The sequence below is a fragment of the Lathyrus oleraceus genome, chromosome 5, assembly GCF_024323335.1.
Source record: "Lathyrus oleraceus cultivar Zhongwan6 chromosome 5, CAAS_Psat_ZW6_1.0, whole genome shotgun sequence".
NCBI classification, from domain to species: Eukaryota; Viridiplantae; Streptophyta; class Magnoliopsida; order Fabales; family Fabaceae; genus Lathyrus; species Lathyrus oleraceus.
Genome location: NC_066583.1, coordinates 640,928,447 through 641,000,535, shown reverse-complemented (window position 1 = coordinate 641,000,535; position 72,089 = coordinate 640,928,447). Strand labels below are relative to the sequence as shown.

General features: G+C 35.2%; 3 protein-coding genes across 3 annotated transcripts; 2 read left to right on the top strand and 1 right to left on the bottom strand.

Moving 5' to 3' along the window:
* Positions 1-28,219: 28,219 nt before the first annotated feature.
* Positions 28,220-30,997, top strand: LOC127087538 (ADP,ATP carrier protein 1, chloroplastic). The gene is made up of 5 exons (XM_051028428.1): positions 28,220-29,107; positions 29,330-29,584; positions 29,766-29,909; positions 30,002-30,349; positions 30,423-30,997. Exons 1-5 carry the CDS (start codon positions 28,337-28,339, stop codon positions 30,789-30,791), a joined length of 1,887 nt encoding a protein of 628 aa, XP_050884385.1. The 5' UTR covers positions 28,220-28,336; the 3' UTR covers positions 30,792-30,997.
* A 25,918-nt stretch (positions 30,998-56,915) lies between these two features.
* LOC127087537 (root phototropism protein 3) lies at positions 56,916-58,973 on the top strand. Its single transcript, XM_051028427.1, has 2 exons — positions 56,916-57,707; positions 58,241-58,973. Exons 1-2 carry the CDS (start codon positions 56,961-56,963, stop codon positions 58,781-58,783), a joined length of 1,290 nt encoding a protein of 429 aa, XP_050884384.1. The 5' UTR covers positions 56,916-56,960; the 3' UTR covers positions 58,784-58,973.
* LOC127087536 (uncharacterized) lies at positions 58,887-62,184 on the bottom strand. Its single transcript, XM_051028426.1, has 7 exons — positions 61,858-62,184; positions 61,614-61,729; positions 61,408-61,526; positions 61,017-61,179; positions 60,698-60,921; positions 60,276-60,603; positions 58,887-60,168 (listed from the first exon to the last, which is right to left on the bottom strand). The coding sequence occupies exons 1-7, from the start codon at positions 62,020-62,022 to the stop codon at positions 59,214-59,216; spliced, it is 2,070 nt and encodes a 689-aa protein (XP_050884383.1). The 5' UTR covers positions 62,023-62,184; the 3' UTR covers positions 58,887-59,213.
* Between the last annotated feature and the right edge of the window lie 9,905 nt (positions 62,185-72,089).

The following is a 72,089-nucleotide window of genomic DNA, read 5'->3' as shown; positions in this document are numbered from 1 at the left end:
ATCCATTGCATTGCGACATGCTTTTGTTACGTTAAGTTTAATTTCGTTACGATTTCGTTTCTTTGCGTTATGTTTCATTTTCATTTTGATTCATTTTGCAATGATCGCGCTTCGCGTTAGCAACTTGTTCGATTCATGATAACATACGACATTTCAATGTCATTTCATTTTAAATTGGATTTGAATTATGGATTGGCAGCTTTGTATTACACGTCCTTGCGTTATGCAAACTCAATTCGCATCATCGTGTTGCATTTAATTTCCCACTCATATTAACTTTTCGATTCATTTTATAATGAATGTGTGTTGGTTATGATTATTATACGCACATTGATGTCATATCATTATGTTACATGTGTGTATGCGATATCATATTTGATACAATTTGTGACATTAATTCGCGCCTTGGCGTTATAGTTCGTGCCCTTGCGCTTGAACTCCCAACCTTGTGCTATAATTCACGTCTCATCTCTTTATCAACTATTCTTTTCCCCGAATACTTGGATACTATTCGCCTAACTCGACCATTCTAGTATTTGTCGTCTATTCAAAATTCCTAATCATTTATAAAATATATTTCACAAAGGATGAAAAAGGAAATAGTCTAGTGCATACTATTCTTTTCCCCGATTGATTGGATTTGAGTTGCCTAACTCGACCATTCTAGCAATCCTCATTCGTATAAAATCTCAATCTGATTCATCTCAAACCTCTTTTGTAATCAAAACTTAAGCGATCTTATTTTCACAATAACTCGGGAGAAAAAGGAAATGGTCTAGTGCCTACTATTCTTTCCCCCGAATACTTGAATACGAGTTGTCAAACTTGACCATTCGAGTATTCATCATCTATTCAAAACACCATTATGATATCTAATCCTTTTGCAATTAAGGATGAAAAAGGAAATGGCCTAATGCCTATTATTCTTTTCCCCGATTGTTCGAATTCGAGTTGCCTAACTCAACCATTCAAGCAATCGTCATGCACTCAAAAACATCAAACCTATTTTTTTCTTGCCTCGCACAATCGAAAACCTTTTCACAAAATAAAATTGTTTAGCCCATTCTATCGTGATACAAACAAACGCTTAAGTCTCCCATGCACGAGCATACAAGCAACGTTTAACTGTTAGAATGCGATCAAACAGAATCCTTTCTACCGCGATACAAACAAATTCTTAAGTCTCTCATACGTGAGCATACAAGTTATGTTTAACCGCTAGAATGAAATCTAAATATTTTTTTCACTAAAATCAACCAACCAACACTCATTTGCTACTAAGAACTGCATAGCTTATAGTTCCCCTTTATACCTGATGATACATACAAGCGAGATTCATCGTCTCGTCAAACACTATAACAAAAAACATCAAAAAATCTTTTGTCTTGCACAGAACTATGTCACTTTGAATTCCTCATCGTACCTGAGGATACGTAGGAGCAAGACCCGTAATCTTGTCAAACACCTTAATAAAAAACCTTCTTGCGACCCATTTTATTTTCATTTTAATACTTTTATCATTCAAATAAAACAATTAACATAAGCTAACATCCAATCACATGTTTAACTAAAAGTTTCCTGTTGAGTATAACATATGTGAGAGGTACTAATACATTCCCCTTGCGTAATCGACTCCTGACCCGATTTTGGTTGCACGACCATCTTCTTTTTCTTTTAAGAGTTTTATCGATATTTTCCCTTTCATTCTTTGGAGTAAATAAAGGTTGGTGACGACTCTATTCAATCATTTCCGTAAGCGTGCAAATGCTCGTGAGACTGTATTTTTTGAGATGCGACACTTGGGTTCGTGTCATGGTAATTCGTCTGTTAGCATGAGTGATGACTGTCACTCGTCTTCATGCCACCTGAGCATATTTCGCCTTTTTTTTGTCTTAGAAAATCTAAAAAATGTTTTCTTGTTTGTTTTTATTTTCACAAATTATTTTGTTTATTTTTATTATCTTTCACTTAATATATGTTTTTGATATGATTCTTAATAATTATTAAGTCACAAACATGATTAAGTAGATATGCAAAGTTTCTCTTTCTGCTGGATTAAAAAGGGAATAACTGGATGCACCTCCTCTTATCCTCGAGTAAACAAACATAAAATGTATGTCTTGTTTAAGTTCGAATACTCGTCTTCCTCATAAAAATCGATAATTCATCCTAAGTACTACTTAGTCGTGCTAATCTTTGTTTGTTCTTTTTGTAATAAATTAATAATTAGTGCAAATAATAAAAATAGGTAAATAGATGTACATCTATTTTAACCGTCGAGTTTGCGAGACGCAAGTTGTACAACTTGGTCGTTTTAATTCTCATTTTAAAAAAAGAAGCCAAAATCGGATTAAAATGGGAAGAATTAGATGCACTTCCTTTTATCCTTGAGAAAACGAGCGCAAGACATACGTCTTGTTTAAGTTTAAATATTGGTTTTCCTCTTAAAAATGAAAATCAACAAACTTACTTTTCTTTTTGCAACAGCGCGAGCAAATATTTTTATAACCTTTTTCCGCCACAACACAATCAAACTCTTTATTTAAAATCAACTAACACACAAGTTTTGTCTACCAAAGAACTACATAGTTTTTAATTCTCCATCGCACATGGGGATACGTAGGAGAAATACTAATATCTTATCAAACACCCTAATAACCTTTTTTTCTTTCTTTTCATTTTCTGTAAATATATGTCATAATAATTAGGAGAAATCGAACACCTTAGGCTAACACTTTTATTCACAAAGTTAAGTAAATGTAACCGTTGATTACAATAGATGTCGTGGGGTGCTAATACCTTCCCCATGCATAACCGACTCCTGAACCTGAATTTGGTTGAAATGACCATTTTTTAAAGGGTTTTATCGATGTTTTTCCTTTTAAAAAATAAACTTCGGTGTCGACTTCATTGATTTTTATCATTTTCTCGCTCGAGTATTTTTTGTGCCGCGATAACATTGAACATTTCTCTTCTCATTCTTCCATCTTCCTCCTATTCCTTTATTGTTGCTACATTTGTAACTTCTTGATCCACCACCTTTGTTGTCGTTGATTTCACCTTTTTGAAATGTTGAATTGTTAGAATTTTAGGAGTCTCTCCCACCTTTGTTGTGGTAGTTTCCACTACCTCTACTCATGGACAACTTTCCCTTCACTTTCTTGTCATTTCCAACAAAACGAGCTTGCAAAGAAATTCCAACCTTTTCTTTGTCAACATTCCTCTCCTTCATTCTCTGTTCATGAGCCTCAAGAGAACTTTGCAACTCTTATTTACTCAGAGTTGAAAAATCCTTGGACACTTCAATGGCAACCACTACGTTATCGACTCTTGACGACAACGATCTCAATATTTTACCAACCACATACTAATCGATGATTGTCTCTCCGAAAGATTTATCTTGATTCACCAATCTTGTGATTCTTGTAGTAAATTCACTAATGATTTCCTTCTTCTCCATTTGAATTAAATCCAGCTGCCTCTTTTGAGTTTGTAACCTTACCACCTTTGCCTTGTCAACTCCTGCATAACTTTTGTCCAAGATTTTCCAAGCTTCCTTTAAGGATGTGCAATCACCAACATTCTCAAATTTATCAATATCAACATATTGATGAATGAGATACAAAGCTTTGAAATCTTTCATCTTCTCCTTCTTGTACGTAGTTCTTTGTGCAGTTATTGCACCTTCTACAAATGGATTAACACAATTCTTGATCACTTTAAGAACTTACTGATAACTAAACAACAAACTCATCTGTTTACACCACTTGTCATAATTCTTCGCATCGAGAATTAAAAATTTTGCAGGGATACGTTCATTAGAGATAGAAAGCATTTTTACACACTAAGTGTTCGACCAAAGAACCAGACTCTTAATGCCACTGTTGGGTCATCAATTTGGGGATGGGAACATTTATATTGGGTATTATTTTATGAGCAACACATCTCGTGAGAGACATACCACATACCTACCAAAAACTTTAAAGTGATAGGTGTGTGAGTTCTCTAATTTATAAAGTGTTCAATCTCCACTTTTCTAATCAACATGAGATTTCTCTACTCTTGTTTCTCAATACTTCAAACTCTTACTTATTTTTCTCACGTATGGGGAATATTTTTTTTAAAATCTCTAATATTTTTTTCTAATACATTAATTTGGATAATTTTGTAACAGTCTAATATGTTATGATAATATTATTGTATTCTTTAATCTGTATGCCAAAAATCTTAAACAATAATGATTTTGAAACAGAAGTAATATATTTGTTTGTATTGTTTTAATCCTCAACAGAAATATGTGAAACTCAAGAATTTTTTACTCAAATAACCCACTTTTTAAATAAAAATCTCAAAATAACTCACTTTTCAGTTTAATTCACAAACTACCCCACTTTTAAGAGGTGGCTCCAAATGAATTGGCGCCTGCTCTCTAATAAGTTAAAGAGGTGGCGCCAATTGGATTGCCTTATGCATCTAGTGCTGCCAATCCAATTGGCGCTTGTGTGTGTAGTTTTAAAGGAGGCGCCAATTAATCTGGTACTTGTATGTGTTGTTTAATTTTTTTTGAAAAACAATGTACATTATAGATAAAAGTCGAAATTGGACCAATTGATATATTAATATGCATTTACATACGATAACCAAAAAGACTAATGTCATTGACCGGGATGACCTAACCGACCTCCGGTACCACATCCCATAGCTACCCGAACGCGTGGCCCTAACCCATGTTGATGATTCACCCCAGGTGTTTAAGGATTTAAGGCCCCAGGAACATCACCACCACCTGCAGGAGATTGCCTAAGATATTCAAACAAATCTGTGTAGTCTTGTGTATGCAATGAAACACTACCTCCATAGCCGAGTTCGTGCCATGCCAGAGTAGTTGGGTTGTATTTGAGTTATTGGAGGGCAACCAAGATAATTGAAAAGTGACATTGGTGTGAATGATGCGTCGAGGAAATGTTGAAATGATTGTTGCAGTGTTTGGTAGCCATATGGTTGTTGCATGTTTTGGTTTTGTGATGTTTGGGCCTCTTGGATATAGTAGGAGGAAGGACGATTGATGTTAAATGACCGCTGAGTATTTTGGCTAAGGCGACTATGGTAGGGTGGTGTGTTGGGTGCATAGCGATGTTGGGTGTCTTGATGGTGATCTATTTGTTGATGGTAGCACAGGGTATGCTATTAGTATTTTTAGTTGGGTGTTTGGCATGTTAGGGTCGTAGGCTTATCTGTTTGTGGGCCGAAATTTTTGATGGATATGGGGTTATGAGTAACCGGTATGGCAATGTTGTTAGGGGTTAGATGTTGAACCTTCTTGTATGTAAGTTACCTGACGTGGGTCGTATAAGTACATATCCTCAGCGAGGAACTCAAACCCAACCGATCTATACGAATCCATATAATTAAGAGTTGGTTTTTCTTCGATTGGAATCACAACGTCAGTTAAGACATGGTCTTGTCGGTGCTTCCATTTTCGACACTCAGATCTAGCGAAGCTTTGCTAAGGATTAAAGTTCCATTGGTCGTTAACTTTTCGTAGATGTCATTCTCTGAGGTTTTTCGGGGGATCTGGGATGTGTTGAAGCATATCGAACTGCAATTTAACACGATCACTTTGGTGCATCTTCACAATGGTGAATCTTATGATCGATGTGCATGTAGTCCAAACAGTTGCATCTTGTTCGTTGATTTCATGATCATGATCCAAGTTTAGATATGGATGCCAAATAAACTGAAATGTGCAAATATATTAGATTATAAAATGAGTGATATTAAAAAACAAATTATTACGAATTAATTAGGTTAATGGTAATACATCTGCTGGTCAAAGGTGATCCAAGAGATTGGGATACTTGGTAATACAATGTCTAGGACATCTGTTGTAACTCATACCACGTGCCGACCATCTGCACCAAAAAAAGTAAATTTATTATTTAGATAATAATCGGTAAATTAAGTAAATATAGTCCATTTTTAAGAACTTACTTTTGTGCGTACGAGAATGTGAACGGGTTGTGGTTGACGGGCGCTAGGGGGTAGTCTTGACCAACCCCATTCTTGGAGCAAAATATCACATTTATAAAATATAGATGTGTCTTTGTATGCATTTTTACACAAAGAGCTATGAAGATAAGCCAAACAAGCGGACCCCCAATTGTAACTTCTTATTCTATATACATGTCTTAGTAAAGGTAAATACATAACATGCATAATAGAACCACTACCATCGGGAAATAAAAATAAACCAATTAAAAGCATAATATAACACCTAGTTTTTATTATTCGAGCGTCTTCGGTAGAATTTTTATCTAACTGCAAGTTGTTGTAATATGCCTTAAGGCGTGAAAGGAGTATACATTGATCTTTCGAGTTATCATCTAACAAGTCAGCATCCAAGAGTTCCATGCAAATAGAATTCACATAGTTGGTTTTACCATTTACCGCCTTACCCTCGATAGGCAGTCCTAATAACATGTAGACATCTTCTCACGTCATTGTACATTCACCGGTTAGAAATCAGAATGTGTGTGTCTCGGGACGCCATCTTTCACATAAAGCTAGAATAAACTTAATATCAACCGACCAAGACATGATTTTGCTTACATGTCAAAAACCGACAAGTTCGACATAAGGTTGAATCAACGCGTCCATGGCAACAAATTCGTGGACACGAGTTCGAAACCTATAAACATCCTAAAAATAAGCGTTTAATAACTTCTATAAACCCACCTCACACTTGCATTGCCACTAATGTTGTACAGGACCACCAAAAATTAAACGTTGAATTGATATGTCAAGACATTTTTCTGCTTGTTAACAAAGACTCATCAGTGAAGGTGAGTATAATAATATCTCATATCGTCACACGATATAATTATACTCCCTCTTACAAGAAAGAGTGAATTGCAAGGACAAAGACTGTTGAACATGTATTCGGCAACTGGGAGGATTCATACAAAGAATTGTCACGGTTTTTATGGGCAGTTAAAACATACGCACCGGGAACTGTTGCAATTATGGAGACATTGCCAACATTTACGCCAAACGGAACTTGTGTTGATGGAAATAGTATTTTTCACCGCCTCTTTTGGGCGTTTCAACCATGCATCAACAGAAACAGATACGGCTGATAAAATGGTAAGATCATGTAGTATATGTCGTCAACCCGGACACAACAGAAACGGATCATAACTTAGTACCTCCTTTCAATTTTTGTAACCTTTGTTTTTTATATATTAATAACTTTTTATTACAATAAGGTTAACAACAAACATCACTCCAACTTAAACACACTTAAAACCGAATAGATCTTAATAAACAACACAAACAACAAATATCAAAACAGATAAAAATACTTAACCACAACATTTAAAAACAACATTTCTAACTGATTACAACAATCAAACTAATGTCATCCGGTCCAAACATTACTTCTCTAGCATCCTTATCATTTTTTAGTCGCATTCATCCACGTACAACATCGAGTCTCTAAATACTTCTAATTTTTTCGCCTTCAGGTATGTTTTCGTCTAACCAACGAACCAACTCCCTCTTTAGTTGCTCGAAACTACAGATGTTCCAGAATATCATCTCCATTGGATGTTTGTCTATAGAATAAATCATTTTTCCATAGCGACGGCGAAGACAAAACATGTTTGCAATATAATGAAAAGAGATGTGAAAAAATGAATCACCCAACACATCTATTTATACATAAAAAATTAATACACTGAGGTGTCTGACCAATTGACGTCTCCTCTCATTTTATACACATGGGCGCCAATTGGATTGGTAATACCAGATAATGTAGTCAATTCAATTGGCGCATCCTCTTTACAATTTATTGTAAACGTCAATTCGTCTGACACCTACTTCTTAAATTTTTTTTTTAAAAAATAAAATAGTTTGAGAATTAAACTGAAAAATGAATTATTTTGAATTTTGTTTTTGAAAAAATTAATTATGTGAATAAAAAATTCAAAACTCAGTCCCTCATAAAAAAAAATACAAATAATATAAAATAAGTAAATATTGTAAATAAAGCACATCATACAATACAGAAAGAAGATCATAAAAGCAACATGTAAGCAATCACGCTTTTGTGCTCCCTTCCATCACGTTTGTAGAAAAGTAGAACAGAATCTCACGTTTGAGTTAACAAATAGAAAAGAAACTGTTAGCACCAAATGCCAAAATTTTGTTTTGTTTTTCTTCATGAAAATTTCTCCAATCAAGAATTGAGAACAATCTTAGATATAGATGAATACATTGACAGCTTTTATGCTAGCGTGTCAATGTTTTCTCTATAATCCTTATGATAAGAAACAAAAAGAAAAAATATCAAATTTAATAATTTTCATTACTTTTTAAAGACTTTGTTCAATATACTCTTATTAAAAACTGAACATTAAAAGTATTTATATTTATCTTTCTGTTTTTCTTAAATTTTTTCAATAGAATGGAGTATATGTAGATTTGAGCAAAATAAAAGTTATTTTAGAATATCCTTTCTTAAAAAAACAAAAATAAATTCGAATCTTTTTTAAAAAAAGTATATCATTTAAAGATTTATTTCAAATCTTTATGGAGGACAAAGGTGCTTGTAGTTTTATTAAATAATAATTGAAACCTATATTACATAATAGACAAAGAAAATTAGCATTAGTATTAAATGAATTTTTTTAATTTATGAATAGTCTTAATTACTAAATATTTCTCATCTTGCTATATCTTTTGTTGTACAATAAATAAATGAATCTTACATTTTCCTTATCATCTTCACTTGGCATCATATCTTTGTATAACTCACGATTTAAAACAAATCGTTCAACGTCGTCTATTAGTTTTTCCTATAATATCATTGCCTGCACTGATGCATATTGGGCAATGGTGAACAATATTCATGACAAACCAGTGATATAGAAAAGTATCTCAAAATAATTATCACATTTTTAAAAAATCATTTATTATCATTTTATAATGTAATTTTAATTTTATTTTTCTATTATAATTTTTAATTAATACTTTAATTTATTATTTTCTTGCTTTATATTAATGCTAATTCAAATATATCAATAATCAATAAAGATAATTCAGTAAAATTATTATTTTCTTTTTATTTATTATATTTTTTATGTGAAAAATATCAAGTATAATTTGATTTCATGATCCTTTGACTAAACTTTGATTTTTCAAATACAATCAAAATCTCTTTACGCTAACAGGTGACATTCAAATAGTTACAATTTTTTTAAATGCACAAAAAAATTATTAAAATTGATTGTCATTTATTTTTTTAATATTATATATTTTTTAGTACACTTTTTTATTAAGTAAAATTATATGGGCTCTATTCCAACATGCGAAGTCTCAAATTTGGTGGAACACACTTTAGTAAAAATAAAAATAAAAGTGCCTTGTTAAACCATCTTAGTTGATAGTTATGTAGTTATTGTTGGTGCAAAGGTAGAATATATGATGAATGGAAATATTCTTATTCAGAGAATGACGGCTACAAACAGGATTAAAAGTTACAATGATTGACACCCTATTTATAAGCTAAAACTAGGGTTACTATAATAGGATAAAATACTAAAATACCCTCTAACAAACTTAGGGGCTAAGAAAATAATACAATTTAAATATGAATTAAATCTAATAATTAAATCTAATACCATCCCTTAATTCATATTCCATCAAAACTTGTAACACCAATTCCATCCCTTAATCTGAGAAATTGATCAGTCTTGATAGCTTTCGTCAGAACATCTGCCAACTGCTTCTGAGTGCTACAGTGTACAACTTCTAACACTCCCCTCTGAACTTGATGTCTCAGAAAATGATACTTGGTCTCAATGTGCTTGCTTCTCCCATGCAACACTGGGTTTCTGGCAAGATTGATTGCAGACTTGTTGTCAATCATCAGCTTCAGAGGTTTGTTTACTTTAATCTTCAGATCCTGCAATAGATTCAGAATCCACACAGCTTGGCATGCAGTAACAGCACCTGCAATGTATTCAGCTTCACAAGTTGACAACGCCACAACAGGTTGCTTCTTGGAACACCAAGAAATGGGACCTCCCAGAAATTTGAATAAGTACCCAGACGTACTTCTTCTGTCAACTCTGTCTCCACACCAATCAGAATCTGAATAACTCAGAAGTTCTGACTCATCCTTTCTTCCAGAAGGAAACAATACTCCATACTTCAGAGTTCCCTTGATATACCTCAGAATCCTGACTGCAGCTTGGTAATGGGACCACTTAGGTTTACTCATGAACCTACTAACCATCCCAACTGAATAGCAAATATCAGGTCTGGTATTGCACAAATACCTCAGAGAACCAACCAACTGTTTGAAGATTGTAGCGTCCACATCCTTTCCATCAGAGTCAGAGTCCAGCTTCTGATTTGTATCAGAAGGTGTGACAGCAATCTTACAATTCTTCAATTCAAATCTCTTCAGAAGTTCTAATTCATACTTGAGCTGATGCAAAATAATACCTTTCTCAGAGTATCTGAACTCCATCCCTAGAAAGTATGTCATTTTGCCTAGATCAGTCATTTCGAATTCATTCATCAGAACTTTCTTGAACTTGGCTATCTCCTGTTCAGAACTTCCAGTCAGCAGTATATCATCAACATATAAACATACCAGAGTCATATTTCCTTCAGAAGTATGCTGAACATAGACACCGTACTCCATCTCACATTTCTGAAAGCCTTGCTTCTTGAAAAAGGAATCAATCTTCTTATTCCAAGCTCTGGGCGCTTGTTTCAATCCATATAGAGCTTTGTATAATCTGTACACCATCCCTTCCTGATTCTTTTTCACAAATCCAGGAGGTTGTGACACGTAAACTTCTTCTTCTAATGGACCGTTCAGAAATGCAAATTTTACATCTAAATGCATCAGAGGCCAATTCCTGTTAGCAGCTATTGCAATCACCATTCTGATTGTTTCATGTCTTGCTACAGGTGCAAACACTTCAGAGTAATCCAGCCTAGGTTTCTGTAGAAATCCTCTGGCTACCAACCTTGCTTTATGTTTGCCAATTGAACCATCTGGCTTTAACTTCTGCTTGAAAACCCATCTGACGCTGATGGCTTTCTTGTCTTTTGGAAGTTCTGTCAGCTTCCAAGTCTTGTTTCTCTCTATAGCATCAAGTTCTTCTTTCATGGCCTTCAGCCAGAGCTTCTGCTTAAGAGCCTCTTCTGTACTTATGGGTTCAGAGTCTACTAACATGGCACACTGAATAACTTCTCCTTCAGAGTCTACTTCAGTGTCTTGCAGCATGTCAAATTCTGCATATCTTCTGGGGATGTTTCTGATTCTTTGTGGTCTCTGAACTTGTTCAGAGTCTTCAACTTCAGAGTTTCTACCTTCAGATGGTTGGCTTCCTCCAGAACTTTGACCATCTGAAGGTTCTGGCATATTTCCAAAGTCTGAATTGCCACCAGAATCTGGATTACCATCAGAGTCTGGGTCATCAGAGTCAGGATCATCAGAGTCTGAAACATCAGAGTCTGCAACATCAGAGTCTGGAACATCAGAGTCTGGAACATCAGATTCTGGATCACTATCAGAGTCAGAATCAACGTCAGAATTTACTCCAACCTCAGAAATTCTGAACTCTGACCTTTCTTCAGAAGTTCTAACATCAGAGTCAGATTGAGACTTATCCCAATTCCAAACTTCTGATTCCTTCACAATCACATCTCTGCTGAATTCAATTTTATTGGTTTCTGGACAATAGAGCTTATATGCACCTGTACTGTGGTACCCTATCAGAATCATCACTTTGCTTCTATCATCCAGCTTCTGTCTTCTGGCTTCTGGAACATGTTTATAGCAAACAGAACCAAACACCTTCAGATGACTAACACTTTGCTTATCTCCAGTCCACTTCTGTATTGGAACTATTTCCTTCAACTTCTTCGTAGGACATCGGTTGAGTACATACGTTGCGGTGGCAACAGCTTCTCCCCAGAGCTTCTGAGGAAGCTTCTTCTCCTTTAGCATGCTTCTCACCATATCAAGCAAAGTTCGGTTTCTTCTTTCAGCAAGACCATTGTGTTGAGGGGTATAAGGAGCAGTAACCTCATGCTCAATTCCATTCTCCTCACAGAACTTCTGGAACTCTTTGGAGTTATACTCACCTCCACCGTCAGTTCTAAGAATCTTCAGCTTTTGACCACTCTGATTCTCAGCCTTCATTCTGAACTTCTTGAATTCATCAAACACCTCGTGTTTGAACTTAATAAGGGATACCCATGTCATTCTTGTGAATTCATCAACAAATAACACAAAGTATTTATTCCCTCCAATCGATGCTACTGGAAATGGACCACACACATCAGAATGTACAACTCCCAAGGCATGTTTTGCTCTTGGAGCAGTTTCTGACGCAAATGGCAATCGTGGTTGTTTTCCTTCCATACAAACTTTGCATGACTTTTCAGGCTTCTTAATTGCAGGAATTCCATGTACCAACTTCTTTGAATTCAGATGTTTTAAGCTTCTGAAATTCAAATGACCAAATCTTCTGTGCCACAGCTCACTCTCCTTCTCAGCACTTGTTGCACTAAGACATTCTGAGTCTGCAGTTCTGACATTCACCTTGAATGTTCTATTCCTTCCCTGTTCTGACTCCATAATCAACTTCTGATTACAGTCGTACAGCTTCAGAAGATTGTCCTTCATGGTAACTGAGAAACCTTTCTCAATTAATTGTCCCACACTCATCAGATTGCTTCTGATGCCAGGTACATACCACACGTTCTGAATCAATGCTGTTTTCCCATTGTTCAGAGTCACTCTGACATTTCCCATACCTTCTGCATTAAGATATTTGTCATCAGCACATCTGATCTTTGTCCTCTTTTCAGAGTCAAAGTCAACCAGCCATTTCTTGTTTCCAGTAAGATGATTTGAACAACCAGTGTCCATATACCACCAGTCTATCAGATCCATATCATCAGATTCAGAGGCCATCAATAGCACAGATTCGTCATCAGAACTTCTGGCTATATTTGCTTCTTCTGATTTTCTCTCCTTGTTTGACCAACAGTCTCTAGCAAAGTGACCAAACTTCTTACAGCAGTAACATTGGATTTTCTTCTTGTCATACTTCTCTTTTCCCTTCTGAGCATTTTTTTGTCTATCAGAGGTTGAGCTTTCTGACTTCTGACCACCATCAGATCTTCTCCTGGCTTCTGACTGCTTCTGATACCTCCTATCAGAAGTTGCTTTCAGAGCCTGCTGCTCTACTTCCCTTTCAGAAGTTCTCTCAGTTAAACGCAACTCTTGCGCTTCTAAACTGCTCTGCAGCTCTTCAATTCTCATGGTGCTCAGATCTTTGGAATGTTCTATTGCTACCACAATGTAATCAAATTGACAGGTAAGGGATCTCAATACCTTCTCCATGATTGTTTCTTCAGAAAGAGTTTCTCCACACGCTTTCATCTCATTAGTGATCAGAATCACTCTAGAGATGTATTCAGAAACTTTCTCATTATTCTTCATGTTGAGATTCTCATATTGCTTTCTCAAGGACTGAAGCTTCACCTTCTTCACTGATGCGTCACCACCATAACATCTAACCAGTGTGTCCCACGCAGCCTTTGCTGTCATTGAATCTGCAATCTTCTCAAACACATTTACATCAACACATTGATGAATGAAGAACAATGCTTTCTGATCCTTCTTCCTTACTTCCTTCTGCGCGTTTTTCTGTTCATCCGTCGCATCTGCTGCTACCGGAACATAACCATCAGTGACAAGATCTAGAACATCTTGAGCACCGAACAGTACACGCATTTGGATCATCCAACGATTCCAGTTTTTACCGTCAAATACTGGAAGTTTGGTGTTCATGTTGCCGTTTCCGTTCATCTTTCTACCTTGCACAGTACACTCAGATTTCTCACACAGTGTTTCCCAACCCACAGAATTAAAATTCTGATCAGATTTTGTTCAAGATTCAACACGAATCTAAGAATCAAAATCAAACACACAAGACCTCACGTTCACTCGTGTTTCCCGTGTTTCCCAATGAATCCGAACCGGAGCTCTAGATACCAATTGTTGGTGCAAAGGTAGAATATATGATGAATGGAAATATTCTTATTCAGAGAATGACGGCTACAAACAGGATTAAAAGTTACAATGATTGACACCCTATTTATAAGCTAAAACTAGGGTTACTATAATAGGATAAAATACTAAAATACCCTCTAACAAACTTAGGGGCTAAGAAAATAATACAATTTAAATATGAATTAAATCTAATAATTAAATCTAATAGTTATGTAGGAATACTAGATGCAGGAAAACAAGTTTGAATTCGCGACATTCTATTTAAAGTATAAACTTAAGCTACTAGGCTATTTTGACCGTATTAGAGATATAATAACATGTATAAATATGTAGCTTAGTAAGCAAGTAAGATAGTGAGCTAGTTAAGAGAGTTAGTTAGGAACTCTAACAAACTCTTGGAACAAACTATTGCTTGGTAGCTTCCTTTATATTCTCCATGCAAACTCTACGATGCAAAATGAAGAAAGATGAACAAAGTTCAATTTTAGCTCTAATATGATATCAATCGCCCATAGGACCCATATTTCGCTCCATTCAATCTAACTTCCTCTTCTTACTTGATCCATTTAGCTGCAATAATTCTTCTGCGCCATACGAGTTCGTGTAGCATACCAGTGGTTAGTTTCAAGCTTCAGAGAAGCTGTTTCATTGTTGCAAAATCAAACTTCAAACCAAGCTTCAAAGAAGCACTCATGGCGGATTAAGAAAGCAACATGGAAGACGCACAAAATATGGTGAGTTCTTCATAAGTTGCAACATCAGCAATGGTGCATTCAAGCTCGGGCAACACGTTTGCACCGAAACTCTCAATCAAACTTAAAGAAAACAATATTGTCATGTGGAATCAATAGATAGAAGGTGTGATCTTATCACACTAACGACATAAGGTGGTAATAAATCTAAAATTTCAACCATGTTCAAAAATCGCGATCATTTATCTAGCATCCTTTCGGAAGAATATAAAACATGGATAGTTTAGGATCAAACACTCTTCATGTGGATTCTATCAACAATCTCTGAGGTTGTGCTACCTAGTGTTCTCTCGTGCATGCATGTGTATGAGATTTAGGACAAAGTGCACAAGCATTTTTGAGGTCAAATGAAGGTCATAGTTCATCAATTGTGAGCTGAACTAAGAATGACCAAGAAAGGTAACAAGACTATCTCTGAACATCTGCTTCGAATTAAAGTTATTGCAGATTCATTACTTGCAATTTGGGGATCCAATCTCTGAAAGAGATCAAGTGGATGCAATTCATTAAGGATTACCCGAAGAATACAATCCCATTACCATGATGATCTATGGAAAAGTCAAGCCTACATATATGTTGGTTCTATGTGTTGGCATCAATTTTGGTAAAACCTAGAGTTTTCACAAGTTGTCACAAGTGTTGTCTTGACATGAGATAACAGGTTCCTGCAGGGTGTTTAAAATATGGTTGTGCAGGATTTAGCTGAGATGTCAGATCCGATGTCAAGACATGTGTATACAGAACATTCAATCTGAATGTTATGTATTTTGTGATTGCGCTTTTCATGCTAATTTGTGTGTGATTGAGGTGGAGATTGAACGCGCCATTCAAGCAGTAATTAAAACCAGATTGATTTATTTTCCAATAAGATATGATCAGTTGTTAAGAAGATAGAAGGGAAAATAGATTTAGGGTTTTATGATGTCCAAGCCCATTCAAAAGCTTCTATTTAAAGGGCATGGAAAACCTGGTTTTAACACACAAGAAATAACGAACGAAATAGTGAGAGAGAATAAAGGTTTTAGTCATGTGTGTGCTTGTGTATTGTGAACCATTCATTCATCCTATTGATGATTGAATTAGACTGACTTTTGTGTTGTAATTTGTCCACTCTAAGCTTTGAAGCATGAGTGTGTGTTTACTTGGTTGAAGCTTTTAAGCAAGATCAAGTATGTGTTCTTGAAGAGTGTCTTCTTTCTTTGTAATATTTATTTTTACATCACTGATGTGATTGAGGGGGAGTGAGTAGGATCTCTTATCTAAGAGTTCTTAGATAGAAGTCACACGGGTAGAGATTAGGTGAAAAGACTGTAACTTGAAGTTGTTTACTGAGAGTCTTTGAACTAATTTTGTTTAGTGGATTTCCTTCCTGGCTTGGTAGCTCCCAGACGTAGGTGTGTTTGCACCGAATTGGGTTAACAATTGCTTGTGTACTTGTACTATTATTCTTTATCTTTTATCCTATTTATATTGTTCAGATATTAGTGTCATGACATTACCTTCGACATCTCATATCTGATACCAGAATTTCAATTGGTATCAGAGCAGGCATCCTGCTCTGGTTCTGGGTGAGATCTTGGGACGTTACTTTCTGGTACTATGGATAGAGACGGAGGATCTGTTCACAGACCACCAATTCTGGATGGATCTAACTATGACTACTGGAAACCTCGAATGGTAGCCTTCCTGAAATCTTTGGATAATAAGGCTTGGAAGGTTGTTCTAACAGGCTGGGAACATCCAGTTATTACTAAGGAAGGAGAAGTTACAACTGATAAGAAGGCTGAGGAACAATGGACCAAGGAGGAGGATGAACTAGACCTTGGAAACTCTAAAGAATTGAATTCTATATTCAATGGGGATGATAAGAACATCTTTAGACTGGTGAACAACTGTGAGGTGGCTAAAGATGCTTGGAATATTCTCAAAACCACTCATGAAGGTACCTCTAAAGATGTCTAGATTGCAGCTGCTTACTACCAAGTTTGAAAATTTGAGGATGAAAGAAGATGAAAATATTCATGACTTTCATATGAATATCCTTGAAATTGCTAATGCCTCAGGAGCCCTGGGTGAGAAGATGTCAGATGAAAAACTAGTGAGGAAAATTCTCAGGTCACTTCCCAAGAGATTTTCCATGAAAGTGACAACCATAGAAGAATCTCAAGACATCTGCAATATGAGAGTGGATGAGCTAATTGAATCCCTCCAAACATTTGAGTTGGGAATGAGTGATGGATCTGAAAAGAAATTCAAAAGCATAGCCTTCATGTCAAACACTGAAGAGAAAGAGGAAGAAAGTGGTCAAGATACTGATGAAGATCTGGAAAATTATATAGCATTACTAGGGAGACAGTTCAACAAACTCCTGAAAAAGATGGATGTAAGGTCTAAGTCTAATGTCAAGAACAACTCATTTGACATCAGTATGTCCAATTCCAATGATGTTGGAAGAAGAACAAGATCTGATCAAAAGTCCAAACAAGGAAATGGAGTTCAGTCCCATGAATGTGATCGGTATGGACACATTAGAGCTGAATGTTGGACCTACCTCAAGAAATAGAAGAAGAGTCTTGCTGCTACTTGGTCTGATGAAAGTGAAACAGAATGAGAGTCAGCCAATCTTGTGACTGCCTTGACTGGAAGATGGGGTTCTGATGAAGACTCAAGTGATGATGAAGTAACCTTTGATGAGTTAGCCACTACCTACAGAAAGTTGTGTTACAGAAGTGAAGAAGTGAAGCTATGGGATCAAAAATTGGGCCATCTGCATCTTAAAGGAATGAAGAGGATTATATTTGTTGAAGCTGTCAGAGGAATCCCAAACTTAAAGATTGATGAAGGAAGAGTTTGTGGGGAGTGTCAAATTGGAAAATAGACAAAGATGTCACATCAGAAGATCAAACATGACACCACTTCAGAGTGCTGGAACTTCTCCACATGGACTTGATGGGACCTATACAGGTGGAAAGTCTTGGTGAGAAAAAGTATGCTTATGTGGTGGTGGATGACTTCTCCAGATACACCTGGGTAAATTTTATAAGGTAAAAATCTGATGTATTTGAGGTATTCAAAGATCTTTGCCTAAGACTTCAACGAGAAAAAGAAAGTCAGGTTATCAGAATCAGAAGTGATCATGGGAAAGAATTTGAGAACAGTAAATTTGCTGGATTCTGTTCATCTGAAGGAATTAGTCATGAGTTCTCATCTCCCATTACCCCTTAGCAAAATGGTGTGGTATAAAGGAAAAATAGAACTCTCCAAGAATTTGCCAAAGCTATGATTCATGCTAAGAAATTGCCCTACCACTTATGGGCTGAAGCTATGAACACAATCTGCTATGTTCACAACTGAGTAACCTTGAAGAAAGGGACTCCAACTACTTTATATGAAGTTTGGAAAGGAAGAAGACCTACTGTCAAATACTTCCATGTGTTTGGTAGTAAATGTTATATCTTGACTGATCGTGAACAAAGAAGGAAGATGGATCCCAAGAGTGATGAAGGAATATTTCTGGGTTACTCAACAAACAGCAGAGCATTTAAGGTCTTTAATTCCAGAACAAAATTAATGATGAAATCTATCAATGTTATGGTTGATGATCAATAGATTGATGTCACAGACGATGTTGAGACATCTCTAAATGATGCCCCAACTGATTACCCAAACAAAAGTAATGAGAGTGAACCCACTCAAGCTGAACCTGAAGCTGACAAAATTAATAAGGAACCCTCTATCAGAATTCAGAAGGATCATCCTAAAGATCTCATTATAGGAGACCCAAATAAAGGGGTCACAACTAGATCAAGGGAAGTGATCTCACATGGTTTTTTTGTGTCCAAGATTGAGCCCAGGAATGTCAAAGAAGCCTTAACTGATGAATTATGGATCAATGCCATGCAGGAAGAGTTAGGCCAATTCAAGAGAAATGAAGTATGGGAAATGGTTCCAAGACCTGAAGGAATAAATGTTATTGGAACCAAGTGGGTTTACAAGAATATTTTTGATGAACAAGGGGTGGTTACTAAAAATAAAGCAAGATTGGTAGCACAAGGATACACTCAAGTTGAAGGAGTTGACTTTGATGAACCCCTGTAGCTCGCCTGGAGTCCATTAGACTATTGCTTGGAATGGCATGTATTCTGAAGTTTAAACTGTTCCAAATGGATGTAAAAAGTGCCTTCTTGAATGATTACTTAAATGAGGAAGTGTATGTTGAAAAACCTAAAGGTTTACATACCCAAATCTTCCAAAGCATGTGTATAAGTTGAGGAAAGCCCTCTATGGGCTGAAACAAGCCCCCAGGGCTTAGTATGATAGACTCACAATGTTTCTCATTGACAATGGATATAGAAAGGGAGGCATTGATAAGACCTTATTTGTCAAAAATGAAGGAGGAAAAATCATGGTGGCTCAGATATATATGGATGATATTGTGTTTGGTGGGATGTCAAATAAGATGGTCGAACATTTTGTTAAACAAATGCAGTCTGAATTTGAAATGAGCCTTGTTGGAGAGCTGACCTATTTTCTTGGGCTACAAGTCAAGCAGATGAAAGATTATATCTTTCTATCTCAAAGCAAATATGCCATAAATATTGTTAAGAAGTTTGGCATGGAGAATGCAAGTCACAAAAGGACACCTGCTCCTACTCATCTGAAAGTCTCTAAAGATGAAAATGGTGTTAGTGTAGATCAAAGTCTCTACAGAAGCATGATAGAGAGTCTGATATATCTCATAGCAAGCAGACCTGACATTGCTTTTGCTGTAGGTGTTTATGCTAGATATCAAGCTGAACCAAAAGTCATTCACATAAACCACGTGAAAAGGATTCTGAAATATGTCAATGGCACTAGTGACTATGGGATGTTGTACACTCATGGATCTGGATCTGTGCTGACTGGATACTTGATGCTGATTGGGCTGGAAGTGCTGATGATAGGAAAAGCACATCGGGAGGATGCTTCTTCTTGGGGAACAACTTAATATCATGGTTTAGTAAGAAACAAAATTGTGTGTCTCTGTCCACTGCTGAAGCTGAATACATAGCAGCTAGAAGTAGTTATTCTCAACTGGTATGGATGAAACAGATGCTGACTGAATACAATGTCACGCAAGATGTCATGACATTGTACTGTGACAACCTGAGTGCTATAAATATTTCTAAGAATCCTATTCAGCACAGCAGGACAAAACATATTGATATTCGTCATCATTTTATTAGATAACTAGTGGAAGATAAAATTATAGTCCTAGAGCATGTTTCTACTGAAATGCAGTTAGCTGATATTTTTACAAAGGCCTTGGATACAAATCAATTTGAATTTCTACGAGGAAAATTAGGGATTTGTATTTATGAGAATTTGTAGCAATTAATCTGGAGTGGAAAAGGTAATAAAATTATTGTCTGCTTACTTAAAATAAAGTGCCCCATTTATAGTAAATCATCACCTAGTATTGGAAATTCCATCTATTACCTTTTCACACGCAACCTCTACTCAAACATTTTCAACTTCCTACATCTTCCTCAAACTCCTCTACTAGGGCAACTGAAACCTTTCCACAACAACAACAAGATGTCACAACATCAAACACCATCTGGTTCACAAATTTCTAAGCCTACTCACAAGGATAGAACGCCTTCAATGGACTTTCTTGATGAAGATATTTTAGACGTGATTCCCCTGTCTGTCATTCCAGGCGAAGCTCTTGACTCCGACCATCCCATGGATGCATCTGCCACTGCATGCCTTACTCAAGGTAACAACTCGAATATCCCTTCCAGCTCTACTCATACCCCTAGTTCTAAGGACGACATGCATCATACTGATCGTGTCATAAGAAACCTAGTCACTAGAATCCTCAATGAAGGACATTCTGTAAAGGGAGTTTCTACCCCTCTATCAAGAAGGGACCCCTCTCCCGAGGTTGGACCTCATAATGAGAAGGATGATGATTCCTCTAGGTCTGAAAAGGATATGGCTGCTCAAGGTTTGTGCTCTTTAGGGAAAACTGTATCTGGTAAGAAATCGGTGGCATCACCTACTACCAATGCTTCACAGTCTAAGAAGCATGATTCTGTAAAGAAGGTGATTGACCTAGAAGATGATTGTTTGGATGATCAAGATGATAGCTTGCTTCATCACTTGAAGCCTAGTGTGGCTAAGAGGATGAAGACTAGAAAAGGTAGGTTTGTGGCTGAAATGATGTCAGCCAAAACTGCTAAGAAGACTACTAGTGTAGGCCCCTCAAAATCTTGGAGCAAAGTTGATGTGAATAAGAGGAAAGTGAGAGAAATTTCTGAGTCCGATGAAGATGTTGAAGAAGATGTCCCTGACATCTCCCCTGTCAAGAGGACAACTGTTAGGAAGTCCCCTATAAAAGTTGTTGTTGCACATTTGGACAATATTTCTTTCCATCTTGAAGATGGAGCAGCAAAATGGAAGTTTGTGATCCAAAGAAGGGTGGTTGTGGAGAGAGAGTTAGGAAAGGATGTTGTGGAGGTCAAAGAGGTCATGGACCTAATTAAAAATGTTGGATTAATAAAAACTGTGGTTGGGTTATCTCAGTGCTATGAAGGATTGGTTAAAGAATTTGTTGTCAACATTCCTGAAGATATTGCTGATAAAAACAGCAAGGAATTTTGTAAAGTGTTTGTAAGAGGGAAGTGTATCACATTTTCTCCAACTGTGATTAACAAGTTTCTAGGAAGAGGAACAGAAGGTGCATGTGAACTGGAAGCCACAGAAAATGGGGTCTGTACGGAAATTACAGCAAGATAGGTTCTTCCACAGACAATGAGGTCTGTACGGAAATTACAGCAAGATAGGTGAAGGAGTGGCCTAGTAAGAAGCATCTCCCTGCTGGGAAGCTGATTGTGAAATATGCCATATTGCACAAGATAGGGTTTGCAAATTGGGTGCCTATCAACCACATCTCCACAATTTCAAATGCCCTTGGAAGGTTCAGCTTTGCTGTTGGAACCAAGCTGAAATTTGATTATGGTAGATTTATATTTGAACAAATTGTCAAACATGCTTCTACAAATGCAGTAAAGCTGCCCATAGCTTTTCCCTCAATGATTTGTGGGATTATCCTGAGCCAACACCCTGGAACTCTAAGTACAAATGATCTTCCTAGTAGAAGAAAACCTCCTATATCAGTTCACGACAAATTGTTTGAAGGCAGTCATGTCGAAGACATTGTCATGACATCTGCTGTGAAAAAGCCAGCCTCAAAAGGTGGTCTTGTTGCTGAACTGAAAGAAACTTGTAAAGAATTGGATACAGGGATAAGGGTAGCAACAGCCGGGAAAGAAGCTTTGGAGGCTCTGATTGCAAGCTTGGAGCAAGCTGAAAGAGAGAATGTTGGACAGGCCAAGGAAGCAAAAGCCCAAACCTCTAGTGAGAGGTATGAAACTAAAGATGAAACAAGTGGCAGTTCTGGTTCTGATGTTGATGAAGATGCAAGCTCCTCTAACTAGTTTTGTTGAAGTTGTCCCCCACTTTTCTGATGGTGTGTTGTGATGGTCATTCTATTTTTTTGGCAGTTATGTTCTGCTGCTTTAATATGTATTTTTCTGGTTTGATGGATTTTATCTCAGCTTGTGTAAAGCTGTGTATGTTCTTGGATCTGTAACACTTAACAATCTGCTTTGACATTCTGTGTGACATTCTGTTTGACTAATAGACACTTATTTTGTCTCTTTGGTCTCTTTTGGCTAAAAAGGGGGAGAAAGTAGCTAAAATAGTTGTAGCTAAAGTAGCTATGCTATACTATATACAGATGATGTTGAAGGTGATGTTATAGATGATGTTGGAGATAATCTGTTTATTAGAGATGATGTTGAAGGTGATGTTACATATGATGTTGGAGATAATATGTTTATTACAGGTGATGTTGAAGGTTTTGTTAGAGGGAGAAGTGTTCTGTCTGTGTTGAGCAGACTAATGCTAGCTTGAGGGGGAGGTGGAGCACAAGCGCATGTGTGTTTAATATGTGTTTACTAGTTGCTATTTTAGCTAGTAATGTGTGTCTTATTACTTCTGCTGCTGAACTGATACTGTGATTATTCTCTTGTGAAACAAATAATCTGATGTATGTTTTAGCCAAAATTTGCCAAAGGGGGAGTTTCTTGGTTCTATGTGTTGGCATCAATTTTGGTAAAACCTAGAGTTTTCACAAGTTGTCACAAGTGTTGTCTTGACATGAGATAATAGGTTCCTGCAGGGTGTTTAAAATATGGTTGTGCAGGATTTAGCTGAGATGTCAGACCCGATGTCAAGACATGTGTATACAGAACATTCAGTCTGAATGTTATGTATTTTGTGATTGCGCTTTTCATGCTAATTTGTGTGTGATTGGGGTGGAGATTGAACGCGCCATTCAAGCAGTAATTAAAACCAGATTGATTTATTTTCCAATAAGATATGATCATCTATTAAGAAGATACAAAGGGAAAATAGATTTAGGGTTTTATGGTGTACAAGCCCATTCAAAAGCTTCTATTTAAAGGGCATGGAAAACCTGGTTTTAACACACAAGAAATAACGAACGAAATAGTGAGAGAGAATAAGAGTTTTAGTCTTGTGTGTGCTTGTGTATTGTGAGCCATTCATTCATCCTATTGATGATTGAATTGGACTGACTTTTGTGTTGTAATTTGTCCACTCTAAGCTTTGAAGCATTAATGTGTGTTTACTTGGTTGAAGCTTTTAAGCAAGATCAAGTATGTGTTCTTGAAGAGTGTCTTCTTTCTTTGTAATATTTGTTTTTACATCACTGCTGTGATTGAGGGGGAGTGAGTAGGATCTCTTATCTAAGAGTTCTTAGATAGAAGTCACACAGGTAGAGATTAGGTGAAAAGACTGTAACTTGAAGTTGTTTACTGAGAGTCTTTGAACTAATTCTGTTTAGTGGATTTCCTTCCTGGCTTGGTAGCCCCCAGACGTAGGTGTGTTTGCACCGAACTGGGTTAACAATTACTTGTGTCACTTGTACTATTATTCTTTATCTTTTATCCTGTTTATATTGTTCAGATATTAGTGTCGTGACATTACCTTCGACATCTCATATCTGATACCAGAATTTCAATATATCTATTAGGTCGAAGCTTTAGTCTATGTGCAAGAGGCACAAATGGACATGTACCAACAAGACCTTACAACTCCAAGTGCTATAACTAACATTACTAATGGAATGAACAATAATTTCGCTACCAAATCTATAAATGGCCATGGCCATCTGCAACATCAAAAAGGTTGTGGTTGAGGCTTCAGAGGTTGAGGCCGTGGCAGAAAAATGTATAACTCAGAGAATAGGCCAACATGTCAACTCTGTAACCAGTATGCACATACAATCATGGAGTATTGACATATATTCGATACTTTGTACCAAGCAAACTCCCAGCCCAAGAAATAACTCAAACTACAAACAATCAGGGACAAACAAGTCAGACAAGCCAGAGAGGCGAAGCCACACAAGCAACTGCACTTCTAGCACATCAAGATATGTTGAAGATTCCACAAGGCCTTGAATCTCAATCCTGGTTCACCGACTCAAGTGCATCACATCATATCACTTTCCTTAGCTCTAATTTACAACATACTCATTCTAAAATCCACCCTAATGAAGTCCTTGTTGGTAATGGTCATAGCTTAATAGTTCATTCTATAGGTTCTTCTTATTTGACCTCATCATGCATGCCTAACACTAATCTCTTACTCAATAATATACTCTATATTCATAGTATCACAAGGAATCTCTTATTTGTCTCCAAATTTGCGAAAGACAACAAAGTTTACTTCAAGTTCTTTGCTAATAAATGTTCTATGAAATCACAAGTATCTAATCTGATTGTGCTTAAAGGATTTCTTGATGAATATTGCTTATACTTATTCAACAAAGACAATCCTAAGTCTCTTAGTTCACATTCCAATAAGTCTCATAGTGTGTATCCGCCTATTAACAGTACATTTTTTTAAACTATGCCTAGACACAATGTTAATATTTGGAATCATAGACTATGCCATAAAAATTCTAAGTCAATTTACCAAATTCTTATACTATGTAATATCTCTTTCAATAAAGAAAAGCCCGATGTAGTTTGTCATTCATTTTGTTTAGGAAAATCTCATAAACTGCATGCACCTCTAACTCATACATCTTATAAAATTCCATTTGAATTAGTTCACACTGACCTCTAGGGTCCATCACCAGTCCATTCACTAAGTGGCTACTCATAATACATATCTTTTGTTGATGCTTGTACAAGGTGTGCCTAGATTTATATATTAAAACAGAAAAGTGATGCACTTCATGCATTCAAATTCTTTCACTACTATGTCAAGACTCAATTTAGTGCAACTATCAAGGTCATCCAATCAAATTTTGGTGGAGAATTCAAGCCATTTACTAAGTATCTGAATGAATTGGGCATCAAATACAGGTTGACACGCCCTTACACTTATCATAAGAATGGAAAAGTTGAAAGAAAACATCAACAAATAATGGAAATGAGCCAGACTCTTATTGCTCATGCATCCTTACCTATGAAGGTGTGGGATCACAGCTTCACAGCTACAGTGTGTCTCATTAATATGCTACCTACTTTTTCTCTATCAGGTACGAACACTCCATTCAATGCCTTGCACAAGAAGCATCATGACTACAATAGTCTGAAGATTTTTGGTCGTGCATGCTTTCCTCATTTAAGGCCATATCACCAACACATACTGGATTTCAAAAGTGACAAGTGCATATAGTTAGGAACATTACCAACACATAAAAGGAACAAATGTATGGACACAAGTGGAAAGATCTTTGTATCAAAAGATGTAGCATTCAATGAGTTTGAGTTTCCTTATCCACAACTCTACAATGGGGCTTCCTTGCCTACTAGATTAACTCCACATACTCAATATGCACCTTTATACATAACCTCAAACACTCGGGTATCTAGGTCAAATCAATCACATCAAGTGATGTCTGATGAAGTGGTACATGAAACCCCATATTAGAGAGAATGTCTAATCATATCATTCTTCTATGCCCAATGCTTCTAACCCTATAATTCAAAGAGAATCGAGTCATACAGATATGACAATCACAACCATACATACTAAGTCCACTGCAAAATCTTAACCTACAAATGTGAGTTTAGAACTAATCCATATGCATTCCACTTATGTATCAAAACCTATTCAAGGAGGAGGTATCATGTGCTCCAAGTCATTGACACTAACCACAAGCTCATCTATGCAGTATATATCTGACTCATCTGACTCTTTTTCTCCCTTAATTTATGACCCTCTTCCACCACCTCCACTACTAGTTAATAACCATAACATGTTAACAGATGCCAAAACAGGAAATTCAAAGCCTAAGCCATTCCTTGTGCATTCAGAAGCCTTCACTACCAAACAAGCTCTGCCAAACCCTGATTGGTTCAAAGCTATGCAAATTGAGTTTCGATCACTTTTAGCCAATGAAACATGGACCTTGGCCACACTACCACCTCAAAGACAAGTTATAGGTTGCAAGTGAGTATTCAAACTCAAAGAGAACCCCGATGGTAAAATCAACCAGTATTAAACACGTCTTATGGCCAAGGGTTTTCATTAGGTGTTCGATTTTCATGAAACATTCTCACCTATTGTGAAACCTATAACAATTAGGGTTATTCCCACTCTTGTTGTAACACACAAGTGGGATATCCAACAGATTGACATCAATAATGCATTCTTGAATGGTGAACTTCAAGAAGAAGTCTACATGCAACAACCACCTGGATTTGTAGACAATGGTCATTCTCTTGTGTGTAAGCTCAATAGAGCGATGTATGGCCACAAGCAGTCTCAACGCGCATGGTATGAGAAACTTTATCAAGCCCTGGTGCACTTAGGATTTCTTGACATCATGTGTGATCATTCACTCTTTATATATCAACACAAGGGTATCACTTTGTATGTCTTGGTTTATGTCGATGACATACTAATCATAGGGACTTTCTCCAAACTTGTGCAAGAATTGATATCAAAACTTCATCAACAATTCGCTCTCAAGAAGCTGGGAAAACATAACTACTTCCTTATCCTAGAGGTACATGAAAAATCAGGAGGTGCTATGATCCTTTCTCAAACTATGTACATAAGAGATCTACTTGCAAAAGTCAACATGATTGAGGCCAAAGGTGTTAACACTCCCATGTTCAGTCAATGCAAACTCAGTAAACATGATTCAGATGTCATGACCGATCCACATCTGTATCGGTCAAATGTTAGAGAATTACAATACATGACTCTCACACGACCGAATATTGAATTTAGTGTTAACAAGACTTGTCAGATCATGCCTAAGTCATTAGATTCTCATTGGAGTGTTGTCAAGCGCATTCTGAGGTATCTTAGTGGCACGACACAACATGGTATGCTCTTGCAACCAGCAGATCTTGCATCTCACATGACCATTCGAGAATATAGTGATTTGGATTGGACAAGTGATCCATATGATATGAGATCTATCTCTGGATCATGTGTTTATCTTGGTCATAACCTCATATCATAAAGTTCCGAGAAACAGTTGCTTGTTGCACGGTCGAGTACAAAAGTTGAATATCGTGCGTTGGCACACACCACTACTGAACTTCTATGGCTTGAGTCGCTAGTATGAACTTAATGTGTATTATCAAGTGCCAACACTGCTATGTGATAACATATGTGCAGTAATAATAGCTCCCAATCTGGTGTTACATGTAAGGACAAAAAACATCGAACCTCTTTCTCATTTAGTTTTTCAAGGTTATTGAATATATATATATATATATATATATATATATATATATATATATATATATATATATATATATATATATATATATATATATATATATTAGGAAGCAAGTAAGATAGTGAGTTAGTTAAAAGGACTCTAAATAACTCTAACAAATTCTTGTAAAACTCTTGTAATAAATTATTGCATGGTAGCTTCCTTTATATTATCCGTGCAAGCTCTACAATGCAGAATGAAAAAAGATGAATAAAGTTCAAGACACAAAAAAAGAAAAAAAAGTTAAAAATGTAATCACTATTCTTTCTCTCTATACTAGTATATTCTTTCTCTCTATACTAGTATAATTTGCATCGCATTTGCCTTGCACTTTTATGATGTGTCAATTTCACTTCACTTTCACATTCCATTTGTTGCATAATTCATCTCATACACAAATTCCATTCTTAAGGTTGAAATTTCAACCTCACAAAAATTAACAATTCACATAAAAGAATCTATTTCAAATTTAACCTTTGTTGTCTTTTTCTCCACCTTTTTTGGAAGTCTCTTTAGGCATATAAAAGCAAGTATATTTGTATCTCACACTTTTCTTCCTTTCAAGAATATATAATCCATCTTCTCCAATCTTCCATATGCACCCACCTTTTCTACCCTTCATTGCTCATGTTTTTTTGAACTCTTCTTTTAGACATGGAGGCTGTTCTTCACTCAAAAGGGTTTCTCTCCCTTCCCATAAACCCCAAAAACAGATTCTTAAACCCATCACATGGCTTAAAGCATAGATTTTTCTCACCAAACCCCAAAATCCTTGGTGGGTTTTCTCTAACTACTAATGGGTTGCATAAACTCAATAGCTATACCTTAAAAGCTAATAACTTTGATAAAAAGAACAAAAGCTTTTTCATATGCAAAGCTGAAGCTGCTGCTATAGGTGGTGGTGATGGGGAAGCAGTTTTTGATGAATCAGAAACTGAAAAACCAAAGTTTTTGGGTGTTGAAGTTACCACACTCAAGAAGATTATACCTCTTGGGATGATGTTCTTTTGTATCTTATTCAATTACACAATTCTAAGAGACACAAAAGATGTTCTTGTTGTTACTGCTAGAGGAAGTAGTGCTGAGATCATACCGTTTTTGAAAACTTGGGTGAATCTTCCTATGGCTATTGGTTTCATGTTGTTGTACACAAAACTGGCTAATGTTTTGTCAAAACAAGCACTTTTTTATTCTGTTATTGTTCCTTTTATTGCTTTCTTTGGTGCTTTTGGGTTTGTTTTGTATCCTCTTAGCAACTATATTCACCCTGAGGCATTTGCTGATCACCTTCTTAACATCCTTGGACCGCGGTTTCTCGGTCCACTTGCAATTATGAGAATTTGGAGTTTCTGTTTGTTCTATGTCATGGCTGAATTGTGGGGGAGTGTTGTGATTTCTGTCTTGTTTTGGGGGCTTGCCAATCAGGTAAATTCATCTTTTTGGCTTTGATACTTTGTTGCTATTTGTTCATTTTTGGATTGGTTCGGTTCTGTTATTATCTGTCATATGATCATTTTTTATTCTGGTATCCTAAACTAATCATGTCATCTTAGTATTATTCTCTTTAAGATGTTTATCGGAACCAGATCATTATGAAATTCTTAGTGTTTGTGAAGGAGAATGAGAATACTAATTTTTTTCCTGCAGATAACTACGGTTGATGAAGCAAAGCGATTCTATCCGCTGTTTGGACTTGGGGCCAATGTAGCCCTTGTATTCTCCGGCCGAACAGTCAAATACTTTTCTAATATGAGGAAAACTTTAGGTCCCGGTGTTGATGGTTGGGCCGTCTCTCTAAAAGCAATGATGAGTATAGTTGTTGGTATGGGACTTGTTATCTGTGTTCTCTATTGGTGGGTGAACAATTACGTTCCTCTTCCCGCTCGTAGCAAGAAGAAAAAGGTACTCTTTTCGAACAAAAGTAATAATATAGCATTCCTCTAATTTTGCCTTTCATGCTAAATTGTATAGGAATTTTGTTTTTTCCCTTGAAATCTGGATTTTAATCTATGGCAACTGCAGAGACTAATCCTTCAAGATAACTGAAACAAATGACATTTTAGATCGGTATGCATTGTTTCAGGAGAAGCCTAAAATGGGAACAATGGAGAGCTTGAAGTTCTTGATGTCTTCAAGATATATAAGGGATCTTGCAACTTTAGTGGTTGCATATGGAATAAGCATAAATATTGTTGAAGTTACATGGAAATCAAAGCTCAAAGCTCAAGTAATACATAACTTTTTTTCACTTTTAGTTTTCTTGCCATTTTGTTGTGTGCCTCTTTTTTCCCCTCACACTCACCTTTGCGAATTGTGCAGTTTCCTAGCCCGAATGAGTACTCATCCTTTATGGGCGACTTCTCAACTGCAACCGGAATCGCTACCTTCACGATGATGCTTGTGAGCCAATTTATCTTCGACAAATATGGATGGGGAGTTGCTGCGAAGATCACACCTACCGTATTGCTTATGACTGGAGTTGGTTTCTTTTCTCTCATATTATTCGGCGATCCACTCGCGCCCGTTATTGGAAAGCTTGGACTGACTCCACTGCTTGCTGCTGTATATGTTGGTGCCTTGCAAAACATATTCAGCAAATGTGCAAAGTACAGCTTATTTGATCCATGCAAAGAAATGGCCTACATACCCTTGGATGAAGATACCAAGGTTCGGGACTCTAAAATTTTGCGGATTTAAAAATTGGAGCCTTAATAAACACATGTTAAACTTGTTGTTGCAGGTGAAAGGGAAGGCAGCCATTGATGTTGTGTGCAATCCATTAGGAAAATCGGGCGGTGCTCTAATTCAGCAGTTCATGATCCTAACTTTTGGTTCACTGGCTAACTCAACTCCATACTTGGGAGGTGTTCTTCTTGTGATTGTTCTTGCATGGCTATCAGCAGCCAAGTCACTTGACACTCAGTTTAGCGCGCTGCCTCGTGAAGAAGAACTCGAGAAAGAGATGGAAAGAGGAGGTTCTGTTAAGAAACAAGAAGTGGTGGCTGAGAATGAAGATGGAAATGGTTCTGTTGCAGCTTTAAATACAGAAGCAAGTGACTCTTCAACTAGTCCATCTGAATCTTCAACTCCACACAGTAATCAGTTTTAGTTAGCAGTGCTATAAATAGAACTGGTAGATAGAAAGAATAAGCAACAGTCATGAAAGAAGTGTTTGGTGAAACCGAGATACTGCAATATATAAGGAAAGTGTTCGAGTTGTTAGTTTGGCAACAATTTAGCAAGTGTCATAAAATCCAATACCTTCAATCTGTGTAAAACTTTTGCCATTAAACGTGTCTTTATATTTTTCTATGATGTCATTAGTCTTGTAATTTACCTTCAAAATTCATTCATGTTCAATGAGTTTGTTACTACAAGGAAGGTAGTGAGGACTTAAGTGTTCATCTGTTTCAGTGCATCCAGTTCAGAATTTCTAGATGTGATCCAACATGGAGGTTGAGAAACTTCATTTAAAGGCTATAGGATCTTTAAGTGATAGAATAAGAGCCATAAATGTTTAAAATCTTAAGTGATTAAAAGAAGGAAAACATGTTTCGATTGTCAGAAACTAAAATGCTAGAAAAGGAGTAAAAAAAGTCGATTGGAGAATGTTGTAGCCGCAGAGTGGCGGTCTGGCAGGGCTGACGGCTGGCTTGAGCCATGTCGGCGGCTGGTTAGAGTTGGGAGCGACTGATTGGAGCTGATATGACAATTTGTCGTTCCGGTTTTTGAATCCGTTCACTAATATATATATATATATATATATATATATATATATATATATATATATATATATATATATATATATATATGGTATCGTCTCGACTAATTCGAAAGTCCTGTTTTTAATTACTGTTTTGATCCCTCTATTTTATCTAATTTTTAAATAAATTTGATCCCTTTATATACTTTTACACTTAAATAGTAAGTTACTTTTAAAACATGAAAAATCATCTTAAAAAGGATATTAATATAACTAATTCTTCAATTATAAATATTTGTCTGTATTTAATAATAAATTATAATTAGTTTATTATAATTATTCTCAATTTTATTTAAAAGATATAAAACTAATTAATTAATTAAAAACAAATAATTTACCCCATTTATAAAATATGTTATAAATATACTCTTTAGCAATTTATTTAGAGAAAAACTTTAATATAAATTATATATTACAACTGCTGTATTATAGTTTTTTTATGTCAAATATATTTACAAAACTATTTATTTTAAATTATTTTTTAATGACTGATATTTAATACTTGTATGATATTTATATTAAATTATAATTATTATATATAATTATTCTCATTATTATTTAGAAGACATAGAAAATTTAATTAGTTATTTATTGACAAATTTATATCTTTGTTGTGTGTATTTAGAATTGTCAAAATTGGATTAGTTCATTTTGATCGGACCGAGCACAATAAAATATATGGCTGGAGCCTTTAAATGAGAATCTAAATTTCAAAAAGAAATTTATATGTTAATATTTTTTCTCCCCTCCTAAATTTTATCTATCATATTATATTTAATATTTTTATATTAAATATAATATATTAATTTAATTAAATAGATATTTAATTATTTCATGTTTTACTTCACAACTTTATCGCATTATATTAGCTCATGTTATATTGAATATTTGTGTATTATTTTAAATAATTTACACTTTTATTATTTTTTAAAATATGTTATAATATTTTTAAAAAATAATATAATAATTAAAAATATATTATATTTAAAATAATATAATTTATAATTCATAATGATTAATATTATAAAATTTTATTTTATTTTTATACAAAATGGCCTATATTGTATTGCATAGTCCGCAATCCGTCTAGTATTGGTCTCAAGTAAAATAATTTAAGCCTAAGTTATAATACAATCTTAAGGCTTGATCATTAGGCTCATTTAGGTTCCGATACTCTATTTTTGTCAACTCTATATCAAAGTCACTCTAATATAATTTATTTTAAATAAAATCAAAAAAATAATGATATATAAAAATATAATTTTTATTTTTTGTGTCAAATATATAAAAAAAAAACATTTATATTTAATATTTCTTTAGGGCCTATACTTTTCTTATGTGTATTTTTAATAATAAATTGCAATTAATATATATCAGCGGTACTTTTCAACATTAATTAAAAAAACATGATCTAAAATTAATAATAATATATAAAAATATGAATATAGAAAAAAAAATTATATAATATTAAAAAAATTGAAATAACGGATGCAGGCTGCAAAAATTGAACCTGCGAGCTTGGTCTGGTAGCAAAACACTCTAATCACTACACTACAATCACACTATTGAACAAATTATCAACTTACGATATATTAGTCATTTTAGAAAATTTTACCTTACAGTTAGCTTTATACCCCTACAATTTTTAAAAAATTCTCATTCTATCCTTTTTGGTATTTTAAAAAAATTATTAAAAATTATAAAAAAAATATAAAAAAACGCACCAGAACACTTCAAAGAAGAGTTCCGGTGAATTAAAAAAAAAGGATGACTACCGGAACACTTTTTAAAAGAGTTCCGGTTTAGACCATCCAAACCGAAAGTCTTTAAGAAAGACTTCCGGTATACAACAAACCAAACCGGAAGACTTTCTAAAAGACTTCCGGTTCAGTGCCCCCAAATGACAACAAACCGGAACTCTTTAGACATGTGTTCCGGTATACATTACGTGAAACCGGAAGACTTTCTCTAAGTGTTCCGGTTTACAATGTGAAAAAGTGAAAAATTTGCTTTCCGGAAGTCTTCAGACGAAAATGGTAAAAAAATTTAGAAATGAAAAATATACCCTATTTATATGAGGGTATTTTGGTCAAAAAAATTTAAATGTAGGGGTGTGGGTACAATTGTAGGGGTACGGGGTAAAATTTTCGTCATTTTATTACTATAATTTATAAAGCCCACATTCAAAATTTTGAGGTCCCTCTATTTTTGAGGCCTTGTGCAACACGGACCAAATCGGCCTTTTATATATATATATATATATATATATATATATATATATATATATATATATATATATATATATATATATATATATATATATATATATTTTATTATTTTTTTGACCCCACTTTTTAAATTTCTAGCTCCGTCCCTATTTAGAAGTATAGGGAATTAGAGAGTTGTTCTCTCTCTCTATCAGAGTAAATCATTTTGATTGAATTGGGTAAGAAAGTTTCTTTGAGTTCGTGTCATTTATCTTCCTCTTGTTTGTTGTGGGTTTTCTTACACTGTTTGGGAAGTTGATTTGATTGCTTGGGGCCATTTATTTTGGTTGTCATTGTTCTTTGTCCCACATATTGAAAATTCACCAAAACATATGGAGAACTTCACTGCACAATTGATAATTAAAAGAAGAATAGAAAATATAAAAATTGGGGAAGAAAATGGAATTAGGGTTTGATGTGTGTGTGTGTGTGTGTGTGTGTGTGTGTGAGAGAGAGAGAGAGAGAGAGAGAGAAGAAGAAGAAGAAAAAAAAATGTTCCTACAGAGTTTATTTTTGCTCTCAAACTGATATTTTCTATTTAACTGTAAAACTGCACTTATGTGTTGTGTTACAATCAATAATAAGGGTTACTCCTTATTTATAGCTTGAGTTTGATTTCTCCCAAAGCAAAACTCTAACTAACCTAATTTAGATAAAATTACAAAATAAGCCTAAGTCAAAATCTCTATCGAGCAACCTGTTTCAACATTTTGACATTAATGTTTCGACACTTCCTTTCTTATGTCGAGCAAGCTGCTTCGACACAAGGAATTACAATTCAACACCACACATCTTTACTCTTAACGAATTTAACATTAAGATAAAAATTTAATGAGAACTTAATGTGTTTGAACCTATCTACAAATTCAGTATTATGCGAAAGTAGTTGAGAAAGTTGTTGTGGGTGGTGCAAGCATGAAAGATAGTTGTTCTGCCTCGGTTCACAATATTGAGACTACACCACCTCAACTAGATAACACTCAGATAATATCTAGTATGATAGACGAGATTCTAGACCTCTGTTTGTTTAAATTAAAACATGAACCAACACAAGAATATATGCTTCATAAGAGTTGCGTTCTGGAATTTTTGAAGGGAGATAATTGGCTAGACATACTCGTAATACAATTGTGGTGCTCGTAAGTATAATTCTTATGGTGATTTTAATTTATATTCATTGTACTTGAAGCGCTGCAAAAAATACAGAGTCGCCACCGGATTTTATTTATTCCAAAGGAAAGGGAAAATAGCGATAAAACCCCAAATGAGAGAAACGGTCTCGCAACCAAGAGAGGATTCGGAAGTTGGTTATGGAAGGGAAAGATGTTAGCACCCCCAACATCCATGGTACTCCATGGGAACCACTTGCTCGTATCAAATGCGTATGGATGTTTATTTATCTGTAAGTTGCTTGCTATCGAGAATGAGATGGAAGAGAAAATAAGTTTTAATTTAGTGTGCTCACCAAGGATTTGGGCCCTTGTGCTTACGTATCCTCATACGTGCAATAAGGAAGTCAGAGCTTCGTAGTTCGGCTCACAAACATGACATTTGTTTGGTTGTTTTTACTAAACAGTATTGACGTTCACGTGATACTGTTCACTTGCTTGTAGACTCTGTCATGGAAGCGGAAAGTATTTTCTTGTTTGCGGTAAAGTGGATACGCTTGGTTCGCACTCTAGTAGTTAAACATTACTTGCTCGCACATGGAGGTTTAAGCGTCGTTCACGGTATAACGAAAGTAACATGTCCTTATCTAAAGGTTTTGAATAGAGTGCACTAAGGCAAAAGATGATTTGATTGGTTGGGGTCGATTTTATGTACCGAGGAAAGCATCAGACCCTTGGCTAGATATAGTCAACGGTCCAATAACTCGGGAATTGAGAGGACAAGTTATCCTAACCACTCTTTTTCATCCAAAAAAGAGATTTGAATTATGAAAAGAGTTTGGCAAGTCTAATCGTTGGAACTTAGAGGGCGACAAGTATCTGACCCTTGACTAAGTACGGTCAACGATCAGAGTACTTGGGAATCGAGAGGACCATGGAGTCCTAACTACTCTTTTTCTCCCTCATAGCACCTAGATCTAACTTGTTTGAATCACTAGATGTTTTAAGGGAGAAAGTCAAGTGTCGGGTCCTCAGGCTAGGTACGACCGACAACCAAATTACTTGAATGTTGTGTACAAACACGTACACCCCATTTAGCATTCTAATTTGTTATGAAAATGTTTTGAAAAAGGTACTTGACGTTGGATCAAGCATTTGAATTTATTATGAAAAATAGTGAGTGAAGAATGGAGGTGAGAAATAGAATGAGGTTGAGAAGAGATGATAGAAGGGATCACGGAACAGATGGAGAATGTTTGACGTTGAATCAAGCATTCACATTGCAATGGTGTGAGTTTTATTCGGAAAACAACTTGACGTTGAATCAAGTACTTTTTGTTTCTTTTGAAATGCTTTGTTTTATCGTTTTATATTTTGTCTTGGTTATTAACATGCATGGTGAACTAACTAGAAAGCAATAAATCTAAGCTATTACATGACTAGGGATGGGGGAACATTTAGCCCAAAAGGGGGGATCCACATAATACAACATGAAGGCATGACAGGGAAATACAATTTACAACTCATGTGTCATGCCTAAACCATACAAATGGCATGGCACATCAAACAACAAAGAACAAAATGAATAACTGGGATGGCTTGGATCTCTCGTTCACATGTCACCACACAAAAAAACAATGGTTAGTATGCATTAATAAAATGGAATTAAAATTCTAATTCAAATGAATGAGATGGTATGATGATAGTATGATATGATGTAGTGATCATGATGAACAAACATATACCAAATTAAATTGAAATGGAATTTTCAATTTAGTCATTAACCACAAACAAAATGTAACCAAGTCAAAATGAGATTAATCATGTATATGGAAATTAATATGGCAAATCAAATGAAATTCTAAACATAGCATGGTTAATCACATGAAAATTAATTCTGGAAATTAAGCAATTAGATCTAATATATACAAAAGACTAAGCCTAATTTCTAACTAATTACCTAATCCTAGTTAATCTAGTTAAACATGAATTAAGCTAGTTTTCCCTAAAATTATGTTAAATCCTAAATGTCAAAAAAAGTAGGAATTAAAATCTATTTCATACAAAAACAGCATCATGATTAATAACAAAAATAGAATTAAAATTGGAATTGATTAAATCAATTATGAGGTTTATCGTGATTAAGATGAACAATGTTAGGCAGGGGTATGAAAACAGCTAAAGAGGGGGCAATTGCCTGACCTAAGGCCCAATCATAATGGCCCGCTGGAATTTAGCACAATAATAAGGACAAAATTTGATATCAGCGTGAAGGTTACTGTTACACATGGCAGTGAAGATATGGAGTGGACACTCCTTGGACCAGTCAACTGACCAAAGTATCAAGGCAATCAACGAATCAATGCTCATAATGGATAAAAGAACAAGCGGATTCTAATGATACCGCACTCTCCTCTCTCTCCGTTCATTCATCTTCCAATTCTTATATTAAAACAGAACCACCACCGGAGCTCCGACACCACCGCGCCAGGGGCGGCGGAGTTGGCCGGATTCAAGAAAAAGCACCAATTTCTTACTCCTCTCAAACTCTTCTATCCTAATTCCTCATCTACTATAACCTTAGATTAACTAATTCTGGAAATTAAGCAATTAACGTCAAGAATCCTAAGCACAAAGTCTGAAATTAAATGGAGGTGGAGGAGAATCAAACCACCAAACTTTGGGGTTTTGACTCTCCACTACACAAGCTACAATGTGGTATCAACAATTCAACAAAGATGAAGATTCATCGACCTACAATTAGGAGGATTGTCTTGGAACTTGTTGACACTTGGAAGTGATGAAGATGAAGAAGAGAAAACCAGAGTTATGTTACTTTGAACCTTTAATCTTCTACTTCTACTATGAACTCCTCTTCTTCAAGAATCAACTCTGAAAAATTATGAATTGGATTGTTGTTGTTGATGTTGATTATGTGAATGTAGGGATGATTATTGAGTGTAAGAGGTTTAACTCAATTGATAACAAACTTCAATGTGAAGCTTGCTCCAATGGTGATTTGAGCTTTGGTGTAGGGAGAGGAATTTGAGAAGATGAAGTGAGAAAAGCTGAATTTTCAAAAATCTAAAAATTCTCTCTCATTTGAGAGTGATCCATTGTGTTTATATAGGTTGTAGGTTTGGATCCAATGGAGGTTCGCAGTTAGTTATTGTCAGGTTAGGAGTCAACTTAGGAGTTAGTTGAAGTGAACTCAGTGAGTTTAATTGGTTAACTCGCTGAGTTGGAAGTTAGTTGGTTGGGTTAGTTACTTGGTTAATTGGTTGGTTTTGAGTGATCCCAATAGTGACTGGTTATAGCAGGTGGATTTGGCTTTGAAGCTCTGTTTATGACCCGTTAATTAATTGGCTTAGGTGCAAGGTATAACAAGTAAGCTTAAGTGCGACTTGCAACTGTAGGTTAATGCAGAGTATGTGAGTCATTGTGATTGTGTTGGCATGACAAGAATTTATACTCTGCAATGTTTCAGCAGCTTGCAGCATCGTCGAAGCACGCAAAGAACAGGTTGAGTCAACTCAAACAGAGGAGGAGTCGACCCAAACAGAGTGTATTCTAGGGTTGAGTCAACCTACGAGTCGACCTGTTCGGACCCGCGGCGAAATGGTTCAAAGGAGAACGGAAAATGAGTCGACACAAGGATGGATGAGTCGACTCAAGCAAGTTCCCCAAAACTAGGTCAACCTGTGAGTCGACCTGTTCGGACCCGTGGGCAAATGGTTCAAAGGAAAACGTAAAATGAGTCGATGCAAGGATTGGATGAGTCGACTCAAGCAAGTTTCCTAGAACTAGGTCGACCTGTGAGTCAACTTGTTCGGACACGTGGGTCTTACTTTGAATTCCAAGGACTTCTTTAGGCAGATCCCTAATTTTCCTCACTATAGGTACGTCTTCCTTCAATTTCAAATAGAATTGAGATATGTAATTAATCTTTACAAGAGTTATATACAAAAGAAAAATTAGCAATCCAAACCCTATGTTTGATATTGATCATAACTTCTTCTCTCCCCTTGATCTTAAGCAAGATCAAGTGACCGAAGACTTCCAAGTCGATCCTCCAATTACCGCTACTCCTTTGACAGAATCTCGTTCTTCAAAGCTTTCACTTGGTTGAATCCTCATTGCGAAATCTTGTACAAAAACCCCCAAATCAATCCTTGGTCTTGGAGGAAAAACCCTAACCGATTTTATCAATGAAACCCCTAAATATTACTCAACCCAATTTGATTACAACAATCCTATATTGGACCTTATCAATCTAATCTAAATGACACTCGAGAAAAATGATTATGTGTAATTGTTGAATATTTGAAGAGAAAAGGTTGAAGATGATGAGAAAATTCTTTGTATGTTCTTGATTTCAATGTTGAGAAATGATGCATGAATACATATTTATATGTATGTGTGTGTAGAAAAATAATATACAAAATAAACTTTCTAGCAAAAATTACAAGTTTTATAAAATAGAACATAATGTATTGACTCCAAACAAGTATGAGTCAATACATAAGCCTATGAGTCGATACATATACTCTAGGAGTCGATAAAATTAAGTCAAAGTCATTGGCTTGCCAAAACCTTCAGTTGGAGTCGACTCCAAACACGGATGAGTCGACTCATACGCATTATGTATCGACCCACCACTCCTATGTATCAATATATTGAAGGCAAAACGTTTATTTTTAAAAATATTTAAGTATGTATTGATAAATAGACTCGATTTATCGACTCATAGACTTGTTTTTTATTAAAAAAATCAATTCCTTCAGTATATATCGACCCATTGACTTGATGTATCAACCCATAGACTTGTTTTTCATAAAAAAATAATCATAATTTTGACTTGTAATGGCCTATCTAACCTGATTTTAAGTGTCATATAATGACAATGCACATCTAGACATAGACAATAAAATCCAATGTACGCAAATACTAAATGTCATAGTTTTGACATCATTCGAAATATTTCTTAAGAGGATATTGCACTCACAAAATTCGGCGTTGGAATTAGGGGTGATAATAGATTGGGCCGAGTTAGACTTTGTCAAACTTAGACCTGCTCTGCTAAAAATATCAAACTTTAAGTCTGGTATGTCATAAATTTATTTTTAGACTTAAATCTAACATTTTCGAATGCCTGATTGATTTGCTAGCATCCTTAAAAGTCTATTGTATTTAAAAATATGTAAATAAGCAATTTAATTAATATTCAAATAGATTAAAAAATTAAAAGATCAATGAAACTAAAATTTGTTTGCATTGACTTGTCTGAACTTACCTAAAAACATACGTTTTGTGAAATTATTCGTTTAGAAAAACTTATAAAAATAATTTATGATAATATTTATAATATATCTTCAACCTATTTTTTTGAAGTTCTTCAAGATCACTAAATTATATTTTTATATTTTAACTAAAATTATAATATTTAATATAATTATAATAATAATAAAATTATTCATGTTTATTTAAGTAGATTGATTTGATATCATTAAAAGACTTTCATAAAACATAGTTTTTTAATTAAATAGACCAATAAAAAAATTTAAATTTCTTGACAAAAACATTAAATTTTTTAGTTAAAAAAACATTGGTCACCTAGACCTGTGTAGCTTGGACTCAAGTTTCTTAATGTAACCTAGACTTTGGTCACCTAGACCTGTGTAGCTTGGACTCAATGTAACCTAACAATAAATAACAATCGAAGTGGATCCGTTATAGTTAGAGTTTTTGTTTGAAAAGGAACAAACGAAAAAAAGGGGTTCACGAGATTATGTGTGACATGTTTGGGATGCAAAACATAAATAAAGTTTGTCATTCACATGCAAGGTAGGAGAACCATCATCTCTAGGTTTCCATTCCTTCACCTCCTTCCACTTTCCACCATTATATGCTAAGTGTCAAGTATCAACATAACTTCAATTAAACCTATGCAAACAATTAAAGAAAAACCAAAAGAGTATAATATATTGGATTCCTTCATATGGTGTTCACCTCTTGTTAACAAAAACAATAACAAATCCTTCACGCAATACACAAAATATTTAGAGAAAACAAATGAGTCTCTTTCAAGTTATGTTTCTTTTTTCAATGATGTATCTAAGGATGTGAGCAATATAGGGGGTCCTATTTCTTTGTCAACACCTTTTTTTCTTGATTCTCTCTCACTAGCAATTTTCAATTAAGCTTATCATATAGGTGTATTTGTAATGAACCAAATCATGGTTCTACTATGTGTTTTTCACATACCAACAAAACAAATCTTTATTACGGTCATTTATGTGATGGAAACTGCTGACCAAATCATGTTTTTAATATATTTTTATTCTATCACATTTTTTATTATTTATCTTTTAAAATAAACATGAATATATTTTTATTCTATCACATTTTTTTATTTATTCATCTTTTAAAATAAACATGTAAAATTATTATTCCAAATAATCATTATATATCTTCTCTCTCTAACAATTTTTAGTGATATTAAAAAATTGTAATATAAATCATATTAATTAAAATCAAAGGAGAGATTGAACTAAAATATATGAAATAGATAAGATTTAATGTTAAAATGATTGATCAAGGTTTAATTGAGATTCAACTGATAAAACTTATATTAATATAATATAACGTATGCTATTAGCATATTTTTAAAATATTTTCACATTTTTATAAAATTAATCATTATCTTTTATACTTTATCATAGTAAATTTGTGTGAATTGATATTATATTTGTAAGAAAATAAAAGCTAATATTTGTTCTCTTACATATTTGTTTACTTTTAGAAAGAGAACTACTCCCTACAAAAAAAAAATAGTTGCCACAAAAAATATATGAGCCCATTTGCATGTTTAAAGTTCAGACAATCAAAAAGAGGAAACATGTCTTCATAATTTTAGGCATTTGTTTTTTTCACTATCCAAATTATATCCACATAATAATCGATATAATGGATTGGATTTAGAACCATTTTTTATAACCAATTTCATAACAAGTTTTTAAACAATTAATTTGATTGTTCAAAATTTATAGAACACTCCATTAACAAATTGTTAAGGTGAAAATAAATTAGTTAAAAATTAGTTGATTAAACTTATTCTATTTAAAAGTTTAACGATAAAACAAATCAAATTTTATAGAAGTTATAGAGACACGTTCGTTCCCAATTAAAAAAAATATTTTAATTATATATATTTTTTTAAAATTGATTTGTATAAAAAATATTTATAAAAAGTAGAAAATTATGAAATTCAATTGGTATAAATTAAAAAATAATTTTGATTTAGTAATCTAGATATTTATTGTTAGAAATTAATTATTATCAGTATAATTTTTTTTATATTATTTGCATTATTTTATAGATGGTTAAAATAAACGTCAAATTTCTCATAACATGCAACATTTATAAATAATTGACTGGATAAAATCTTTTTATACCATCTGTACATTTCAATTAAATTTTTATTGTTAAAAATTTAACATAATAAAAATTATATTTAAAAATGATTTTTTATTAAATCATTACTAAAAGCTGGAACAAGTTTGTAAAATTAATTAATTTTTTTTTATCAAATCTTATTTAAATTAATTTTTTACTTGAAATCTCTTTTAATTTTTTTTATCACAAATAAGTAATTGACCCTAAATCATCTACAGGACGAAGTTGTTGCATCATCCAAATTAAATTTTAAAATGATTTTTTAATTAACTTTGTCTATTACCGACGATAAAAAAAAGCAATGAAACATCTATTAATAATTTATTTTAAATGTAATTATAAAGGTCATGTTTTATTGGAAGTTATTGACCGCAAATTGCAATTTAAAATCAATTTACATCAAAGTTGTGATGTTAAAATGAAATGAGCCAGTAAAAATTTGGTTATGGATAACTTTTTTAAACCGGTTATAAAACCAAATTAAAATTTAAAATTTTAAATGGATGCAATAATAACCACATATTATATATTCTGATTTTTTTCAATATGGTTTGGATATGGTTATGGATTGGTTTCTTAAAACTGGATATTTTGCATAACCCTAATTATCAGTCACCTTTATAAACCTAAAAATGTCTTTTACATTTTAGGAGATTCAAATTTGAACTTTCCTATTTAGAATAAAATAATTTTATTGGAGAGACAATCTCATTCTCCTTAAAACTAATTCAGATATTAATTTTCAAATAAACTAGGATGAGTCCGGATAATAATATCCAACCTTAATTCAATTTTTTTTTTTTACATATTTTAGTAAACATGATATTCAAAGTATACATAATTTGATTAAATCATATATTAAGTCAAAATGGCGGTAAGGATGTCACCACACTACATCATTTGTTATAAAAAAATTAAACATCATTGTTCCCAAAATACAAATTATTAAAATGTTTAGATGAAAATATAAAAAAAAGTCAACTATTAGGTATATATTTGACCCTTGGTTCCTCCCATGTCTCCTATACTACAAAACATTTTGTGCCTTAACTATCATGCCTTGTACTGTGTCTGTTTTAGAAGTGCCTTCCTGAAACTTTCATCTCTTTATGCCTACTCTCCCAATGGCCATAATACGTTGACAAATCGACAACACATCAATGACATGGTTCACCCTAGTCTGCTCATCTTCTAATATCTATGTATGAGCTTACCTATGTGGATCTCCCTCTGTATCTAATGTCATGTAAGGATGTGACACTCTATAAAATCATTGGATGTAAACGTATACCACATTCCATGGCTGAGGAGCTGGCACATGACATACATCCGCAGGAACCAAATGATCATAAAACGCCTCAAGTATAGCATCAACATCTCTACGGGTGATAGTGGGAGGAGTAGACACGGTAGAGGCTCTAGGAATACTCTTCATATACATGAATTGATGCATGACTTGCTCAGGTAAATGTGAATACATCAGTTGTGACCTATAAGTCAGCCAGTCGATGTATAAGGCTACCATATTCAACATGCTTGTTTGATAGTGATCAACATATGGCATGAAGCAAATGTCATCTTCCGCAATGCAATCAAGATTGAAGTTTTGGTATCAGATATGAGATGTCGAAGGTAATGTCACGACACTAATATTTGAATAATAGATGAAATATAACCAGAATAAAAATCATTAAACAATTGAAAAACGACACAGGCAATTGTTAACCCAGTTCGGTGCAAACACACCTACGTTTGGGGGCTACCAAGCCAGGAAGGAAATCCACTAAACAGAATTAGTTCAAAGGCTCTCAGTAAACAACTTCAAGTTACAGTCTTTTCACCTAATCTCTACCCGTGTGACTTCTATCTAAGAACTCTTAGATATGAGACCCTACCCCCCCCCCCCCCCCCCCCCCCCCCCCCCTCAATCACATCAGTGATACTAGAACAAATACCACAAAGAAAGAAGACACACTTCAAGGACACACACTTGATCTTGCTTAAAAGCTTCAATCAAGTAAGCAAATACACTCATACTTCAAAGCTTAGAGTGGACAAATTACAACTCAAAACTCAGTCAAATTCACACATCAACCAGATGAATGAATGGCTCACAATTCACAAACGTACATTAGGCTAAAACCCTAATACTCACTCACTTCAACGTTCGTATTTTCTATACAATCACACGGGGTTCACATGGTATTTAAATAGAAGCTTTCTGAATGGGCATAGGCAACGTGAAACCCTAATTTTATTTAACGTGTATTCCCTAGGAATTAGTAACAAATCATTCCTCTTTGGGAAATAGAATATTTTGGCTTTAAATAGAATTACTCCTTGAATAACGCATGCAATCACCACACATAAGCACACAAAGACTTGCATGAAAAGCGCAACAACAAGATACATAACATTCAGACTGAATGTTCTGTATGCACATGTCGTAACATCGGGTCTGACATCTTGAATAAATCCTGCACAACCATATCAAACAACCTGCAGAAAGTTGATATCACATGTCAAGACAACAAGCGTGACTTCTTGTGATAACACTTAAATTTTGCCAAAATTGATGCCAATACATAGAACCAACAAACTCCCCCTTTGGCAAATTTTGGCTAAAACAAACAACAGATCACACGTTCACAAGAAATCAATCAAAGTATCAGTTCAGCAGCAGAAGTAAACATACACACATTACTAGCAAAAATAACAACTAGTAAACACACAAGCGCTTGTACTCTCCCTCAAGTCCATGCAACATCCCAGAACACAGCAACTCCCCCTTAAGCTAGTCCACAACAAGCAACAACCACACTGCTTCACACACACAGACCCCAGAGACTTCTCCCCATGTGCCAAACAAACAAACACCATAATGCTCCCCCTGTATCAGACAAACAGAGCAACAATAATAATGACAACTACATCTACAACTACTTTTCCCCCTTTTTAGCCAAAAGAGACCAAAGAGACAAAATAAATGTCTATCTAGTCATTAACCAAAATACCATAAGTTAAAGAGTTACAACACCAAGTTCATACACAGCTGAAGGAATGCTGAGAAATAAACCACAAACAAACAAAGAAATCCACCAAATCAACAAAAGGCCAAGAAAATCATTAAATCAAGGGAGACCAGAGTCAACAGAGCTACTTAGTAGAGCTTGAGTTTGCAGCCTCTTCAGCATCACCAGAACTAGAATTGCCACTGGAATCATCATTGTTTGCAGACCTCTCACTAGGGGTGTGGGCTTCAGCTTCTTCTTCATGGCTTACATTAGCATGTTCAATATTTTCACCCTCAGCCTGCTCCAAGCTTGCAATCAAGGCTTCCAACGATTGTTTTCTAGTTGTGGCTACCCTTATCCCTTCACCTAGCTCTTTGCACGTCTCCTTAAGCTCAACAATTGCTCCAACTTTTAAGGTTGGCCTCTTCATGGCAGATGTCAGGACAATATCCTTAACATGACTTCCTTCAAATAGTTTGTAGTGCACAGACAGAGCAGGTTTTCTTCTACTAGGTAAGTCATTAGAGCACAGAATACCAGGATGTTGATTCAAGATAATTCCACAGATCATAGAGGGAAAAGCAATTGGCAGCTTAGCTGCATTAGTAGTTGCATGATTGATGATTTGTTCAAACATAAATCTACCATAGTCAAATTTCACTTTTGTTCCAACAGCAAAAATAAACCTCCCAAGAGTATTAGCAATGGTGGAGATATGGTTGGTAGGGACCCAATTAGCAACTCCTGTTTTATGCAGGATATCATACTTGACAGTCAACTTCCCAGCAGGAAGATGCTTTTTAACAGGCCAAACTTTCACCTGCCTAGCTGTAATCTCCCTACAGACCCGATTGTCTGTAACTTCTAGTTCTCCTGCACCCTCATTATCTCTGCCTAAAAAATTATTAATAACAGTAGGAGAAAATGTTATACACTTATCCCTCGCATACACCTTGCAGAACTCCTTGCTGTTCTTATCAGAAATATCCTAAGGAATGTTAACAATAAATTCCTTGACTAAACCTTCGTAGCATTGAGAGAACTCAGCAACAGTCTTCAACAACCCAACAACTTTTATCAGGTCCATGACCTCCTTGACATCAACATCATCTTTTCCCAACTCCCTTTCCACAGCTACCCTTCTCTGAATCACAAATTTCCAATTAGCAGCTTCATCCTCAAGATGGAAAGAGATGTTATCCAAATGAACAACAGGAACTTTAACAGGAGACTTCCTAACAGTAGTTTTGTTTGCAGTCAAGATGTCAGGGACATCTTCCTCAACATCCTCTTCAGGCTCAGAATCATCTCTGACCTTTCTCTTCTTTACTTCAACCTTGCTCTATGGTTTGGAGGGACCAATACCAGCAGTCTTCTTGGCTTTTCTAGCTGACATAAGTTCAGCCACAAATTTTCCTTTGCGAGTCTTCATGCTCTTAGCCACACTTGGCTTCATGTGATGAATCAAGATTTCCTCTTGATCATCAGAGCTACCATCCTCTAGATCAATCACAACATTTGCATCATCATGCTTCTTAGAGTGGGAAGCATTAGCAGTGTGAGAAGCCACATATTTCCCTTTTTTAGACATGGTCTGCCTTAGAGAGCGCAACCCTTCAGCAGCCAAGTCCTTGTCAGAACTGGAAGAATCGTCATCCTTACCACTATGTTCTTCAACCTCAGGAGAGGGGTACATTTGAGAAAGGGGAGTAGAAACTCCCTTCACAGGGTGGCCTTCATTAAGAATTTTAGTGACTAGGTCTCTTATAACACGATCAATATAGTTTTTCTAAGTACCAAGTCAAATATTCACATCTTCCACCTTGAATAACTTTTGTTATGGACTTCAAATGGAAAAAGTTCATTCGTAAAAGTTTTATCTCTTTAAGACATCTTCAATTTGGTCACATATTTGACCTCATTGAGGAAAATCACTTGTTCAATGGTAGTGACCCAAAATGACCTATAATGTTTCCTCTTTGCACATGTATTTTCAAGTTGAATTTGAACTTCCTACACACATAAAAGTTGAAGTAGACATCTTGAATTTTATCATGGAATTTTAATGGCTTTTATCTCATAAAAAATTAGCAAGTTATGGTCTTGGGAAGTTGACCTCCTAACTAGGGTTCAGACAAAATGACCTATAATCTTTCACCATAAAAAATGACAATCCAAGCAAAACTAGATATTGACTCCAACATGAAAGTTGTTTGGAATGTCATTATGAGTCACTGTTCTCTTGGAATCATTTTCATAAGACAAAAATTATAGGAGATAGGGTCTAGGGAACCGTAGTTTTGACAAGTTGACTTTCTCTGGTCAACCACCATGAACCATCTTGCTAGCTTGACATTCTCTTGACTTTTGGGACTCATGGAGGATCATATATGTGTAATATTATGTAATATGGAGTATACCTTGAAATATTTGATCAAATGATGAATAAAATTGTTGAGGAAGTCACACAAGATACCCAGATGAATTAGGGTTTCCAAGGCAAACAAACTTCAAACTCTTGATGAATTCTTGATCAAAATGATATGTGAAGACCATGGGGATCCATATATGATGTCTAGAGTCCATGTAAACCATATCTTGATTGATCTCCTTGCATTTAGGGCATTAACCCTAGATATGAGCTTGATGGAGCATAGGTGAGCACACACACTACCTACAAAAGCAACAAACTATACATTGACATATTTTTTGGTATTTTGGTTAGTAAATAATGAAAAACAAAGTATGATACAATCAAATGTGCTTGGTGATCTCTCCCAATGCAAACCCAATGAATGAGGGGTAAGGAGGATGCCAAGGTGTGATCCCAATGCTAATGCATATGATGAGATAGAATGAGGGATCTTAGGGTCAAATTTGGGGTCTTACACACATGAACTATATGAAAAGAACAAAGTAGATTCACTTGTCATATGATCGGAGACACCTGAATCTACTATCCAAGTATGATTGAGGTTGGCACTAAGAAATGCAGAATTACATTTTGTTACTATAGAGCAAGAAAGGGTTGGAGACTCTAGGAGTTTGTACATCCTTCCTAGTTGCTTCGTAGTGAGTGGAAACTGAGACAGAGGGGGTTGATGCCCTTGATCAGAATTACTAGCCTGAAATGCACGGCCATTTTTCTTCTCCCAGTTAGGAGGTTTTCCTTTGAGCTTCCAACAAGTTTCATGTGTATGCCATTCGCGCTTGCAGTGATCACACTAAGGAACTTTGTTTGAACTTCTTCCCTCGTCAAAGTTACTAGTAGACAGAGTTAAGCCTTCAGATTCAGAGCTTCGTGGTGTCCTGCCCATCATAATTCCTTTTCGTGCCTCCTCCCTTCTTATTTCTGCAAAAGTTTCACGAAGAGTTGGCAATGGTACATTTCCTAAAACTCTAACTCTTACATCATCAAGGTCTTTATTAATCCCAGTGAGAAACATGAATACACGATCATTTTCTTGCCTCTTGAGAAAAAAACAATGTCTTTTGTACATCTCTAATTGTCATCATAATAGAGATCTAACTCTTGCCATATCGTCAACATGTCATTGTAATAAGTAGTTACACTCCTGTCACCTTGTTTCGCATGCCATAAGTTTGATTTTAAACCAAAAATTTGAGAGGAGTTTTGAATATCAGACTATGTTTCCTTAACAGGTTCCCACACATTCTTTGCGGAAGGTAAAAACCTGTAAGGCTTACCTATTCCAGTTTCCATAGAGCTTACCAGCCATGCAATAATCAAGGAGTTTTCTGACTTCCATTGTTTGTAACGAGGGTCTCCTGTTGTCGGTTCAGCTACTGCTCTTGTTAAGAAACCAAGTTTCCCTTTGTTATCCAATACAAACCGAACGGTTTAAGCCTATTCATTATAGTCATTCCCATTCATTTTAGGGATATTGACCTTGAGGGAGTATGAGGAACCCTTTTGATCATTACCGCATATGTTGGAATAACTGTCACCAAAAACAATGTTGTTCATGTTTCCATTGTTGTCATCATTACTGCCATTGTTTATAGCCACCGGCGGTTCCTCTCGTATGCCGTTTTCGCGGTCGGTGCCCGACTCAGGTTGCGGTTGTTCGCCATGGTTGGATCGGTGTAGGCGTGTGATGGGGAAGGTTACCTGTTATTGTTATTCACCATAGGAGGCTAAATGGGTATGTGAATCGGGTCAGGTAAGAAAGTGGAAAGCTTTACAGTAACCCCTAACCCAATGCTCTTGATACCATATTGGAAAAAATAGGTAAACGCTGTTATAATTTATTCTCCAGTCTTATGATGGTTTATATAGTGAAGATACAATTATTATAATTGATTTTCTATTTAATGGAGAATAAAGAAAAATAAAGGTAGTATTAAGGCAATAATAAAACCAGAAATAATATATTTTTCAACAGATTTCAAATGAGCTTTCAACGCTATTAACCATATCTAGAAATATCTCAATGTCTTTGAATCAAGCTTCTCAAAGACTCTCTTGTGCGAACTCTTCAACGACTATTTTCTTTATCTCTATATAAGGAGCTAGAGACTTGAAGAAAATAATGAACCATTGACATTAAAAAGAGTAGTTACTCTCTCAAATAAAAAGCACAAGTTTAACTTAGAATTTCTTAACACTTGTATATTCTAGAAATTATTAAGTCTTAAAGAGTCTTTCTGTGTTGTATTTTGTCTACACCTATGATTGTATATCAAGTGTAGTTTTTCACAATCTCTTAACTATAAATTAGAGTTTAAGAAGTCTCTTGCTAAGTGCTTGAGCATTTAAAGTCTCTTGCTTCTGTGCTTGAGCATTATAAGTCTCTTACATTTGTCTTTAAGCATTGGAAGTCTCTTGCTTGTGTGATTGAGCATAGAAGTCTCTTACATGTGTATTTGAGAAGTAGAGTCTCTTGCTTTGTGCTTGAGCAATTGTAATCAGTTTTGATTATAGTGAAATCCCTTGGAAAGGGTAAGGGGATTGAATTACTCTCGATTTATGGAAGGAACTAGGATAATTGCTTATGTCTTCCTTGGTTTCCTTTCTACCCCTTATCTTCTTTAATTTATTGTTAAACATTTAACTTTGATTCAGATTCTAGACCTTATGTTCAGAATATGTTAAGAGTTTTTTATAAAATAAAAAGAAATCTAACACAATTCAACCCATTTTTTTTATGTTTTTATGACCTTCACATAGCAAATCCTTAGAGTAATCTTCCGCACATGCTCAGCCGGAGAGATATGTAAAGAGTTGGGGGTTCATGTTTGAAAATGGTTTAGATAAAATATTAGTAAAGGAGTAACACAGGTATTATGAAATATTAGTAACATTAAAGGTGAAAAAATAGCATTGTAATTAAATAGTTTTTTCTCGCAAACTATTCAGTCTTCCACATACAAATTTCACCTAACTTGGAGTAGAGGTAAACCAAACAAGATATGAGTATGGTGTGGTGAGGGGCGGGTACAGATTCCAATCTCTGGATTTTAAAATCCAAATTTTATAGACATTATTGAAATTTCCTTGTAACGGATGAGCAACACATAGGGTGGAAAAAACAATCCCCTAATTTTAAGTCATTTCCACAGTAAAAAAACCTTAATCCTCTCACCCATTTTACAACGCCTCCACCCCATTCTAATAGAGCATTTCTCCTTCCTTCATTCTTCCTATTTTCACTAAACAAAAAATCTTTCATCTTTTAGTTTATATACATAAAAAAATTAATTTAAACAAATTTCTTTTTCAAATCATGAAGAAAAATATTTTCTTCTCTTCTTCTAAAATACTTTCAAAGATGGAAATAAATTCATTGAGCAAACCTTTTTTTATGAGGTTAACGCGAATTATTTTTAATAAAAAATAAAAAAATGGCTCAACCTCTTAAAACCATTTGAGCCGTTGAGTTTTTTATTGGTTTTCTATCATTTTTCCAATTGGTACACCAGTTATGTGTTTGAACGATTTTTAGAGTTATTTGAACCAGACTCATGTCCAATTTCCAATTGAATCGGTTGAATCAGTCATCCCATTCCAGTTTTGATAACTTTGAATATAATAATATGGATAATTTATATAGGATTATTACTTGTTGTGTATAAATGTTGTTATATTATGCGTCAGTATTGTTGGTGCACAAGGTGAAAAAGATAAAGATGGAAGAAGAGAGAAAATTGAAATAAAAGGCTTTCATTACTCTTTCAAAACAGTTACAGCAAATGGTTACACACACCCACTGTATACACAATTGTTGGCAGCTACACTTATTTATATACACAACACGTAAAAATGCTAACCTACACTAGCTAAGTTAAGCTTAACAAAGTTAATACTACTACTGAATATGAATTCCTTCTAACACCATCCCTTAATTCATATTCAGTTAATCAAAACTAACAAAATCAATTTCATCCCTCAAGTAGAGAAATTGATCAGTCTTGATCGCTTTCTTTAGAACATTTGTCAGTTGCTTCTGGGTGCTACAGTGCATAACTTTTAGCACTCCATTCTGAACATGACTTCTTAGAAAGTGATATTTAGTCTTAATATGCTTGCTTCTCCCATATAACATTGGGTTCTTGGCAATATTAATTTCAGAGTTGTTATCAATTATCAGCTTCAGAGGCTTGTTTACCTTGATCTTCAGATCCTGCAGTAAATTCAGAAGCCAAACAGCTTGACATGCAGCCACAACACCTACAATGTATTCAACTTCACAGGTTGACAAAGCAACAACTGGTTGCTTCTTGGAACACGAAGAAATAGGACCTCCCAGATACTTAAACAAATATCGAGAAGTACTTCTTTTGTCAACTTTGTCTCCACACCAATCAGAGCTGAGTAACACATCATCTTTAAATTAGCCTTTTCTCCAGAAGGGAACCAAACTTCATACTTCAGAGTCCCCTTAATATTCCTAAGAATCCTAACAATAACTTGGTAATAAGACCACTTCGGTTTACTCATGAACCTACTAACCATTCCAACTGCATAGCAAATATTAGGTCTGGTATTACACAAACACCTCAGAGAGCCAACTAACTTCTTGAAAGTTGTAGCATCTACATCATCACCCTCAAGATTACAATCCATTTTGTGATTTGTTTCTGAAGGTGTGATCGCATCCTTACAATTCAGCAGCTCAAATCTCTTTAGAAGTTCAAGTTCATACTTCATCTGATGCAAAATGATACCCTTCTCAGAGTACAGAATCTCCATCCCTAAAAAATATGTCATATTTCCTAGATCAATTATCTCAAACTCATTCATCAACACCTTCTTGAACTTAGCTATCTCATGTTCACAAATTCCTATTAGCAATATGTCATCAACATACAGACATACTATAATCATATTTCCTTCAGAAGTGTGCTGAACATACACATCATACTCTATCTCACACTTTCTGAATCCTTGAAGCTTGAAAAATGAATCAATTTCCAGATTCCAAGCTCTAGGAGCTTGTTTCAGTCCATACAAAACTTTATGTAACCTGTACACCATCCCTTCTTGATTATTTTTCATAAATCCAGAAGGTTGTGACACATATACCTCTTCTTTCAATGGACCATTCAGAAATGTAGATTTCACATCCATATGCATCAGAGGCCAATTCCTATTAGCAACTATCGCAATCACCCGTCTGATTATCCCATGTCCTGCTACAGCAGAAAACACCTCAAAGTAGTCTAACCCAGGTTTCTGTAGAAAACCTCTTGCCACTAACCTTGCTTTATGTTTGCCAATTGATCCATTTGGATTCAATTTTACCTTGAAAACACATATGAAGTTAATGGCTTTCTTGTCCTTTGGAAGCTCATTCAACTTCTAAGTCTTGTTTCTTTCTATAGCCTCAAGTTTTTCTTTCATGGCCTTTAGCCATACTTTCTTCTTGAGCTCTTCTTCAACACTAATTGGTTCAAAGTCTGCCAACATTGCACACTGAATGACTTCTCCCTCAGAGACTATTTCAGTATCTTGCAACATGTCAAACTCTACAAACCTTCTTAGAAAGTTTCTGATTCCTTCTGGACTCTAAACTTGTTCAGAATATTCTTCGAACATTGGAACAATATCATATGCTGGAACCCTAGAAGTACCACCTTCATAGGCATGACCACCTTCAGAGTCTGGAATATTCTCAGAGTCTGGATCTTCACCAGAGTCTAAATCACCATTAGAATCAAGATCAGAATCAAATTCAGCTTCAAATTCAGACTCGCCTTTAGAGTCATTATCAGAGTCTGAATCATCTTCTAAGTCACCTTTAGAATCATCTTCTGATTATGACTCATCTTCAGAACCTTCATATTCTAAAGTATCTTCAGAAGTTAACTCAGATGTTAACAACGCACTAGAGTTGGATTGATGTTTCTTCCAATCCCATGCTTTTGATTCTTTCATAATGACATATTTGTTGAATTCAACCTTATTATTGATAGGAAAATAGAGCTTATAAGTACCTGTACTATGGTACCCTACAAGCAACATAAATTTGCTTATGTCATCCAACTTCCTTCTCTTAGCATTTGTAACATGTTTGTAACAAACAAAACCAAACACCTTCAGATGGATCACACTTTGCTTATCTTTAGTCCATGTTTCTAAAGGAACAATTTCCTTCAGCATTTTTGGTTGGACACCTATTGAGAACATATAATACAGTGGCAACTGATTCTCCCCACAAGATGTGAGGTAGCTTCTTCTCCTTCAGCATGCTCCTTATCATATCAAGCAAAGTTCAGTTTCTTCTTTCAGCAAGACCATTGTGTTGAGAAGTGTATAGATAAGTCACCTCATGCTCAATTCCATTCTCCTCACGGAACTTTATGAACTCTATAGAGTTATACTCACCTCCACCATCAGTTCTGAGAACTTTCAGCTTCTGACCACTCTGATTCTCAGCCTTGATTTTGAATTTCTTAAATTTAGCAAACACCTAGTGTTTGAAATTTATAAGGGATACCCACGTCATCCTTGTGAACTCATTAACAAATGACACAAAGTATTTATTCCCTCCTAGTGAAGGTACTGAAAATGGTCCACATACATCAGAATGCACCACACCCAGAGCATGTTTTGCTCTTTGAGGCATTTCAGATGCAAATGGCAGTCTTGGTTGCTTCCCTCTCATGCATACATTGCATGACTTCTCTGGCTTTTTAACTGTAGGACTTCCATGTACCAAATTCTTTGAATCCAGATGCCCTATGCTTCTGAAGTTCATATGACCAAATCTTTTGTGCCATAACTCACTTTACTTCATAACACTTGTTGCACTAAGGCATTCAGAGTCTGCAGTTTTAACATTCACTTTGAATATTCTATTCCTCCCCTATTCTGACTTCATAGTCAACTTTTGATTACAGACATACAACTTCAAAAGATTGTCCTTCGTGGTAACTGAAAATCCTTTCTCAATTAATTGACCTACACTCATCAGATTTCTCTTCAGGCCAGGAACAAACCACACATTCTGAATCAATGATGTTTTACCATTATTCCAAACTACTCTGACATTTCTCATACCTTTAACATTTTGGTATTTATCATAAACACATATGATCTTTGTCCTCTTTCAAGAGTCCAAATCAACCAGCCGTTTCTTATTTTCAGTAAGATGATTTGAGCAACCAGTGTCCATATACCACCAGTCTTCCAAATACGCATCATCAGATTCAGAAGCCATTAATAGCATACATTCATCATCAGAATTTCCTCTAGCTACATTTTCTTCTTCTTACTTTCTTTCCTTGTTTGACCAATAATCAACAGCGAAGTGGTCAAACTTCTTACAACAGTAGAATTAAACTTTCATCTTGTCATACTTCTCTTTCCCCTTTTGAGCACTCTTCTTCCTTTCAGAAGTTGAGGTTTCTGACTTCTGAACACCATTAGATTTCTTCATGGCTTCTGACCAAAACTACTTCTGATATTTCTTACCAGAAGCTACTTTCAGAGCCTGTTGCTCTACCTCTATTTCAGAGTTTCTTTCAGTCAGACGCAACTCTTGTGCCTCTAGATTGCTTTGCAGCTCTTCAATTTTCACAGTGCTAAGATCCTTAGAATATTCAATTTCTACAACAATGTAATCAAATTGAGGAGTAAGAGATTTAAGTACCTTCCCAATGATCCTTTCTGCAGAGAGATTTTCTCCACACGACTTCATCTCATTTGTGATCTGAATCACTCTAGAGATATAGTCAGGTACCTTCTCATTATTCTTCATGTTAAGATTCTCATACTGCTTACGTAGAGACTGAAGCTTCACCTTCTTCAATGATGCATCACCTCCGTAGCATCGTACCAGTGTGTCCCACGCAGCCTTCGTTGTTGTCGAATCAACAATTTTTTCAAACACGTCTGCATCCACACTGATGGATGTAGAATAATGCCTTATGATCCTTCTTCCTCAGATCGCACTGAGTCCTTTGTGCATCCATTGCATTTTTCGGAAGTGCAACTGGAATATAACCTTCGCTTACGAGATCAAAAACATCTTAAGCGCCAAACAACACACGCATCTTAATCATCCACTGATTCCAATTCTTGCCATCGAACACTGGAAGCTTAATACTCATATGTTTTTTACCGTTTCCGTTCATCTTCAACCTTGTACAATTCACTCAGATCTCACTAAACACTAGTGTTTTTCAATCCCGCAGAATCAAGAAATATGATTCTGTTACGATTCCCTATCAAAAAACTTAACACGGAATCAAGAAACGAAATCAATTACACAACGACTCACCGTTCACTCGTGTTTCCCTGTAGGTCTAAACTAGACTCTGATACCAATTATTGGTGCACAAGATGAAGAAGATGAAGATGGAAGAAAAGAGAGAAGAGAGAGAATTGAAATAACAAACTTCCACTACTCTTCCAAAATGATTACAACAAAACGATTACAATAAGTTGTTACGCACACCTAGTGTACGTACAACTATTAACATCTATACTTGTTTATATACATAACAATAATGTAATGTCATGTAGGTAAAATGTTAACCTACACTAAATAGATTAAACTTAATAAAACTACTACTACTGAATATGAATTACTTCTAACAAGTATAAGTTATACAAAAAATATAAAAATAAATATTGAACATTTTATAAATTAAGATTCATATATTTAATGTCAAAGTTTTGTTTAAGATATGACGTCCAACCCAGTGTGATTATTCAAAACTCACCATGTTCAACCAATAAATACATTCAATATTATTTTTTTATATTCCAATAGTAATATTAATAAGAGATACATTTTTAAAAAAATTAATAAATATATTTATAAAAAAAAACTTATATTTAAAGGCAAAATAATGTTTCAAAAGGATATTAGAGAACATTAATGTAGGTATAAATCATCCAATCTTGAGTTAGACAATCCATATTTCTATTTTCTGTTTCAAGTCCATTTTGCAAAGTTAATATGAATCATCTGATTAATATCATATGGTTGAGATTGCGCGAATGTGTGGTTAATCTGACCATACAAAATCTAGATTTGATCCTTAGCTGTTGTGTTTTTCACACTACATTTTGTCCTATAGTTAAAAATGAAAAAGAACAAACCTATCATATTCATACACCATATGAAAACATTATATAAACAAGATTATATTATATAGTATAGTTCATAATTTCCCCTGCATTATACTACACTCACCAAAATGAAGAAACAATGCTGCAAAGAATCTGAAACACATCAAAACCAACAACTATCATTGGAATATTGTTGCTGGTTTGAAGATGCATGCATCCTTGACATGGATTACTTTGTTAAAACTCTTTCAAACATCAAACAGAAAGGCGTTCGCGCCGATTTAATCGGCTCAATCATCACTCACTATGCTTCCAAATGGCTCCCTGATCTCGTAACTTCAAATGCAAATGCAAATGCGAATTCAAATGCAAATGCTAATGCTAGTTCACCCGAAAGTGCGACAACATCATGGATGAAGAAAAAATTCTTTGTTGAAACCTTAATCAGTGTTCTTCCACCAGACAAAGATTCAATCCCATGCAACTTCCTTCTTCGTTTACTCAGAACGGCGAACATGGTTTCTGTCGAGGCTACTTATCGAGCCGAGCTTGAGAATCGAGTTTCATGGCAGTTAGATCAAGCTTCATTGAAGGAACTCATGATACCTTCTTTTAGTCATACATGTGGAACCCTTTTGGATGTTGAGCTTGTTATTAGGTTGGTGAAGAGGTTCTTGAATTTGGATCATGATGGTTCGAAAACCGGTGCTGCTTCTTTGGTTAAGGTTGCTAAGTTGGTTGATTGTTACCTTGCTGAGGTTGGTTTGGATTCTAATCTGAGTTTGTCTCAATTTGTTTCACTTGCTGCTGCTCTTCCTAGTCATGCAAGAGCAACTGATGATGGCTTGTATAGAGCCATTGATACTTATCTTAAAGTATGTTTTCTTTCTCATCTTTTTAATTAGTTTCATTTTAATTCACTTGATTAGTAAAGTTAATTACTTTTGGAAGAAAGAAGTGTCTATGATATGTGTATGTAGGATTCACATGCAATTGTTTCACAGCAAAAGTCCAAAACTAGATAAGACATGAATCATAAAGCTAGTTGTAAATTGTAATCTAACATTTCTCTACTTTTGGCTTTTCTCTTGTCCATATCTAACATAGATGTCAAAGCTTGGCTTTTCCTTTATTATAGATATGTTTAATTATTAGTTGTTGCCAAAAAGTACATTAATTTCCTTCTAAATTCGAGTAACATACTGTTTATCAGTAGGTCGTCGATGGTCATTTGATTAAGATCGGATGGTGTATTACAGATTTAAATCTAAAATACCGAGTTTAAAATCTTGACCGTCTCCGTCTGGTATTGAATGTATGAAATTCTAACTGCATGCAATTCAAATCCATTTAGTCGGTCCGTATTTAATCTGATGTGAGACGGTCAACTTATTTATTTTTGTTACAGGCACATCCAAGCGTGTCGAAGCAAGAAAGGAAGGGACTGTGTAGATTGATTGATAGCAGGAAACTTACACCAGAAGCTTCGCTTCATGCGGCACAAAACGAACGGTTACCTGTGAGAGCTGTTATTCAGGTACTTTTCACCGAACAAACGAAACTCAACCGCCACATTGATTGGAGTGCTTCTTTCAGTAGCTTGAGGAGTCCGAGTGGATATCACAGTGTGTTGGAGACACCAGAACGGTGTCTTTCGAAGCGCGAAATGAATGCGCAGCAAATGGAGATAAAGAAATTGAAGGAAGATGTTTACAGGCTGCAAAGTCAGTGCAATGCTATGCAAGCACAGATGGATAAGATGGCTGAGAAGAAGAAAGGTTTCTTCAAATGGAAGAAACTTGGTTTTAGAAAAAGCAACGGAGAGACAGGGAACGTTGAACATGAAACTCAGACGGAATTTGGATTCGGAACGCAAACACCTATGGACATGAAAACTAGTAATGTCCTCAAAGGTAGGACTCCTCAAAACTGGAGAAAATCACTTTCGTGAAATAGAGGCTTTCATGTGGATAACAGATTAAAAAAATAAGCTGTTATACTATAAGTTCTTTTATTGGAGTTAAGACTTCGGATATAATGTAAGATCGAGACTATTCTGTTCTGCACTGAAATAACCAAGATCATTTTTCGGCTTGTAATTCTTATATAAGGAATGATTGAATAAGAAAAGTATTACAGTAGATATGCTAGAATAATCAAATTTCTAGCCGAAAAAATTATGTTCTTATTCGGAAACTAGACGACGAAACAGAAACCTAGTTATTGCAGCCAAAACAACAAGCTGTTATCACTTATTCGATAACTAAAAAATCTTATACACACAAATCAAACAATAGAATCAAGCCTATAGTATTTTTGCACACTCAAAATGTAATAAAGAGGTCAAGAAACATTAAAAAGCACTAGTCCGCCTCGAACATTTATAGTTTCACTGCTTTCTTGATACTCTTGATGGATGACTTCATCCCTTGAAACAAAGATGGAGATGACGGGATTCGTCTCAAGACCTTTGCACTCTCTGATCTAACAAGTCGTTTTTCCAATTTTTGTTGTTCTTCTTTCCAATTTTTTCCAATTTTTGTTTTATCAAAACCATCATTTGTTTCCTCTATTTCATCACCTTCCTTCTTCTTTTCTTGAAGGACTTGCAGCTCATTCTTTACGGTTCTCAACTCCTTTTGTGGAAACTTTTGGTTCAATTGTTCGATTATATCTTCAGTCTTACCAAAAGCACTTTCATTTATTTCTTCTTCTTGTGCTTCCATTCCTTCTCCCTGACCATTCTCCAAAAGTAACTGAAGCCATTTTTCAACATTCCCTTTACCTCGTTGGTTCCTCATTTCATCATCTTCCTCAACTTTTTTCTCATGAAAGCCGCGGAAAGAAACACCAGGAGTTCTCTTTTCTTCACTGATTTCTAGCTTCTGAAGTCTCTGCTCAATTAACTTTTCTTCGTCCAAAGCCACAAACGATTTGGTATGCTCTTCTAGCTTCTGTTCCGACTCATCATTTTTAGCTGCGATTTTCATCTCCTCTTCGTTCGCAGATAGGCCAGCTTCAGACGCTCTTTGTTCTTCCTCCAACAAAACTCTGAGCTCTTTGTGGAAAGGTGTTCGTGGCCTAACTCCAGGCAAATAAAAAACAGTTTTATTGTTCTCCCTCTCTTCTTCGAAAGCGGAGTCATCCATTCTGAACCTCTTTCTTCCTTGCTCGAATTCAGGTCTAAGCTGTTTCTCTATGTCATCTTTTTGTTTATACTTCTTATAAAACTCTTTCTCAGCATTATCACACATTGATCTTTGTGCTTCAAGTCTAGCCGTTAGTGCATTACTTGCAGCCGTGTTCAATCTTACCTGTTCCTTATAAATTACACTCCTGCACCAAAACAATATAATCGTTCAATCATTAAAGGTGTTCGACTTTAATCTTAACTACTTATAAAGAAAAGTAATAATCAATTCACGTTTGGTTAGTGAACTTACTGGTGCATGGTGTCTCTAATCATCTTCTCTAGCATGGTTCTGTAAGAAGATTGAGCTTCTGCAAGCCGTCTGCATTTTTCTGCTTTCCTTTTCCGTTTTATAAGCGCCAATTCGAGGTCTTGAATAACAAGCTTTTCTTCTTCATTCTTGAGTTTCATTTCGTTCACTTCATTATCTAACTTCTGCATTTCCACCTGCATTTTTGAAGCTGCTTCTTTTTGCTTTAAAGAATCTCTAGCCATGACAATTGCTTGGTACGGGTTTCTAACAAAATTTGGATCTTCATTTTCCTTTGAAGGCACATTGTCTTTTGATTTTCTCGCAGCCACTGAAAAAGACATAAACATCAAAAATCTAATTCTCTATCTTCAAAATCAAAATTAGAATGATTAATCATATTAGGAGCAATGAACGACACTAACCTAGTGTAGAAGACATAGGTCTCGTCTTCTTATTGTGATCAAGTTGTCTTAAAGCTAAGGCATCATAAGGATCCCTTCGCGATTCGACTATAGCCGCAGGAGCTAGTCCTACTTCTTCGCTCAAACCAATGAAGTGTTGTGGAAAAGAATGTGAATCCACTATTTGTGTATCATTCAACTCATGATTTTCTCCTTCAGAGAACAGAAATGAAAAGCCTCTATGCCTGTCATTCACAAAGCATAAATATCATCATCACATAACCCTCCAAAGTAACGCAAATTTAGAAAAAGTATAAGTAGAGAGAATCAGAAAACATACCTAAAGTCTGATTTTGAAGAAGCAAAAATGGACAAAAACTGATTGACAGATATCCCCAATTGGAAATCCCACCATGGCACTAAGAATTCAAGTTTATTTTTCTTCCTTCGGAAAACTTGTCTCTGAACTATCCTTAGATTGCTTAGAACAGTTAAGCCTCCCCCTACACAATTGGCATCCCAAAAGAAGCAAAATCACACCAAAACCTAATTTGTTTATAGCTCAATTAAGCTAATTTCAAGATATTAATCTATAGATATTCATGGAAGAGCTAAACAAGATAACCTTTTGAACTAATTTCAAGATTTTCATTCATACTTTTCCTTTCATGAATTCAACACATTCTAATTCTAGGAAATTAAAAAGAATGTGAAAGAAAGAGTTTAATTACTCGAACAAGGAAACCAATGATCAATATCCCAAGCAAGAGGAGAAGCTGAATCGGCATGATAATACAAGACATTTCCATAAGCATCAATTCGAATCACCGCCGGATCAAAACCAGCATTCCTAGTATTTCAACCAAAATTAACATTAATCAACACACACAAACACATAAACAACACATAAGAATTGAAAATTTTCAAGATTTGTTACCCAAGATGACTGAGCTGGTTCCACAAGATACTGACAAAGATTCTAGGTTTGGTTGTTGGTTTAGCCTTTGGGTCAATAATTGGAAACATCTCATCTAAAAAACTTGATCTTTCAACCTGAGTGAAACATTAACATTAACAAATGTTACAAATCCAACCCAGTTAAGGAAACCAATGACCCATAAAAGTTTTTACCTCAAAGTTTCAATTTTTATGACGAAAACAAAGAAAGAACAAATGGGTACCTCGTCATCATGCAAAGCATAAGGGAGAAAATTGAAGGGAGGACCATGGCTATAAGGTGTGAAACCACGATCACGACAGAGTTTCGCATAGGCTTTGGGGTATCCAAGGTTGTCGTTGACTACCATTTCCTCAGAGGTGAAAGTGAAACCATAATCTTGTGCCATTGTTGTTGGATTTCAAGAGTTGTGTTGTTCCTTATTATGAGTGAACGGGGAGAGCGTGTGTTTTGTTGAAGAAGAAACCAACGGTCGAATTGGAAGTTACTATTTAAAACCGAAAAATAATGATTAATTCGAAATTGGAAAGTGATTCTATGTTTTACTAAGGTAACGGTTACATGGGATGGAGTAATAAAAGAGGTTGTTGTGGATTTTATTTTAGGACCAAGTGTCCTTGAATTTGAGAAGTTTCACTAAGAAACAAAAACAAGTGGGATTTGGTTCTGATTGTGGTGGGATTAGTTGTTAGTAGTATCAAAATTTTGAAATTAGAAAGTTGTGATAATGATTGGATATGAAATTAATTTGGTTTGAACAATAATAATTTGGGCCACTACCCAAAAAGACCATTTTATGTCTATGTAAAGTTTCAAAAAGAGTAGTGTTTTCCATCATTAATAAGGAGGATTTTTTAATACAACACACATGTAAAAATATTAAAATATTTTTTAATTTTTGGATATACATCTCCGAATGCATTTCAATATATATATTTAATTTGGTTTTTAATCATACCCCAATTTTTTGAATAAATTTATTTCGAAAATATATTTCCGAAAACTAAAAAAATAGAAAAATACAGTCATGTCATGATCCAACAAGGGAAAATGATATATTTTGAAAAGCGATATGACGAGCTATGAAACTAGTGGGCAAATTTACCGAGATAACCCACATTTTCGAAGAAATTCCCAAAATAACCCAGTTTTCAAAAAAAATCCCAATATACCCCACTTTTAGAGGGAGGCGCCAATTGGATTGGCGCCCCCTCTTAAAAATTGCAAGGAGGCGCCAATTGGATTGGCTAGGGCACCTGCCCTAGCCAATCCAATTGGCGCCTGTGTGTAATTTTTAAGAGGGGGCGCCAATCCAATTGGCGCCTCCCTTAAAAAAGCCTCAAATGAAAACACTTCCAACATGAAAGTTGTAGATATTTTCAAGACAATGAATTTGGATATAAATTTTGCATCATTTGGATTTTTTATGAGAAAGTTATGGGCAGTTGAAGTTGGACTTATGAGTTTTTCAACTGTTATCTGACCGATAATGTTTTGTATTATTGCATGTGTTTCTTTTAGGAATATGAATTTTTGTCCAACATAACATTTGAACTAGACATCTTAAATTTTCCAATGCACTTGGTCCCACCTCAAAATAATAAAAAATGAGTGAGTTATGTCCCTGCGAACTTGACCCAAAATTAGGGTTTATGTCAAAACAAGTGTATGTGAATTTTGCCAAAAGGGACCAACTTCAAGCCCTTTAGTTTGAATGATAAAAGCCTCAAATGACAAAACCTTCAACATAAAAGTTGTAGATCTTTTCAATATAATGAATTTGGACTAAAGTTTTGCATCATTTGCAATTTTTATGAGTTAGGTATGGGCACCTGAAGTTGGACTCTTTGACATTTTATCTGTTATCTGACCTATAATGTTTTGTATTATTGCATGTGTTTGTGTTAGAGTTATGAATTTTTGTCCAACATAAGAAGTGAAGTAGACACCTTAAAGTTTCCAATTCACTTGGTCCCACCTCAAAATAATTAAAAATGAGTGAGGTAGGTCCTTGCGAACTTGACCCAAAATTAGGGTTTCTGTCAAAATATGTGTATGTGAATTTTGCCAAAAGGGACCAAATTCAAGCCCTTCAACATAACAATAACAAGTCCTTGAATTAGGGTTTCTGACCTATAAATTTTCGTATTATGATATGTGTTTATTTTAGAATTATGAAAGAAACATAATGTTTGGAGTTTACACAAAGATAAATTTGACATAATACGAATTGATATTAATAAAATTTGGATTTTACACAAAGAATCCTAATGGTGATGACCGGGATCACCTAACCGACCTCCGGTCCCACATCCCCTAGCTACCCTAACCCTTGGCCCTAACCCACGTTGACGATTCTGCACCGGTGTTTGTTCATCTGATGGTCCAGGAGCGTCATTACCTCCTACAGGAGAAGATCCGTTGAGGTATTCAGCCAACTCAGCATAGTCTTCAGTATTCAATGATGGTGTACCGGCGTAGCTGAGCTCATGACCCATGCCAGAGAAGTTGGGGTGTGGTTGACTCATGGATGGGCGACCGGGACGGTTGAAGGGGGACATGGGTGACAATGATGGGTCTAGGAAAGGTTGGAAAGGTTGTTGGGGTGTTTGGAAGAGATATGGTTGTGGGATGTTTTGGTATTGTGATGTTTGGGGTTCTTGGCTACGGTAGGTGATGGGGCGGTTAGTGTTTTGGGTAAGGCGACTTTGGTAGGGTGATGGTGTGGGTGCGAAGCGATGTTCGGTCGAAGGTTGATGGTCCATTTGTTGGTGGTGGTATGGGGGATGTTCTTGGTTTTGGGGTTGGGTGAATGGCATGTTTTGGTTGTATGTTTGTGTGTTTGTGGAACGGAAAGTTTGTCGGATAGGTGGTTGTGAGTAACCGGGCTGAGAATGTTGTTGGGGGTTAGATGTTGATCCTTCTTGTGTGTAACTTGTCTGGCGTGGGTCGTAGAGGTACATATCATCGGCGATGAATTAAAATCCAACTGATCTATACCAAGCCATATAAGTACGACTTGGTTTTACCTCATTTGGCATGACTGCGTCAGTTAAGACATGGTCATGACGGTGCTTCCACTTGCGACACTCTGATCTTGCGAAGGTTTGCCAAGGGTTGTAGTTCCATTGGTCGTTCACTTTACGCATATGCCATTCTCCTAGGCTAGCTGGGGGATCTGGGATATTCTGGACCATACCAAACTGCAGCTTCACACGGTCGGTGTTGTGCAGCTTCACTGTTGTGAACCGTATTATCGGTGTGCATGTTGTCCATACGGCTGCGTCTTCAGGGTTGATCTGATGCTCATGATCCATATTAAGGTATGGACGCCAAATGAACTGAAATGTTAAAGACGATAGGATTTAAATGAATGTAGAAAAAGTCAACATAATATGAAGAAATAATGAAATTATTTTGCTTACGTCTGCCGGTCGAAGGTGATCCAACAGGTTGCGATATTGAGTAATACAATGTCTCGGACATCTGCTGTAATTCATACCGCGTGCCGACCATCTACACCAAAAAGTTAAAATAAATTAGTTATGGGTAATAAACTGTAAGGAAGGAAGTAAAGATATAGCAATTTAAACAACTTACTTTTTTGCATATGGAAAAGTGAAGGGGTTGCTATTGACCGGTGCTAGAGACGGTAGTCTTGACCATCCCCATGCTTGTAGCAAAACAGCACATCCAGAAAATGTAGAAGTATCTTTGTGGGAGTTTTTGCACAAAGAACTATAGAGATAGGCTAGACATGCGGATCCCCAACTATAATTACCTATTCTATTTATATGTCTAAGTAAAGGTAAGTACATAATATGCATGCTAGAACCACTACCTTCGGGAAATAAAAAGGATCCTAGTAACAACATAATGTAACACCTAGTTTTGATGATTCGAGCATCTTCGGTAGAATGCTCATCTAAATAAAAACTATTATAATATGACTTTAGGCGTGAAAGTAGTATACCTTGTCCCCTAGCATTATCATCTAACAAATCAGTGTTTAAAAGCTCCATGCAAATTGAATTTGCATAGTTGGTCTTACCATTAACAGCTTTGCCTTCAATTCGTAGTCCTAAAAGCATGTAGACGTCTTCTAACGTCACGGTACACTCACCGGTTGGAAACCAAAATGTGTGTGTCTCTGGCCTCCATCTTTCGCATAAGGCTAGAATGAACTTGTTATCTATAGACCAAGACATAATTTTGCTAAGGTGACCAAAACCGGCGAGTTCAACATAAGGTTGAATCATCGGGTCCATTGGGACAAATTCGTGGACTCGAGTTCGAAACCTTGAGACCTCCTATAATAGAAATAATGTAACACTTGACTAAGTCGGTATTTAAAAATAAAATGGGGTTGGTGGAGATGAAACATAAAAAAGAAGTATAAGAAAAAACTTACGTATGTCGCGATGTTTGCAACTGTTCCTCTGTGTGCTTCGCCCATTGTGAGTAAAGACATATTGTTGGGGAGTTGGTGTAGATGAAAATGGAAGATTTTGTTGAAGATGAAATTGTAAAAGAAGTAGTGAGAAATGTAGATGAAGTAGCGAGAATGTTGGTGTGGAAGAATGTTGGCGCCTCCTTGCAATTTTTAAGAGGGGGCGCCAATCCAATTGGCGCCTCCCTCTAAAAGTGGGGTATATTGGGAATTTTTTTGAAAACTGGGTTATTTTGGGAATTTCTTCGAAAATGTGGGTTAATTAGGTAAAAAATCCAAACTAGTGTTTGATGTATATTGTTGATAAATGTACATCAAACATTATAAGTGCGGCACAACAAAATAAAATACAAGAAATTTCATATTTAAACAGTCTGATAACAACTAATCTGAAAAGTTTTGTTTGATCATGACAGCTACCATATATTTGATTGCATTTTTGTGTTTTTTTCAAGTTTCGGAATTGTATTTTTTAAATAATTTTATTTATAAAATTGAGGTATGATTAAAAACGAATGAAATGTGTGTATTGAGGTGCGTCCGAAGATGCATCTTCAAAAATTGGAAACATTTTAGTATTTTTGTGTGATGCCTAAGAAATATATATGATTTTTCTCTTAATGGGATCAGTAGATTTTAATTTTGGACCATGTTGTTTGTGGGCTTGTGGTAACAAGTATGCCATGTTATTTATGGGCTTGTTGTCACAAGTAGATAAGTCTAATATCTTTCACATGTCAATTCTCAAAAATAAAATCATCTCATACATATTTATACTTTCATTCAACAAAGGCGGTATTCAATATTGGTCATTTTTCTTGTATAACGATGGTTAAGATGACTATTTAGTCGATCCTTTGAATTATACGGTGTAACATCGACATTGATTATAAATATATCATTTTTTTCCTTGTTGTAATAATTTACATGTAGGTTATAGTTCACTTTGACTAGGTACGATTAAGAGTTCATTGTTTTATCTTGTATATGAAAATAAACTAAACGCATTAATTATACAAGTTTATGTGCATTATAATCCACAGTAACACTCAATGCGATTTAGTACTACACCTAAAAATAATCTTGCATTGAACAATTTATATTCTATAATATGAATGCATATTTGCCAAAATTTGCACATATTCAGTTTCTATAATTCAAACTGAAATTGATATACTATTTTATAAGATTTGAACCCTTAGCTTGTATTCGAATTAAAGAATATGAACATGTATTTTACCAAAAAAAAAATTGTTTATATTTGAAGATTTATTTTACACAAACATGAACTATAATATTATAACAAAAATATTTTTTTTTTAAATTATATGAAATATAACATGTCATCCATAATACATAATATCATGTATGGGTACACAATATCAAAAGATCTTAAACAAAATAAATAATATAAAAACACATCATATTGTGTTACACACAACTTACCCCCACCTCAACAACCTCTTGAGTCGCAAGGCATTCTTAGTCTTCCTTAGAATATGCTGCACAACATCGTGAATTACAGTGTCCTCTAAATCTCATTTATATAATATCCCAACTACAATATCTCGAATACACATGCATGTAGGGACCAAACTACCCGAACTGAACTGATGTAAAACTCACTTAGACATATATCAACCATAAATAATCAACATCCAATCTAACCAAAATATAAACATATCTCATTCAACAGGTGTGTGTGTCGCGGTGATCAATATAGGAGTAAAAAAATATATCATGTTATAGTAGATGATCAAGGTTCTCTTTATATGGGTCTATATTTGGGTGACCTTTAATCAAAGAGAATGAGTTAGTCCGCATCTCATTCTCCATCTACATTTTCTAATAATTCAGACTATCAATACCGAAAAAGTGTTGGAATATTCATGCATGTATCAACGTGTATTGATTAGTAAATTGCATGGAATATAATATTTTTTTACAATTAACTAAATAATTAGCTTAATATGTTACATGAAGTAGTATCATGTAACGGATACACTCTGATGGTGAAACACATGTGTTAGTCTTTGGCCACTTTTTCACCATCTGGACACTTGCTGCAGCCAAGTGTCTTTAAAATTTAGTCTTTGAAAAGTTGAACTGTGCATGAGCCCTTTTTCCGGGTAACATCTAATCAAATCAACCATCAATTTTACCACTTCAGATTTAGTCATTGCAGTGTGGTCTGATAGACAGACTTGGTAGACAGATGCAATGCAATAGATATGATACATCATACAATGCTTAATATCATCTTCCCAACTAATAGAATAAAATTATTGATATCCCTATGCCACCTCTTAGAAAACAATCAGAAAATATAGTATTTTGTTATGTTTTTTCGACCAAGTAACTAAGCAGTAAATTGGGACGTTACTTTTTAAAACTGAAAAAAAAATTATTCGGTGTTTTACTAAGATAATTGTTATGTGGGAAGAAGTAATAAATTTTGTAGCACCAAATTGTCCTTCAATTTGAATCGAGGTGTTTCAATAGGAAACAAAAAGAATTGGAGATGATTCTAATGGAAGTGGATTAAATGTTATTATTGAACAAGTAACTCTAAATACAAGAGGTGAATTGTGATATTTAATTTTGATTTTTTTTTTTAAATTTTTTTTTAAAATTTTTTTTAAAATTTTTTTTTAAAAAAAAAATATTCTAAGAATAGAGTAGAAATGTAACACCCTAAATCCCAAACATTTATTTTATAAAGACACGTGGATAATTTACTCAAAAATAGGGTGTCACAATTTCTCAAAGCATACCCTGCATTCATCATTTTTTTGCGAATGTTCTTGTCTTTGATTGCAAGCATGAAGTTTTGTGCGATATGTCTAATGCAATAGACATGGATAGAAGGAGGATTATGCAATTCATTATCATGGTTATTGTAAGCACTCTCAATGGCAGCATGTTTATCTAAAATCAAACAGAGATTAACTTGTGGAGCGACATGTGTTCTGAGATGACTAAGGAAGAAACCCCAACCACTAGCGGTTTCACCTTCAACCAGAGCAAAGGCAACAAGAAAGACATTATTATTGTCGTCTTGTGCAATATCCATAAGCAAAATTCCTTTGTATTTGTCGTATAATCATGTTTCATCAATTTGAATAATAGGTTCGGAGAATGCAAAACTTATGATGCATGATTGAAACGCCCAAAAGAGGCGATGAAAAATTCTATTTCCAGCAACACAAGTTCCGTCTGGCGTAAATGTTGGCAATGTCTCCATAATTGCAACAGTTCCCGGTGCGTATCTTTTTTAATTGCCCATAAAAACCGTGACAATTCTTTGTATGAATCCTCCCGGTTGCCAAATACCTGTTCAACAGCTTTTGTCCTTGCAATCCACGCTTTCTTGTAAGAGGGGGTATAATTATATCTTGTGACGATATGAAATATTATTATACTTACCTTCACTGATGAGTCTTTGTTAACAAGCGGCAAAATGTCTTGACATATCAATTCAACGCTTAATTTTTGGTGATCTTGTACAACATTAGTGGCAATGCAACTGTGAGGTGGGTCTATAAAAGCTATCTCCCAAGAATCGCTTCTCTTCTTGTGAGACGCAGCCAACCGAAACTTGTAAAGGATTTTATGACATTCGATTGCATATCTTCTTGAATCAGTGTGTTTCACGGTGAAATAAGCAGAGTTATCCATGTGAAATTTTTTGATAGCTCGCACACATTCTTCTTTAGTGCAAAACGTGTCTCTCACTTTTAACTCACCCTCTGACCGTGGATACGAGTTATAAAAAACACTGTCGGATGTTTCATCGTCATGCAAGTCCATGTTTGTCATATGTTGAGGAGGATTATATACATGACTAGGAGGTAATCGCGTTGGATGATCGTCATCTTCAATGTTGTTGTTCAACATATGATCGACACGTGTCTCGGTTTCTTCTTCTTCTTCTTCATCAACGAAGTTGACTTTTGCTTCTGCTTCTAGGTCGGCTTCATCTGAGTCTTCTGAATCAAATTCATCTAATTCAGCTTGATTAGTTATCTGAGATTGTTGAGATGGTATACTTTGTTGGAGACTAATATATATCTCAATAGAGTTGCAACCAGAATGTTCGTAACTAACCAACATATATTCAACATCTTCATCCTCCGCACCTTTAGCAGGTAAAATTTACATTGATTGCTTTCGAAATAATTTGGATTCTGGTATGTGATTTGTAACACAAGACCAGATCCTAGGCAGGATTCTATTCGTGTTTTCAAATGCAAGAAATTTGAATTTCTCTTGATCGTAAATCGGATAGTATCGGTGTTTCAAAAATTAAACACGTATACATCACACTCATATGTCTCACTGTTGCAGTGAGTACTGATAATATATTTGGGTGCATATGACATAGTAATGTAATGAAGTTGTGTAGCTTTGACAATGAATTTGTGTTGGTTTGAGGATGAATTTGAATTTGTGTTGGTATGAGGAAGACTATAAATAGAATGTGACATGGCATGCATGCAAGAGCTAGCGCCATTCCATTTCGCGCCTCCTTGCAATTTTTGAACATGGGCGCCAGTCCATATGGCGTCTTGTGTATGTAGGTCTCGAGATTCTGCGTTGCATGCAAATAGCCATGCAGCCTAGTGAAAAGACCATGCATGCAAACTGCCATGACCTAGGAAGCGTCAATCCATATGGCGCTAGCATGTAACAAATACATGTGCACGCCAAACCAATTGGAGCTATCTTGCATGCTCAATTTTCCATGCATGCAAACTTATGCACGTGCCTCATTATAAATAGTCATGCAACTCACCACTTCTTCATCAGCAACAATCACTTCTACATCTGCAACAACCACTCTTTCATCTGCAACAACCACTATTTCATCTGCAACACTATGATAAGATGTCCCTGCTCATTATGGATGAATCGCATAGAGGCACAGTTGTAAAGATAACAACTTATGTAAGCGTTTACTTATTGTATTATTTTTCTAACACATTTTTTTATAAAGTAACTTATTTTATTGTTTATTTTTTAGGATGTTTCTAGGTTTCGAACTCGTTTCCACGAATTTGTTGCCATAGACGCGTTGATTCAACCTTATGTTGAACTCGCCGGTTTTGGACATGTAAGAAAAATCATGTCTTGGTCGGTTGATACTAAATTTATTCTTGCATTATATGAAAGATGGCGTCCCGAGACAAACACATCCTGGTTTCTAACCGGTGAATGTACTGTGGCGTTAGAAGACGTTTACATGTTATTGGGACTGCCTATAGAAAGTAAGGAGGCAAATGGTAAAACCAACTATGCGAATTCAATTTGCATGGACCTTTTGGATGCCGACTTGTTAGATGATAACTCGAGAGGTCAAGGTATAATCATTTCACGCCTTAAGGCATATTACAACAACTTACAGTTAGATGAAAACTCTACCAAAGACGCTCGAATAATAAAAACTAGGTGTTATATTATGTATTTAATTGGTTTATTTTTATTTCCCGAAGGTAGTGGTTCTAGTATGCATGTTATGTATTTACCATTACTAAGACATGTAGATAGAATAAGAAGTTACAGTTGGGGGTCCACTTATTTGGCTTATATTTATAGCTCTTTGTGTAAAAATGCATACAAAGACACATTTACATTTTCTGGATGTGTTGTTTTGCTCAAAGCATGGGTTGGTCCAGACTACCGTCCCTAGCGCCCGTCAACCACAACTCGTTCACATTCCCGTACGCACAAAAGTAAGTTCTTAACAATGAACTATATTTACTTATTTTACCAATTATTATCTCTAAATAATAAATTTAATTTTATGGTGCAGATGGTCGGCACGTGGTATAAGTTACAACAAATGTCCTAGACATTATATTACCCAGTATCACAATCTCTTGTATCACCTTTGACCAAGAAATGTATTGTCATTAACCTAATTAATTTGTAATAATTTTTTAATTTCTTCTAACAAATTTATAATCTAATATATGTTCACATTTCAGTTCATTTGCCGTTTATAT

Excerpts from the sequence above, each read along its gene's own strand:
- LOC127087538 (XM_051028428.1), top strand. The coding sequence starts at position 28,337 with ATGGAGGCTGTTCTTCACTCAAAAGGGTTTCTCTCCCTTCCCATAAAC. Across the intron at positions 29,585-29,765 it reads CTCGTAGCAAGAAGAAAAAG|GAGAAGCCTAAAATGGGAAC; the intron begins GTACTCTTTTCG and ends GCATTGTTTCAG. Across the intron at positions 29,910-30,001 it reads AATCAAAGCTCAAAGCTCAA|TTTCCTAGCCCGAATGAGTA; the intron begins GTAATACATAAC and ends CGAATTGTGCAG.
- LOC127087537 (XM_051028427.1), top strand. The coding sequence starts at position 56,961 with ATGAAGAAACAATGCTGCAAAGAATCTGAAACACATCAAAACCAACAA. Across the intron at positions 57,708-58,240 it reads CCATTGATACTTATCTTAAA|GCACATCCAAGCGTGTCGAA; the intron begins GTATGTTTTCTT and ends TTTTTGTTACAG.
- LOC127087536 (XM_051028426.1), bottom strand. The coding sequence starts at position 62,022 with ATGGCACAAGATTATGGTTTCACTTTCACCTCTGAGGAAATGGTAGTC. Across the intron at positions 61,730-61,857 it reads ATGCTTTGCATGATGACGAG|GTTGAAAGATCAAGTTTTTT; the intron begins GTACCCATTTGT and ends TGTTTCACTCAG. Across the intron at positions 61,527-61,613 it reads AACCAGCTCAGTCATCTTGG|GAATGCTGGTTTTGATCCGG; the intron begins GTAACAAATCTT and ends TTGAAATACTAG.